At 36.2% G+C, this 71,549-nt stretch overlaps 6 protein-coding genes across 12 annotated transcripts; 5 read left to right on the plus strand and 1 right to left on the minus strand.

Moving 5' to 3' along the window:
• The first annotated feature begins 12,081 nt into the window (after positions 1-12,081).
• Positions 12,082-13,659, plus strand: LOC113335587. The gene is made up of 3 exons (XM_026581613.1): positions 12,082-12,513; positions 12,698-12,850; positions 12,988-13,659. Exons 1-3 carry the CDS (start codon positions 12,082-12,084, stop codon positions 13,657-13,659), a joined length of 1,257 nt encoding a protein of 418 aa, XP_026437398.1.
• A 2,507-nt stretch (positions 13,660-16,166) lies between these two features.
• Positions 16,167-16,980, minus strand: LOC113335588. Its single transcript, XM_026581614.1, has 3 exons — positions 16,680-16,980; positions 16,487-16,532; positions 16,167-16,384 (listed from the first exon to the last, which is right to left on the minus strand). The coding sequence occupies exons 1-3, from the start codon at positions 16,860-16,862 to the stop codon at positions 16,167-16,169; spliced, it is 447 nt and encodes a 148-aa protein (XP_026437399.1). The 5' UTR covers positions 16,863-16,980.
• A 12,957-nt stretch (positions 16,981-29,937) lies between these two features.
• Positions 29,938-35,275, plus strand: LOC113335758 (phytochrome A1-like). 7 transcript variants are annotated; one of them, XM_026581777.1, is made up of 6 exons: positions 29,938-30,542; positions 30,648-30,848; positions 31,042-32,807; positions 32,951-33,767; positions 34,061-34,351; positions 34,656-35,275. In XM_026581777.1, the coding sequence occupies exons 3-6, from the start codon at positions 31,058-31,060 to the stop codon at positions 34,894-34,896; spliced, it is 3,099 nt and encodes a 1,032-aa protein (XP_026437562.1). In that variant the 5' UTR covers positions 29,938-30,542; positions 30,648-30,848; positions 31,042-31,057; the 3' UTR covers positions 34,897-35,275. The 7 variants fall into 7 exon arrangements, with proteins under 7 accessions (XP_026437562.1, XP_026437559.1, XP_026437561.1 ...); XM_026581774.1 differs by having other exon boundaries at positions 29,938-30,232; positions 30,374-30,542; positions 30,636-32,807; XM_026581776.1 differs by having other exon boundaries at positions 29,938-30,232; positions 30,437-30,542; positions 30,636-32,807.
• Positions 35,276-40,353: 5,078 nt separating this feature from the next.
• Positions 40,354-42,148, plus strand: LOC113335673 (putative pectinesterase 63). The gene is made up of 4 exons (XM_026581692.1): positions 40,354-40,982; positions 41,210-41,416; positions 41,531-41,772; positions 41,868-42,148. The coding sequence occupies exons 1-4, from the start codon at positions 40,473-40,475 to the stop codon at positions 42,025-42,027; spliced, it is 1,119 nt and encodes a 372-aa protein (XP_026437477.1). The 5' UTR covers positions 40,354-40,472; the 3' UTR covers positions 42,028-42,148.
• A 457-nt stretch (positions 42,149-42,605) lies between these two features.
• LOC113335792 (putative pectinesterase 63) lies at positions 42,606-44,101 on the plus strand. Its single transcript, XM_026581831.1, has 3 exons — positions 42,606-43,146; positions 43,234-43,440; positions 43,527-44,101. The coding sequence occupies exons 1-3, from the start codon at positions 42,649-42,651 to the stop codon at positions 43,929-43,931; spliced, it is 1,110 nt and encodes a 369-aa protein (XP_026437616.1). The 5' UTR covers positions 42,606-42,648; the 3' UTR covers positions 43,932-44,101.
• Positions 44,102-44,843: 742 nt separating this feature from the next.
• Positions 44,844-46,331, plus strand: LOC113335654 (putative pectinesterase 63). The gene is made up of 4 exons (XM_026581678.1): positions 44,844-45,408; positions 45,509-45,715; positions 45,799-46,040; positions 46,146-46,331. The coding sequence occupies exons 1-4, from the start codon at positions 44,911-44,913 to the stop codon at positions 46,327-46,329; spliced, it is 1,131 nt and encodes a 376-aa protein (XP_026437463.1). The 5' UTR covers positions 44,844-44,910; the 3' UTR covers positions 46,330-46,331.
• The last annotated feature ends 25,218 nt before the right edge of the window (positions 46,332-71,549 follow it).

Here is a 71,549-nt window from a genome sequence, read left to right on the forward strand (position 1 = left end):
GGCGTTACATTTCATTAGAGGGGCTTCACTTGGATTCTTAGTGTCCAAAAAAATGGTTATGGGATATCCTAACACATAAATAAAATGTCTAGATTACCCTTTAACTAAAATAAAAATTTAAAAACTTAAATTTTCTATTCTAATTCGCAAAAAAACTGCTCCTCTTCCTTCTCAGTAATTTCAATTTAATTCAACTTCAATTCACTTCATCGTTGTGATTACGTCTAGGTTCGCCAACCGTAATTTCAGTTTTTGAAGAACTTACGTCCAAGTTTGGATGAATTCAAACCGTAGAATTAGTTTGCATGTTGGTTTACGTCCAGGTTTCTCTTCATTCCAACCATAGAAATTGAAATCGCGTCCAGGTTCCTTTTAATTCCAACCGTAGAAAATGAATTTACGTCCATGTTTATCTTATAGGCTAACCTAGACGTAATTCTTCCTGGATGTTTTAGAAGAAGCTTCAAATTGGATTACGTCTAGGTTCGTGATGTAATTTTTCCAGACGTAATCTTCTACGTCTAGGTCCGCGAAGTAAACTTTCCAGACGTAATCTTCTACGTCTAGGTTCGTGAATTTTTTTCCAGACGTATTCTCCCACATCTGGGTTTTTGAAGTGTTTGGCATGACATATTACCAACCGTAATTCAATTTTGTCCTATTGGAACCAGTTACGGTTTGAAGTTCTTCCAAAACCTAGACGTAAACCTAAATTACGGTTGGCAACGAAGCTAAACCCAACCGTAATTTTCCATGAAAGTCTAAAAATCTCAAACTTTTTGCGTATTTAAGCTAGTTTTGAGCGGAATTGAACCCATGGGAGATAGTTTAGAGGTGTACCTGTTGATTTTCAACCATTTGTTCTTCACTTTGTTGATTAATTTCTTCAATTGGTTGAGATTCATCATCACTTTGTGTTAAACCCTCTCCACCATTTAACAAAATTCATCTTCTTAATTTAATTATTATCTAATTAAATTAAAATTAACTATATAAGGGTTGTTTGGTAATTTCAAAATTATTTGAGATAAGGGATTTTTGATATTACTTGTGGGTGACCCATTTTTATCTTATTAGATGACGTCCCTCTAATGAAATGTGACGTCCCAATAATAACCTTCATTAAAAGAGCCTTAAATTTCATTTTATCCAACTTACTCAATGGAGCAAGTAACATACGTTTGCCCTTTGGGAACATGCATAAGAGTGAAAGAAAGAGTTTATGGCATCTTAAACAAATCACCAAGTGCTTTGCGCGAGGGCGCCAACAGCTACGACTTTCTTGGCACACTTGCACAACTTATTATTATCCTACTTCTTACTAAAATAACTATATTTTTTGGAAAAATAGTTACCAAGATATTATGAGTATCAACTTTTTTTTTCCTCGACAAAAGTAAGAATATATTGAAAGGATTGCTAGGAATAAGCGAAAACAACATCCCACGTCATACAAATAAAATTCCCCAATTCAATTTTCGGCACAACGAAAGAAGAGAGGAAGGAGAACCTCCCAAAAAACTAACCTGGCAGAAAAAGAGAAAACCCAATACTATCCATATTAGGACTTTAATTTACAAAAAAATTGTCCCCAATTCAATTTTACATTGTCTAAAGAAATATTTTTCAGAGCTTTCACATTCTTACACCAATGATATGTCCGTGTTTTCACTTTTTTCGATGACTTGCTAAACTTCGAAGTTGATTCCTTTGAAAATCAAGTCATTTCTGGAATTCCATATTGTCCAAGTGATGGCACTTGTCCAACAGTGGATAAGTTCAACACCTTCCAACCTTTGATGATCAAGTTGATAATAATGAGTATCAACTTATTATTATACTTCTCAATACTGATCCATGATGTGTAAAACTGCCATTTCTCTTTTAACCTTTTGCCCTTCTAGAACACTAAGAAGACGATCAACATGCAGACAAAAAAAAATATTAGCCGACCTACGGTCGCCTTTACGTGTATATGCACAAATTTTTACCATAAGAATTTTCTATGATATTTATCATCTCTCTCCAAGGACAACCCCGTCCATCTGTGATCTCCTGTTGGTCAAACAAGAAACCGACAGCAACTATTCCTCTCTCAGGCTGTAGATAAGTCGGTAACCTTATTATATTAGAGATTAATTAGCTGGCTGGCGATTAAATTAAACATAATTCCTACCACATTTCCTCTATATATAGAGAAAAAGACTAGCTAGTATGGATAGTTCTACCACAAGTGTTTTACTCCGATAGTACCGTTAATCAGTCATGGCTCTTAGAAATCCATGGGCCTAACTACCCTCAAAAATCGACTTGCAAGGATAGGGTTGCCTAAGACTTATAAGCTTTACATTATGGAGGATCCGGACGATGTGGGACTATTTCTAACACCCCCTCAAACTCGAGAGGGTCGAGTTTGAGTACACCCTGAACCTGAAATATGGTAGCCGAATTGTAGCACATGGATTGCGGCCGGCCAACTGTGACAGCACGCGGATTATGGCCTACGGATTATTGCCCATGCCGAAACACTGAAACAACACGGAGTCCACACATCACCCGAATCCGACTTTGATACCATCTTATAAACCCATGGGCCTAACCACTCTCGAAAACGGCGTGGAAGGGATGTGGGACTACTTCTAACAATGGCCAGGCAAATATTTTCTTTTCCTTTCCTTGTGAGCAGTGCTCTATTTGTTTTGGTCGCCGTATCACTATGTTCACGTAAGTGCCAATTCTACTACTATTACTGCTCGATTTACAAGCTATTTTACTGATCGTTGTTATAATTAAACTTTTGTTTTTACTCTGAGTTACGTCCATTTCCTTTGTACTCATTTTTTATTGCTGCTGTTTTCAGAGAAGGCATCAGCAGCCCCGCTGCTGAAATGTCCAGCGGGGGAGCAGTATCTTCGGATGACAATCACCGGTTGCGATACGTGTCTTGCAGATATAAGAAAGAGACAACCAAGTGGTTCTAGTATCAGCAATTATGCGTGCAACTCAGTTGATGGCGGTCGAATCTTATGCGAAGCTTGCTTTAAATTTCCACCACCACCACCACCTCCTAGTCCACCACCACCACCACCTCCGACACCAGGATGCTTACCATCTGATGAACATATTTCACTAATCACGACTGGTTGCGATGTCTGTCTAAGTGAATTGGTCAAGAACAAACCTAGTGGAACTTATCTCGTTACTTACTCCTGTACTGGTATTGTAGGTTCAAGCACATGCAAAGGTTGCTATAGAACACTTGATAGTCCACCCCCTCCTGCCTCGTCCTGCACTTGCCTAAAAGAGATGATCGTTCAAGACCCAACTGAGCCAGGCAAAGAAGCGTGCCGTAACATACTAGCACCAAAATTAGCAATGGTGGCTAACTAGTTAGGAGCCATCCCCAATATTGCATAATGGATCTATTTAATTTCCTCAAGTATGTGTGTTTTATTTTAACCTCTCCACATCGCATATGTATGTGTCTGAATAAGTAATATGGCGGTCGTGATCCTCATATTATTAGAGGCTGTGTAATGGTATTACATGTTTAGTTGAATGGAGGAGGATACAATTTAGCCTAAATAGATAACTTTTTTTGCATTTCGTTTGAACTGACTGTCTTATAAGAGCCAGACTTACGATGGAGATCTTCCATTTTCCAAGTTAGCTTCATCCTTGGATTAGATCATGGAAGAATACGTCTAATATCGGAATTAAGGTAATAACGGGTTTCAAAGAGTGAGCAATAGAATCCTCTTAAGCAATGCACCCATGTATGTATGCTTAAGTTCACAATTTTACACATAGAACTCGACATTGCAGTTTTGGCAAGAGCATCAGCTGCATTTATTACATATAAGTTGACATTTGCATTATAAATAACCCACATGCTGAAATTGATGGAGCACGATCTTTTCGTAGATTGTATACAATCAATCAGAAATATTAAAGATCTGTGAGATATTTATTTCCTATATCAATCCGGAAAAATTGATTAAATGTGAACGTCCCCAATCTTTTATTATCTTTTATTTCAGATTGCAAAATTTATTAACTGGTCTATGCTGTGGCAAAATAAAATAATTATAAAATTATAAGAGATAATACAGTGATAAAGTTATTGGATAATAATATTAGTGACGTGAGTTTGAAACCTTCCTCAAATTCTTTACCGATCAAAATAAATAAATAAAATAAGAGACAACAAGAAAAGAAATCCCCAAAAGTTTGTTAACAACTAAAAGGAAAACACAATAGAAGAGAGTATAAAAGGACTCCCAAAAACTCGCAATTATTTAAAACACAAATAAATTATAATAAAGTCCGATCACCACTATAAGATATGACAATGTTTTCAACTAATTTTGCACCTCGCTTTCCTAAAATGTCAACCGAGAAGTTTATTTTCCCGTAAACATATTGATAAACAACCTATTCATAACATCTACAAGCCAATATCCATATCTTAATTACTGTCTAAGGCGAACAACCACTTAAGAAAGCTTGCACCACATTGTTTTTGGGTACTACTTTTTTTTGGCGGGGACCAGTATGTGATAAGAATATCTACCCTGCAGTTATAAGGGGTGTTCTAAAGAGCGGAAATGACTAATCCATCCTTAACCAAATTTAATTTATAACTAAAGCCTAACTAAATCATTAACAAAACAAAATAAAAAGCAAATTCAAATTATAACGAACTCATTACATTTAATTTTTCACAAACCCAGAGGGAACATCTGATCTTCTCTTCTTCCATCTTGCTTGTTGTCGTTGTGATTCGTTTTTGGTTTAAAAAAATAAGTAGTAAAAAATCAAAATAAGTTGAAAATGGAAGTTCGGAATTTTGTGAAAAACTTTCTCGAACTAGACGAACTTGATGGAAACGAATAACAGTTCGGCTAGCAAAACAAAAAATCCTAGCCGAACTTTTTGTTTGGTTCCAACACAGTTTTTTTGTCCTACGAACTTTTAATTCAGTTACGTCGCTAATTGTTTTTCATAATCGAACTTTTCTCTGAAACTATGTATTGAGTTCGGTTACGTCTCAATTTTTTTCTCCTAACCGAACTTTTCTCTGTAAGCAAAAACTACATTAAACCTAAGTTCGACAACCTGCTCCTTCAGAAATATTAGCCGAACTATATTAGCAGATAAGTTTGGCTACCTGTTCCTCAGAATACATGATTTGACAGGTAAAGAACTTTTATCAGAACTATTCTTATTCTTAAAAGAATTAAGTTTTTCTAAGAATTTAAAAACGCTTTCAAAAGCTCTAAATAGATCTTTGTCAACTGATCCATTACGATAGTATTCCTCACAGATTAAGAGTTAATTTAGTGAAATTCCATATCTTTGAGCGTTGATCACGTTTTCTACAACCTTTCTTAGAAGAACTTCTAATTTTTCCTTTAGATTGTTTCTTATCATCTAAGTTTTCCAAAGTCTTAGATGGAACGATATTATCATGAGAGACCAGAGGTCTAATGGACAATAAGCTTTGAACAATCTTTAAGGAATTTCTGGCGTACGTTACAGATGCCAAGAGCAAGCTTCCCAAAGAAATTTCCCATAGGGACAGAATTTAGGGATCAGTCAAACACAAACTTACTAGGTTCATAGTGTTCACCTGCTCTGATACCAATTGAAAAAGCGGGGATCTAACAACCACACCCAATATTTCGGTTAGCAATCTGTATGGACAACTCTAATATAATTCCAACAGAATCAACTAGACAGTCAGACTCAATCAATGGAATATCCAAGAGTTACATCTCTATTTATCAATTCAATTCGCAATCAAACAAATAGGGATTTGCGAGCCCGATTGAATATAAGAAGTAACTTGGACGGTATCAAAAACCAATATCCAAGTATCAATCAATTTAATCAACAACCAAATGTTGGATTCCCAATTGATTGAACTTACGCACAACCTCTGATATTTCAATTATATAAATAAATATAATGCGGAAAATAAATAACACAGACACCAGAAATTTTGTTAACGAGGAAACCGAAAATGCAGAAAAACCCCGGGACCTAGTCCAGATTTGAACACCACACTGTACTAAGCCGCTACAGACACTAGCCTACTCCAAGTTAACTTCAGACTAGAATGTAGTTGAGCCCTAACCAATCTCACACTGATCAAGGTACAATTATGTTCATGTCTCTGAATCCAAGCAGGACTTTATGCACTTGATTCCCATAGCTGATCTCACCCACAACTAATAGTTGCTACGACCCAAAGTCGAAGGCTTGATAAACAAATCTGTCTCACACATAAAAGTCTGATGAATAGATAAATCTGTCTCCCAAAGATAAACCTATGAGTTTTGTTCCGTCTTTTGATAAATCAAGGTGAACAGGAACCAATTGATATACCGGACTTATATTCCCGAATATCCTAACCGAACTTTTAATTTCCTAGCCGAACTTTTTGTGTGGTTCCAACACAGTTTTTTTCTCCTACGAACTTTTAGTTCGGTTACGTCGCTAATTTTTTTTCATAACCGAACTTTTCTCTGAAATTATGTATTGAGTTCGGTTAGGTCACAATTTTTTTCTCCTAACCGAACTTTTCTCTATAAGCAAAAACTACATTAAAACTAAGTTCCACATCCTGCTCCTTCGGAAATATTAGCCGAACTATATTAGCAGATAAGTTTGGCTGCATGTTTCTCAGATCTATTAGCCGAACTTGTTTGACTTAGCCCAAATCAAGCTATAAAATTTTTAGGAAATTTTGGCCAATTCAAGCAACAAAAAACTAACATTGAAGTATACCTACAGAGTTTGAAGGTTCGGATTCAAGAAAAAAAATCCAAAACTCCTATTCTCCTTCTTCGCTTAAAAATTTAATTTAAAAAAGATAATAATTTATTGATTTAGTCATACACTATTCATTAATTATCTTAACTTGGCGACTCAATTAATCATTACACTAACTTAATTAAAAAGGATAACTATGATATTAAGATAAATATTTGGATAAGGAGTGTTCTTAATTTACTTACCACCTATCAAAAAAGAAAGTATGGCCCCCTCCAAAAATGAGGGGTGCCCAAAAAGTTGTTCTATTAGAATCTGACATGATTACCAGACATTTGCAGCTCCACCTGACAGCCCATTCAAGCTCATGAACCACTGTTAACATCTTTGCCATATAATTTGTATGAATACGAAGCACTATTGCATAACGTGCCGAGCACTACACCATAGGGGCCTGGTCTGGCCTGGCCAAGCTCAAAACCCGTCATAGGCCGCCTGGCCTGGATTAATTTATTGGTCAGTTCGGGCTTTGTAATTGATTTTGGTCTCCAGCCTGATACCCGACCTGAAAGTCTGTTATTTGCCATCAATAATTCAACGTCCTCTTCATAGGTCCTAAAAGTTTTCATTTTATAATTGTGTATCTAGGAAAATAATATGTCAATATTTTTTATTTAATTATAGTTAATATTTTCAATACACTGATGGTAGTATATTCCCTTATCTTGAAAGTTTATAATACTATAATTAAATATTTATTATCTAGTATAATGCTAAAATATGAATTTTGCCTAATTATTAAGGTCGAAGGAATGCAGCAATATAGTTTTGTTTTGAAAATAAAATAAAATAAAGAGGACTGGATTTTTTCATTTTATATTATTTTAGCTATCTTTTATTTTACTACCATATTTTTAGACGATCATTGAAGTTGAAAAAATTGAAAAATAAAAATAAAAATTGATGTAAAAACCAATACATTAATTAAACAATATAACATAGAAGGTCTATTATTTTATTTTTATCGAAAACGTTAGAAATGATGCTTTTTTTTAACTTGTTGTTGCAAATGCTTTGACATATGTTGTAGTCTTCTGATCCTTGTTTTTTTTGCCACTGAATCCGCTGCTGCATTGTGATCTCTGCCTATAAAGTTTACCTTAGTTTGTGGTAATTTACTTAGAATAGAAATAGTTTCTTCGATAGTATTCTCTGCTGTCCAAGAAGCATATGTTCCTTTTTTGTTGATAGAATCCGCCAACCTTTACAATCTGTAGCAATAAAGACGCTAGAAAATGTATTGTTTTCTAGCCATTTTAACGCTTTTAAAAGTGATTTTGCTTCTACATGCAAGGCCGAGGACGCCCAATCTGAACCTGCAGAAAGATGCATAAAAGCTTCGTGGTCGACCGAGTACAGTATGAAGGCATAACCCATGGATAAGTCCTCTTTATTATACGACGCATCTACGAAAATTATTCAGTCCGCCCTAAAGTTGTTTCAAGAAGGTTTAAACGCTTTCTTTTCCTGGATATCTTTATATCTGTCTTCTTTATTGTACGGAGAAGACAGGATGAAGTTCTTAATTTTTTGAATCAATGAAGTTGGATCCGGGATAATTTTCCTAAACACCACTTGACATCTATATTTCCATATAAACAATGGGATTGTTGAAATTTGTTCGCAAAATTGTGAAAATATTGGATCTGATAACCATATTTCAACCCACTTGCTAATGGAGTCCGTGTTAATTTGAGAATTAACAACGTCCTTAGAGCAGCCAAACCAAATCGATCTAGCGAAATGACACTTTCTAAATAGAAGATCTTTTGTTTCTGACGATTAGTTATTACACAAAAGACACGCGGAAGAGATTTCTGAGTTGTGGGCTGCTAGTCTGCTACTGGTCGGAAGCGCTTTTTGAACTACTTTCCAAATAAATAGTATAATCCGAGGGATTTCCTGCAACTTCCATAATTTTTTCCAAGGGAATTCAATATTCTCCTCATTATCTGTATTTTGATTGATTAGATAGTTGTATATATATTTTGCCGTGAAAGCTCCAGATTGATGGTGTTTCCATCTAATCCCATCCCTCTCATCTTTATTCGGAGTAATTGCTAATATTTTTTCCTTAATATCTGGCGAAAAACATTCATCTGGTTAGTTTTCCAGTGTCCCATGATTCTTCATTATTTAATAGCTCTTGAACATTTTGCGGGAAAGGGTCACCCCTATCACTTGGTTTATTTACTTTATCCGTATTAGGTATCCAATTGTCTTCCCAAATCTTCGTATTAGCTTCATTTTTCACTTTCCAGATAAAATTTCCTTTGATAATATTAAGACCTTTTTGAATGTTTGTCCAGATCCAAGAGAGTTCATAGTTTCTCGATGGTTCAAAAAGGCTCGCGTAGTGGTAGTATTTCGCTTCTAGAAGTTTCACCCACAATTTTTCTTTTTATGTCATTACTCTGCTGGATAGCTTCGTTAGAAGGGCTATGTTTAAATTGTGAGGATTCTTTATTCCCAAATCCCCTTCCGATTTTGGTTTACATATGCCTATCCACGCCTTGATATAACCACGTTTTCCTTTTGACCTATCCTTATTCCACCAAAAATCTCTTTGAATTTTGTCGAACTTATCTAAAGTCTATTTGGGGAGAGCTAGCATCTGCATATGATACGTTGGGTAAGCTTGGAGGACTGAATGAATTAAAACTGTCCTGCCCGCTTGAGATAACAACTTTGCTTTCCAACCTTGTATTGTAGTACTTTTAAGGAGCCGTTCAAAATTATTTCTATCGAAAAAGAGAGGGGTTTCGAGATATCTGTCCTTTTTAGTCATCAATGGAACTTTTAGGATTTTTGCAATTATTTTTTCATGTTTGGGATGAATTTTAGGACTGTAATAGATTCCTTATTTTTGCAAATTTTCTATTTACCCCGTGATTTCCCCAAAATTAGATAAGATATTCAATAAATTTTTTGCTTCTTCTAGGTCCGCTTTGGTGAACTAAAACAGTCATCGGCAAAAAAAAAAAAGATGGGAGATAGTAGGGGCATGTTTGTTAGCTAGTCAGAAATCGAGTTTAAACGTATGAATGACTCGTTTTACCTTTACCCAAAACTCGGTTAAGGCAATGCTAGTCTACAATTGTTGACCGAAGTCTTACTGAATCTCATGTGTCTTTAAACATGTTTCGCAATAGCTTTAGATGACCAATGATATATATAGTATAAGGTGACTCGCGAATAGTTTAGTAGTGCTGGAGAGAGAAACTGCGTAAATTGCGGAGTTTTCTAGAAAGCTTTTGAAGTTTAGAATCTGGTAATGGAAGAAAATGGCGATCCAGGGGGAACATCAATGGCCCCTGATTGGATGCAATCAAGTATGGAGATCGAGCAAACCACTGTGGGGATCGGTAATTGTCAAAACTTGAGTGATATTGGGGGAAATAGAGTTTTATCATTTAAAGACAAATTGATGTCTGGTGGAAATCGGGAAGCTGTCATCGATGAAATTTTCCTCAATGATGCCGAAGATTCAAGTATTCCGGTGATCAAAATCGACTTGGATTCTAGAAAGAGGATCTTCCAGAAATGGAAGTGGTGTGTGATAGGGAAAGTTCATGGAAAAACAGTTGGTTACAAATTCATCCATGAAAAGGTACATGCTCTTTGGAACCCATCGGCTCAAATGGGAATAGATTTTTTTCCTTTTTAAATTTGGAAGTATTGAAGATTATAAAAAATGCATGTTTGGGGGTCCTTGGTTTATCTCTGGACATCATTTGGCTCTCCAGAGATGGCGCCCAAATTTCAGGCCATCGACAACAAAAATTGAGAAAACTGTAGTTTGGGTGAGAGTTCCAGGGTTTCCGTTGGAGTACTATGATAAAGATGTTCTTTTTAAGATAGGCAACGATATTGGGCAGACAATCAAAGTTGATCTAACTACAGAACATGTTACTAGAGGAAGATTTGTGCGCATTTGTGTCGAGATCGATACTTCAAAGCCTTTAGTGCCTGCGGTGAGAACTGGAGGATTCAATCAAAAAATTGAATATGAAGGAGTAAATCAATTTTGTTTTAAGTGTGGTAAAATCTCTCATAAGCAGGATCAATGTGTCATATCGGATGTGTCTCAACAGGGACAAGGTAATGATTCTTCCAACTCTTTGAATGTTGTGAATAATGATACAAATGTTGCAGGTATGCAGGTTCACGATAATGCTCCAAATCTTTCCGCTGATTCGTTTGGCCCTTGGATGTTGGTGGAGGACAAAAGTAAGAAGAAGAAGGGCAACAGTTAGAGAGGGTCAGTATTTCAGAAAGAAGACATGTCGCGAGGTGCACAAAGGCAGAACCATAGTCAGCAGAAGACTAGAACCAGTACTGGAGTAGGTGGTGTCAACTTGACGGGGGGGTTTTGGTAGCTTGAGTGCTGGTCCGAGTAAAATTAATGCCAATAATCATAGTAGTCAGTTACAAACTGCTCAGCAAAAGGTTAATGAGGACTTTATGATTAAGGATATGGAGAATGGTCATAACGGATCTTTTAGTGCCACTAATGAGAAAGCTCATAACAGAACATTTAGTGCTGCTAATGAAAAAGTTATTTCTGATGATTCAATTCCTAAACGGAAAGAGAATGGTCTAAGAATTAATGAGGGCATGAAGAAAAATGGGAATGGAAATGGAGTATATAAAGCTACCAGTAATTTCCAAGATGGTAAGAAGAATTCAAACTCTCAAGAAAATGGTGAACTCAAAGCCAGGTCTTCACATGTTCTCTCAAGAGTGGAAGGAACTCTCAGTGTAAACTTGGATGTTCAAGGATTTCAGAGTACGAAAAGCGCAAGTGGAGCTAGAAAAAAAGGGAAACAATTTTCAAATAATGGTGATCGAACGACGGTTGGAGTTGGACCAATTGATTCAACTGACAGAGGAAATCAATGTGATCCAAAATCAACTTTTTGCTTCGGGGCCTCAAGTCATTCACAATCCAGATTCGGTGACAATGGAGGTATCAATCAGGGAGGTTCGGAGAGTTTTACAACCTTTCCAAGTCTTGCTAACCGAATGGAATTCACAAGTGTCAGAAGCTCTTCTGGAACCAGGGGAAAGACCAAGATGCGACATAAGGAGTTGGCCAGAGCAAAGACTTGTGGAAGTAATTTTACTCCTATGGTGGAGACCCCATTTCTAATAAGAGGCCCAAAAGATCTGTAGAAGTTCGAGATGCTCTTTTCGACGAGGTGGGATTTGGACGACACCTCACAACAAGTGTTCAAGACCAGAATGGTGGCTTGCAAGGTGAGCAACGACAACATGAATCCCTCACAGAATGTGAGGAACCCAGGAATGAATAGTTGCATGGCTGGTATTGCCCCTCCCTCTTTTGGTAATTGTTTTAATATGAAAATCATGGTTTGGAATTGTAGAGAGGCTACCAGGCCCTCTTTTCTGAGGTTTATTAAAGATCTGGTGAAGAGAGGAAGGCCTTCTATTGTGGCTTTACTTGAAACTCGTTTAATGGATTTTGAGGCTAAGGGAATTGTTAGTCAGTTGGGTTTTACTGACTGTATTGTGGTTGATCCTGAAGGGTTTTCTAGTGGACTTGTTTTTCTCTGGAACAAAGAAACTGTTGACATTCAAGCCACTGCAGAATCCAGATGGATTATTCATGCTGTTGTTACTGTCAAAAATCAGGATCCATGGCTGCTTTCTACTGTTTATGCCAGCCCATAGAAAAATTTAAGAAAAATTTAAGAAAAAGAGTCTGAGAGGAGTTTGAGGCAGTTTCTGAGCTTCATGATGTCCCTTGGCCTGTTATGGGGTACTTCAATACCCTTCTTAAGGGTGATGAGAAAGGGGTGGCAGAAGGTTAAGATTAAGCCAAAACGACGATCTGCAGGATGTTGTTGTTAAGTGCAATTTGATTGATGCTGGGTCTACTGGTCCTAAATTCACTTGGAACAATAAGCGAACTGGTGGAGCTAATATCCAGGAAAGATTAGACACAGTCCTCATCAACTCTCTTTGGAGAAGCAAATTCCATAATGCTCAGGTTAAACATCTTTCTTATTTCAATTTTGATCATAGAGCTATTATGCTTGATCTTAATCCTTTTACTCCTCTTAAGCATAGACCCTTTAGGGGGGAGGCTATATGGACTGAAGATTTTAGGTTCACTAATGTTGTTAGAAAAGTTGGAAAGACAATAATAGCGGATCCGCCTCTTCTACATTTGTTTCTAATATTAACAACCTTCATAAGGATGCTAAAATTTGGAACAAGACCACTTTTGGCGATATTAGGAATCAGATAAAAACCTCTAGACATAATTTGACCGTAGCTCAGGATGAATTTGATAGTAATCCTAGTATTGAAAACAAAGGTAAAATGACTAGATGTTTGTATGAGTACCGGAAAGTCTTGCAAATGGAAGAGACCTTTTGGAAACAAAAATCTAGAGTGCAGTGGCCTGCTGAGGGCAATAGAAATACTAAGTTTTTCCATATTTTCGCCCTTGTCAGAAGAAATACGAATAAAAACACTATGCTTAAAAATTCTGATGGGATTTGGCTTCGTGACGAAAAAGATATTGAGGATCATATTGTTACTCATTTTGAGGCTTTGTTTACTGACTCTGGATGGGATCCTAGAGATGATCGAGAACTTTGTCAACTTGTCCCTAATGTTATCACAAGTGATGAAAATGTCTCTCTCACCAGAATGGTTACAACTGGTGAGATTAAGAAAGCTCTTAGCCAGCTAGGGGCTCTGAAAGTCCCTGGTCCGGATGGCTTTCAAGGTATTTTTTTCTCCAAATACTGGGATCAAATTGGTCCAAATGTTTGCGAAATGATTACATAATTCTTTAATTCTGGTAAGATCAATATGGAATTAAACAAGACCTTTATTGTTTTAATCCCCAAGGTGGCTAGTCCTAGCAATACTAAGGAGTTGAGACCAATTAGTCTGTGTAACTTTGCTTTCAAGTTGATTACCAAAATTTTGGCTAATAAGCTTAAAGTTCACTTGGATAAAATGATCTCCAAATCTCAGCATACTTTTGTTCCGAGCAGGTCTATCTTTGATGCTATTGTGCTTACTAATGAAATTTTTCACTCTTTTAAGAACAAGTCAGGTGTGAAAGGTTGGATGGATCTAAAGTTCGATTTCGACAAGGCCTATGATAGAGTAAGCTGGACCTTTTTGTCCAAAGTGATGCATTATATGGGTTTTTCTGAACACTGGATTAAGATGGTGTACGAGTGTATTTCTACAGTGTCTTTTCAAGTGTTACTCAATGGGTCTCCTAGTAGGTCTTTTTGTCCCTCTAGGGGATTGAGGCAGGGAGACCCTCTCTCCCCATATTTGTTTATTATGGTGTTAGAGGTTTTCTCTAGACTTATTGAGAAGCACATTACTGATAAAAGTCTTGCTGGGTTTAGTATTAATTGCTAGAGAGGAGCACCTAAAATTATCCATTGTTTATATGCTGATGATAGTTTGGTTTTCTTAAAGGATAATCATTCTAATGTTGTGAATCTTAGGTATGTGCTTAGAGCAAGTCTTATGGTGGAATACAACTATTCCAAGTGTGGAAAATTCATGGAATGTCAAGTCTAGTGGCTTCCAAGTTGGGGTTTTCCACAGAAAATCCAAGCAACGTTCCATGGTTTGGTGGAAGGGTTAGTGGAATTCATCTAAATGCCAATAAGAATAGCGCTGAACGCCAATAATATTGGCGCAGTAGAGGAAAAGAAACTTCAATATGAATGGCGCTGAACGCTAATTAAAATAGCGTAAGTCAAGCGCTAAACAGAATGGCGTTCAGCGCTATTAACAATAGCGTTTTTCAGCGCCAATCTTAATTGCGCTAACCACAAAAAACATCCAGGAGCCACTCCGCTTCTCCAATCCTATACTTAGTTTTTTTTTCTACTCTCTCATTTTTTTCCTCTTGAACAAACTAGTTTTTTGGTTTCATATATTGAATCAAATCAAATCAAAAAGAAGATAAAATTGATTGATACTAAAAATACTTCAACTACATTGATTCCACTACATCAAATTGCCAAAAAAAAAAATTGAAGCTACATAGTTCCATAAGCTACATAGTGTTAGGATAACCAAATGTTCTAGGAGGATAACCATGTTTTTCCAAAATATAGTTTCACCAAGATACATGATACTAGTATCGCTTTCCGGATTATAGAAAGTCACTCTTTGATTGGAGATTTCACGAGCATGCACTATATCAGGATGATCTCTATACATACTAGTAGTCCATGGTTGCCATTCCGTTCCAACAATTGTCCCCAACTCAATTTGTTGGCGAGTTGTATTAAGAGAGTGTTTGGAAGTACCCCTTTGCAACTTCACTAGACTATATTTCTTAAATATCATAATTGCAGGACATACATCAGTCGGTACACCTTCCACTAGTACAAATCTTCACATTGGCCACACTTAATCACCGTGTCCATAGGCTTTTGGTCATGGATTTTTTTCACTCCAAAAATGTGACATCAGGTGCCGTGACAAAGTGGTATCTTTATGGCTACATAAACTTTGAGTGGATATAAAATATGATTTACCATGGCCATAATTCTAAAACCGTGTCTATATGGTACTCATTATTTTTTTTATAGTTAAGCATTTTCACTATCACCATGGCCATAGGATTCTTATAGACACACAATTTGATTTGACCGTGGCTAGAGTTTACCTTAAAGCCACATAGATTTTATTTTAACACTGGCCTTTGTTATCAATTAGGCACGTAAAATTTGTTTTATCGTTGCCAATTCATGACTTACCGCTGCATTAAACTTGTAGCACCATGGCGATAAATTTTCTAAGGACACAATTTTTTTTAACGTGGCTATTGCATACCTTCACGACACAGGGAACCAGTAAAAGCATGACCATAAATTTCTTATGGACACACAATAAGCTTTGAACGTGGATAATGTATACCTTAAGGCCACATGGATTCATTTTAACGACGGCAGAGTATAATTTGGCTTATTGACAATGTGTAGTTACGGGTGAAATTTGGTACAGCCATGGCTTGAACCTCCAAATTACGCTACTGATATATATGAATCTACGGAACCGCTATTTCTTCCCCCCCAAAAAATGTACAATTAGAAGCGAAAATATTCAAAACATCAAAACATTATTTATTTTAATAATAAAGGGTAGTTACATCACTGACCAAAGCCTCTTTAACATAAGGAAATGTGATAACAATGGCCATTCATCCAGGACTTGGACACTTGGCATAAAATTGCAAGTATATCGACCATAAAGTTACAAGACCTGTTGCCAAACTTACAAGCATAGAAACGAGCAAAACTTGAATAAAATTATCAATCTATTATTACAGGAGTGGTAGTCCACTTAGCACTACACTGAGAAACAATGATAGAGTTGATAATAACATCAGTCGCTTCGAAGTAAACTTGGATCAGCTCCTGGTATGCAAGCGAATACGACTTTAGCTTCAAGCTGTTGTGCTTGGGATTTTTTGGCACCCTAGAAGTAACCTGCTGTTGTGCTTGGGATTTTTTGTCACCCGAGAAGTACCCTGCATAATAAGAAGACTTCAACCAATTCCAATAGTAAGATTTCAATCTATATAAAAGATGAGGTGAACATCAAGACAAAGAAATTATATTTACCATGGTACCTGGAGAGCAAAATTGTGAACACATACTAGCCACAACAATGGCAACCTGTCAAAGTGAGGTATTCTGCTATTAAAACATCTCGAATCGACAAACATTACTAGGAAATTATAGTTCTGTTCTCAAATACTAGATGGTAACAAATCAAGCCAAATTAATTACAAAGCAAAAGATTAAGGAAAAATAAAATCTTACCCTTGAAGGTTTGAAATAAATTTTGAACTGCCCTGCCAGTAACCTCAAAAGACGACAACGATAACCAGAATTCATTGGTGAACAAGAGATGGTAATGACATCTTCCTCTTTCACATGGATTATTGAAGATACCCTTTGATACAGTTCAGGAGTAATGGGATCATAATCAATTGATCCTTCCATTACTTGGGCAAGCTCCGCATCCTTTAACACCACCAAATCCCAAATCAGCAAAACCAAAAAACAAAATTTCTCTAAAGCACAAGAATTGAACAGAAAATGTACGAAAAATATGATTCCATTTTTTTCGGTAAAATTCCAAAAAGAAAAATAAAGTGGGAATTCAATGAAAAAATTCTCTTTCTCAAACACGGAGAAGAATAAGGCTCTGAAAGAATTGATGCTAAATTCAGACTAGGTCTTGTAAAAAAGGGGGTTTTAAGAAATACGAACCCCGTATACAGAACCCAAAAGGAACCCATGTTAGGGCTTCTTCTTCTTATGAATCTACACAGAGAAAACAACTATAAAACATAAATCTATTGAGACTTGTATGTAACGTGAAAAACAGTAGAGCGAGATGGACTAACTAACCTTGAATACCGTTTTCTTGTTTGAGTTGCAGTAGCTGAAGAACACCATCTTCTTCTACTTCGATCAGCCCATCGAGTTTTCGGTTTTGATTCGTAAATAGCTTTGTGGATGAACTTTCTTCTCGGTCTCAGTAGTTAACAGAGTTTTTAGATTTGATTTGAAGGGAAAGGAGAGGATTTCTGGGGAAAGTTAGAGACAGATCTTGCGCCGCTGCATACTTTTTTTTTTTCTTCTTAGGGTTGCTGGAGGAGGAGAAAACAAAGCAAGGAGCAAATGCGTGTAATTTATGTAAACCTAATAAAAATGAATTCGGAAAATGACGAAAATGCCACGATTGCTGAAGGCTGATACCGCTATTGTTAGAGGCGGGTACCAATCCATATAAAGTAATCTCAATCGTTGGATCTTGGATTGATATCCTCCCTTAGCAGAAGTGGTAACAGCCTTTAACAATCATGGAAAATGCTGGATTTCAAAAACGCATTTTTAAAATGTTTTGGTATTTTTCCATGGCTCTAATTGGGGGTAGCATATTGCTCGGGGTGTATCAAACCAAAGGGAATTGGTGTTTTGTCTTATTTGGTTTTGGGTACATCCTAAGCAATATAACACCCCCATCAGCAATGTTGTTTCATCAGACTTGAGTCAGTTGACATAATTGTCCAATGGTATTAAAGCATAATGCAAATACATTTTAACATTTTAGCTAACATATATGGGAATTCATCTTATTTTTAAGTTGGTTCTCTTTAATTTTATAGTTTAACCTGGACCAGGATCATAGGGACAAAGACAAGGACGGTAACAGAAGACAATATACCAAAGGGTGTCTTGATATATCTCAGGTATGATATCAAAAATAAATATTGGATAAGATTATTTTCACATAAAACGCTAAATCAGAACCACCGAGAGGGAAACCAGATGTCGTATAGATTATCAAACCAAGCAGTAGACGGAAGCCATCCAGGTTCATTCTCGACTACAATATGAAACCATATTGTCCCAATTTTTATGGATCAAATTGTATTAGCTGACTCCTTAAACACAACATATTCGTGTACAATTTCTTTCTAGTTTATTAATAACGTTATTTTATGCTTCAAAAAAAATGCCAAAAATTATTTATATGGTTTTGGATTTCGTTCGATCCTGTGTGATCGTATTGGACGCTAGATATCTTAGTGTAAACTAACCCAATTACGGATCACAAACTTTGATTAAATTTTCTTATTGGCTATTTTTTTAATGGGTGTACTTTTGTTAATTTTCTTCGACATGAGATATTGATTCATAGGAGTTTATAATTTTCCGAATATTTTTGTTTAAATTGATAGTTTTTCTCGGCGTACCAATTCATGTTTCAGTTTCACAATAATTTTTTCGGTATGCATTCATATTTTGTATTTTTTTTGTTGGATTTGAATGCACTAGATAATACTCAGTTTAACTGATCATCCACCTGAATCCATCTTATTTAATCCAATTATACTCAACTTTCTTCGGAAATCACTGGATAATGCTTGAGTATCCACAAAGTTATTCCAGTTCTACTCAATGTTGCTCAATTTCATTAAATCATACTTAAAATCACATGATCATGCTCATACCCATACTCAATATGGTATATTATCTACCTAATTCCATTTAATTTAATCCAATTATATTCAAATTTCTTTCACAATCACTGGGTAACGCTTTTGAATGGTTATTCACAAATTTAATCCAACTTTACTGAGAATTTTTCTTCATTCCATCAAATCATACTCAAAATTACTTGATGATACCTAATATGACCGATTACCCACCCAATCCCTTCTAGTTCAAACACATTGTACTACCTTTTATCCCACGGTCATTGGATAATGCTTATTTTGACCAATTATCCACAAATTTAAGGATCCGATTACTGATCCACCTAACATTATTAGCCTCAGATTACTGGAGGAACACTTCTTTCAAGTGTGGCTTAATTTAAATATATTTCTTTTGGTATAAAAACTAAAAAACAACCAAGAAACCCGTTGGAATTAGATTACATCCAATCGAATCTAATTTTACTCAAATTCACTGGATCTTATTAACTTCGGTCTCACTCAATGACACCTTTAGTCATCAATTTTGGACTTTGAATTTTATTTCAGCTAGCCCGATTTTTTTTATGCTTAAATATTTAGTTTTTTTCTGGTCGGTTTAAATATTTATATTTTTATTCAAGTACAAACTTCGTCTAGCCTCAACCCATTTTAAATGATTTATTCGAATTCGTCGAGGGACTTCGTTTGATCTCACTAGATTCATTAGTCATACATCGACTTGCAGTAAGAAACCACAAACTTGGATCACATAATCATCAATTTGATCTCCCATTTTTTTTTCTTTTTTTTTTACAAAATTGAACATAAGTTAGTTACATATTTCGACAAATATATTTTTGATGTGGTATGTGGTACCAATCATGGTTTGACAAGTGGTATTTAAGTCACACAAAATATAATCTGTTGGGATATATGTTTTTAAAAACATTAAAAGCGAATTATAACTGCACAACATAATCTGTATGGTGTTTATTCGACCAATAGAAAATCAAAATCTTTAATCGAACGAGTATAAATGCAAACACAAAAACTCATATGGATCAATCTTACACAAAGGAGGGAAAACTGCGATCTCCATGGGCGGGAACAACGAAATTTTGGCGCAATATTTCCTCCTAAATTTCAATAGTTTTTTTAACCTCAAAACCCTAACCAGGTCTTATTATATTCCTCCATCTTTGTTTACACTCTTTTTCTCTTTCGAACCTCGAAGCCTCCGAGAAAACTAACCTCACCACTAAACCACCAAAATATCAATAAACAAGAAGCAGAGTACTATTTTTCTCAACAAAATCAGAACACAATACCTCTCTGAGCGGTTAATCAACCATAAATCAAAACCAATCTGGTAATCTAATATTTTCTCTTATAAGTTATTGATTTGTCAGAGATTTGAAGATGGAGAAAAAGATGATATATCGATTTATCTTTTTTCCTATAATCGTACACTGATTTTGGAGGTATGAAGATCTGTTTTTCATTATTAATTATGTGAATTATTATTTGATTGAATTCATGTGAATCGGTTCAAAATCAATAAAAGCTAGGTCTATTTATTATTCTCGTATTTTTCATGGCTGATTATAGATTTGATTATTGAAATTTTCAGATTATGGGTATGATTTGATTTAAAATTTGTTGAGTTGTTGAAAAGTTTCTTCCCTGTTCAATGTTTCAAGAGATGAATCACTTTTTCTTATTCACAAACTTGCTGAGTACACATGAGTGTGATGTCATGATGGTTTGATTATAACTAACAGGGCTTGTGCAGTGTTAAGTTCTAAGTTCTTGTAGTTCAAATTATAAGTTGGTAGAACTCCTGTAGAATTGTTGTGTGAAACTAGTGAATCATTGCATTTTTGGATATGGTGTGCAGTTAGGGAGTATTGGTGCTATGACTGACCTGAAAGCAGGATTGGCAGGATAAGTTTAAAAACATGAGGAGAGGGAAATAAGAAGCAGACAATAAGGATGATAGCTCTCCCAAGTCGAGTTATCCAGGGTTTAACGAAATCCCTACACAGATTGAACCCAGAATGAAGGTACATCAAACTTTCAATGGTTCATAATTAAGACTACCTGGACTGTGTGAAGTGTTGTGATTGTTAGGAGTATTTGTTATTTAGAGATTTTTGGCTTTGAGTTGGAGAGGGTACTTCAATAAAGAGGGTGAATTGGAGAGGGTACTTCAATAACATGTTTTGGAATCTTAATTATTGGAATGGTGTGAGTACATTGCCAGGGGATGGTCCAACTAGCAATGTGTCAGTAGTGTCCAACTGAAAAATTAGATTTGGTTGACTCGCAGTTTATGTCGACAGCTTAGAAACTTAGGATCGAACTGTTACCATTCAATTTGAAATCTTAGAAACAGGTAGGGCATTTTATTCTTGCAATGCCTTCTCCAATGATTTGTGGCAATACTTGAGCGCGCAAAGTTTACAGAATGTTCAGACTGTCCCAACTTTCTGGTGTGTCTACTGTTGTACTTGAAAACTTGCTACTATAATTACTTTTAAAAATAGAGATCCAAGAAAAGCAGTGGGTATGTTTTTATTGAATGTATTCATGGTTAACTAAACAAGATACGTTAGAAATGCTGGTACTTTAGTTGTCTTATTGAATGTATTCATGGATAACTAAACAACTCTATTGATGAATGAATATGCAGAATGGCTCAACTACAGACTACTATTTATAGATTTAACTTTAGCATTAAACTCTAACACCTGCCAACTTGTTTAATTGATTTGAACTTTTCTTCATTAACTAGTATAATGTGAATTGACTTAAAAAAAAAATTTAGCTCTTTTTCATAGCCTGCAGGACCAAGGTTAAGAATTCATTGCATTAGGTCATACTCCCATTATTGACTAGTGACAATTTGAGATAAGAATCCTTTGACCAATTTTTAAGAAACCACTTACACAGACGATGTTGTACTCAACAAATGATAACTTGGCTGACATGTTCTATCGCAAAAACTATTAGGCTCTATTCTCCCTCTATTCTGAGATTCTATATATGTGGACTGTGATTTTAATTTGAGTTTTTGTTGCGATTTCTAAGCCACCCCGGAAGTGAATTGTTGCTTCTAAAGTTGGGAAAACACAAAAATATTTGCTTGTACTACTTAGAATTACATGTTGTATATGACAAGAATTTTTCTTTTAACTCTCACTTCTTCTTCTACCCTTTTTTGTGGATGAACAGTCAAATGAAGGTGTAGTGGGGTGTCCGGTTTAGAGAAAAAGGCTTGTTTTATTTTGTTGCCTGACCTTTTTGCTTGGCTTGCTGCAGCGAGGACCTTATCCGCGGAACTTCTTCTCTCCTCTGCTATGGGGATATTCTCTTGATTCTGCATCATTTATAGGCATTATTGAGTACTAACTGGATGTGGTAGGGTTTTACAAACTCAAGATTGTGATACTGTTTATAAGATTATTAAAGGGTGATTTACAGTCAACAATTATTCATTCTTATCAAGTTCGGTAAATGCTAAATGTTTGATAAATTGCTTGACAAGAATTAAATAGCTTACTAAAACCAAAGAAAGCGTCACTATGAAAGTTGCTGCTGTGATACTGCAATCAGTTTTTTATACATAAAGGGAAGCTTCAAGAGGTAAACCTAATCTTTTATTTGCAAACCCATAGCATAAGTGTTCTTCTCTGTTAAATTTTTTGTTGTTTTGGGTTATGATATGATTGAATTTGTTAGAAAAGATAGCGGACTTGAATTGTCAGTTGTCACTGCTTTAGATAATGATATAGAAACCTATTTAGATCAACTATAGTAATTTTTCTCATTGATGTAGAAAGAAAACTCATTTTTAGAACTATCAATTTTTATGAATACATCCTTCAACTATTTTAACTGATTTAGAGTCTATAGTTCTCCAATACAGAAACCACAATTTTGTTCCTTTACAAGCAAAAAAAAAGAACAAACCCCAAAATCCCACTGCAAACCCCAGGGCAATTATATCCAGAGCTGGTTAAAAGTCAGCTTGGTTACAGTCGTTCCCTCCTGGCAGGTTCCGTTATTTTCTACAAGTCCATCGCCATTATTCAGCTTGTCTAGAAAATACAAGCTTTCGATCACAAGGTTCGAGAGCCTCTAATGCATGTTTGGAACTGATGGCAAAAACTTGTTTCCATTTGTGTCATAAGCATGTTTATATTTTTTAGTGGTTTCAAAGATTTATAGCTGCACAAGGTCAAAATCGTTCACTTTCATAATCTATATAGGCAGGATACGTCTCTACCAACACTTATTTAGATTGCAGAGAGATAACTTAGTGATGATACATTGTGTGCAAAATGCAGCAGTTATATGCTAGAATAAGAAACATAAAAATCTAACATGTGATAGAGATTCGACATAGGATAAAAAAAAAGGGGACTAGGGTGTTCTTGGATTATAGAATGATAGAATTGTACGGCTGTTTTGTTGTTAATGACCCATGTACAATCACAACTGTCTCGGGATTGTACTAATTGTACGTAAATATAATTTTTGATGAAATTAATATGATGTATTTTGGAGTGAGTCATTGTGTTGTGTAAGATGCTTGTTTTGTTCTTCCATTTTTTATGAAATTTAAGCTGGTCAATTGCATGTTTAGGAGAATGCAGAGGTCATGCACACATCAATATGCATCTGCAACAAGCTATGGTAACTGAGGTTCTCCCCAGTCAGGTGTACTTTCTGTTGTGGCTGTCAAGTTGCCAAAACCAGTTCCCAAGCATTGCAGGAGCCCATCATATGCAAGTACAATTTGTATACCTAGTTTCCATTGTTATTCGAAGATCTTGTTGATATCCTGTTTTGTGTACCAATCATTAAAGAGGCATTCACCCGTCTTAATACTATGAAACAGGTGCTAGTTATCAATATTTTATATCATTTTCTCAATGTGGTGTTGGGTCTCTCTCTAATGGTTGTGATCGTTTACAACCGTATTGTAAGTTGTTGGTTCAAGTCATAGCTTACACCATCAGTATGAACTGTACAGACAAATTTAAAGCAGCTGCAAACTGCTATGTCTAGTAGGGTTATTTTATACTGCCAGTCATTATTAACCGTCCCATACTAGTTTTGTATTTGGGGTCTCCGTAGTGTCCATCTTTCCAGCAAAAGTGTCATGACCCAGTAAAGCTTAGAGGGTGGAAAGAAATGGAGAAAAAGAATTGGTTATTGTTCAGGTCCTAGAGTTCTTGACCTGGTTCCATTAATACACCTGACTTTAGTTGAGATTCAACAAAAGCCAAACATGGCTGATGGCCATGCAGAGCCTTTTGTCTCAGTCACAAGATGTATGTCTAATGAGACCAACTATTCGGACACATAAACAAATTGAAGTGGCTTAATCAGATTCATTTCTGTCACGAGTCAATAGGTGTGTCTAAAACCAACCTATATATTCGACACTACAGAATTGCTTAATGTGACTGTATTCTCACCAATGGCTACATGTAATGGGTCTAGACTTAAACCCATGACCAAAAGGTGTTTATGGCTATAATTGATAGATCTAGGTTTAAAACCATGACCAAATGGTGCATTATGGCTACATGGTAATACAAAACGTGGCTATAGTTGTACATATGACCAATAGCCACGCAAATAACCCGAAACGAGGCTAGGCTGTAAACCAAAAAACGTGGCCTATGTGAAGGATTGTACTAGTGTTCTTGGAGAAAAGGTGTAAAAGTACGAAAATATATGTCAAACCAATATTCAAAACTATCGCCAATTCACACATGTTTTTTCCACCTCTAGCAACCACACTCATGCTACTGTACAAGTGGCTAAAACAAGCCGAACCCAAATCATAATTACCAATCGCATTCAAATCACGCAAGGAAGCGATCCAACCTTTGCTTGATCTTGTAGTGGTACGTGCCAATAAAAATTTTGAAATCACCCATAATAAGAAGTATCGAGTCACAATCTCCCAATTTTCATCATTAATTGGATTGTCCTTGATATAGTTTGTGAGGCAACTAAAAGGAAATTCAGGTGAGTTCTTGTTGTAGTTTGCATACCCATGCAAAGATCCAAAGTAGGTATCCTCTAGTTGTTGGTTTTCTCTACTTTTCCATTTACTTGTAGAGGCGTGTTCCAATCTTCTACGACCATTTCCAATAGGAATTCCAGTTAAGTGAACAAAGTCTAAAGGGGTGAAACCAATTTCAAAGTTTGGGAAATGAAACGAATTAGTACTGTACCACCACCTTTCTATGATTGCATAAGCTAGTTGTTGATCAACTCTCTTAATTCTAATTTCAAAAAATCTAGCAAGGCCGGAATTTTGAAGAACTTGACTAGCACTTTCATGAACCACCACACGGTCATATAAATCCTCAAGGTCTTCTAGATTACTTCTAAACGTGATATCATGTTGTGTATCAAGTGGGTTTATACTTGTAGAAATATGTTTCTCATCCGGTTCTTTTGAACTCAAGATCATAAACATGTCCATATCCACAATCTATACAAAATCATCAAATTAAAATCAATATAGTCACACAATGCACTTAAATTGCTTACATAATGTAACTAACACATGTTAATTCATTATCTCATGGCAATTTCACAATGTTCATCATCTAAAACCCCAAATAACACAATATTCATCATCTAAAACCCCAAATTCGTCATTGTGAATCAAAATTGTTATCATTCATCATACAATCGAGTATCATGCATACAATCAACACTAATATCATCTAAATTCCTAACATTTCATCAAACTATAAAATAAACTCAAATTACAATTCAACTAACCTCTCTTTGGATTCTCAATCAAATTGAGAAATTTAAGTTTGAGTCCATTCCTTGTGCAGCATAGAAAAAACCCTTTGAAGCAATTTGATTTATTTGAGTTGTGCTATGAGAATCAAGAAAGGGGGTTTTAGGTTGAAATTCTTCTTTTTTCAGAGAAGATGAACTGTGAGAGGAAGAAGAAGAAGGGGTCGATGGTGTCACTGGATATATGAACGAAAAAGCGCTAATAAGATTAGCGCTTAGCGTTATTAACAATTGCGTTTGGCGCTAATAAGATTAGCGTTTGGCGCTATTAAGATTGGCGTTTTGACCGTTGACTAAAGTCTAGCGCTATTATAAATAGTTTTTCCCTGGCGCTATTATTATTCGCGTTTTACGCTATTCTTATTTGCGCTTTCTGTGTTCCACCATTAGACTTGCGCTTCCATCAACAGTTCCAAGTGTTGAGGTGTCATAGAAGATGGAAGATGGATGGATTCCACCATAAGACTTGCTCTTAGCAAGTTTTGCAGGTGGTCTGGACAAGAGTACAATCTTAACAAATCCACTCTTATTACTTCTGCAAACCTTAAAAAGAGAGATGGTATGGCTCTTGCTTCCACTCTTAGTGTGAATTTCAGTCCTAATCCAGATAAGTATTTGGGTGTCTCTATGCAGTGGGGTAGATTAAGTAATGATATGTTTTCTAGTATTGTCGATAGAGTGGAAGCTAGAATGCAGGGCTGGAAAGGTAGTATGCTTAACTTTTCGAGCAGAACCACTTTACTTAAATATGCCATTGATCCTATTTCTAACCACATTATGAACTCTATGAAGCTCCCAGCTGGTATCATTAAAAGAATTGATAGGTTTAGAAGGCATTTTCTCTAGAAAGATATAAAGAATAAGAATAAGTCACATTCTGTTGGGTGGGAAAACTTTTGTAGGACCATTGATTGTGGAGGCTTAGGAATAAGGGACCTGACAAAGAATAATCTTGCTTTGCTAGGGAAAATGGATCGGAGAGTTAGTAAGGACACGGACTCCATTGTGTTCAAAATTTTTAGGGCTAAATATTTTTCTAATTCCACCTCGTGGGATTGTGGCATTAAGCCTAGATCCTCTCATACTTGGAGAAGCATTATTCAGGGTAGAGATTTAATTAAAGGGAGAATGGTGTGGCGTATAGGAAACGGTGAGGATGTTAATTTCTGGAAGGATAAGTGGGTTGGTGACTATCCGATAGAAGCGATTATTCCTCGAGAAAATATTAGCAATCATAATCTGATGGTTAGTGATGTTATAGACCAGTCTAGGAATTCTTAGGACCTTACTGGTGTAGTTATTTCTATCCCCTCTGATGTTGCGCATAAAATTAATTCCATCCATATTCCTTTTGCAGACTCTGTTCGTGATTGTAGGGTCTGGCCGTTTACCTCTTCTGGTGATGTTACTGTAAAAAGTAATTATCACTGTCTGGATGGTTTTGATTGTCAGAAATAAGGACTGGAAGTATATTTGGAGTCTTCCTTATCCTCAGAAGATTAGGAACTTCATCTGGATGGTTTTGATTGATAAGCTGCAGGTTAAGGAGAAGTTGTACAGAAAAAATATTGTGGATACTCCTACTTGTGATATGTGTAATCACAATATTGAGTATGCTTTCCATATTTTATTCAATTGTCCTGTCTTCCAACCTGTTTGGAATTTTGTTCATACCAATTGGAATGTGCAATTCAATCTTGAACCCTTTAATCCCTCTTGGTTTAAAAAGGTTGCACAAATTGATAAGGTTTATTGTGACTTAGTTTCGATTAGTTTCTTCCCTCATTTACTGTGGCAGATTTGGATTGCAAGAAATAACTTTTACCTTCAGAATAAAGTCATCAATTGCAGGTGGATTATTAAGAAAGCAACGGAGGAAAGCTTCTTGTATCAGAGTGCCTTAACTGGCAAGAATTCACAGAACAAGAGACGGGAGATGGAGATTCATGTCCATTGGGAACTTCCTAGACAAGAATTTGCAAAGTTGAATACTGATGGTGCGTATTATGGTCTTCCTAATGCAGGTATAGGCGGAGCCATTCGGGATGAGCAAGGAAGATTTCGAGGTGGATTTGCAAAGTATACCTACAATTGTGGCAGTAATGTGGGTGAATTATGTGCTATCAGAGAAGGTCTGTTGGTGGCTGAAGTTCTGGGAATTAGGAAGTTGGAAATCGAGAGTGATTCAATGTATGATATACAAGTTTGTAGAGGAGAGATCGAGACAACTTGGTATCTCAATGCAGTTCAAAAAGATATTAAGTTTCTTTGTGAGAAATTTGAAGTTACAAGTTTTTCTCATAAGTATCGAGAGGCTAATAATGTTGCTGATGTTTTAGCCAAGGGCGCTAGCAAGAAGAGTTTATTGGGTGTGTGGCTGTTTGAACCACCAAGAGAGATTTGTGAGAGTTTATCTAATGACTTAATGGGGATAACGTACCCTAGGATAGTTAAGTTGTAGTGTTTTGTTTTTCTTCTTCGTCATATCTAAATAAAAAAGAATTTTTTTTTGAGTAAATTGAAAAATAGTTGCAAAAAGCCTAATTATAGATCATCCCCACTTTTGCAGTCAGCGTTTTGTACGATTCGTGTGATCAGCTAATCAGAGATCGAGTCGAAATGTATATATAACTCGTTTACCTCAGACTCGGATTAGTCAACGTTTCTTGACTGAAATTCGATTAAATCACGTGTCTTTAAAAAAAATCGCAAAAATGGTAATCGTATGGCTAGGATTCCAACAAGAGACTAAGACTTACCACGGTTAAAACAATCTTATTATAGGGGCGGCATGTTTTATTAGAGGGGCGGCATTCTAATAGGACAAAAAGGATCATTACATGATCATTCAAGGTGTCCCTTATCAAAAAAATTGAAAATGACAAATTAACCCTCATTATTGATAACCTAGTTTAGTGATAATAATCAAGTTTAGTGTTAATGATTAATTTCACTTATGTTAACTCAAAATCGAAACAAAATCATATTTTTAGAGTTAAAAAGAAAATAGTTTAGAGGAGAAGAAAAACAAAACTTTTGTGATATCTGTGAAACCCTAGATTTTGATTCACTCAACCAAAATGAGTGATTCCAGTGACTCGGTATACTTCTAAATTAGTTCCCATTAGCTTTTTCTCGCTCAAAATTATTTAAAGTGCGTAACAAAATCAAAACTTTTAAATTTTCAGAAGAACTTACGGTTGCAATTTTGCTCGTGACCAACAATAACTCTTATTTACGGTTCGTAAGTTCTCGAATACCAACCGTAACTGGTTAAATTTGGGAAAGATCCAATTGTAAAACCAGTTACGGTTGGTAATTAATTTTGGACAACAACCGTAACTAAATTACGGTTGGTAACTAATGAATCGAGACCAACCGTAACTACCCTACGGTTGGTGTGTCAACTTAACTTTTGAACCGTAAATCATTATTTGATAAATTCTTAAGACAAAGGATTATTTACGGTTGGTATGGTTGTTTGAGTAACAAACCGTAACTCAATTACGGTTGATAAATATGATGCAAATACAAACCATAACTGAACATATTTCTCAAAACTAAGAACTTACGGTTGGTATTTGAGTTAAAACCAACCGTAACATCAACCCAACCTACAGTTACGGTTCGTATTTTAGTTATTACCAACCGTAACTCACATGCAACAAGAAATTTCAATTTTCATACAAAACCCTAATTTTTGATACAAAATTAACTTAAATCCAACACGATAAACTAAACCTTAACTGGGTTTTTCCAAACATTTTTCGAATCGTCGATTAATCGAAGACGATGAAATTTTCAGTTTTAATGGAGGTTACGGTTGATGGAGGAGAAGAGAAGATGAAGAAGATGATGAAAAAAACTGATTTGATTTTTTCTGATTCATTAGGTTTAAAAAAAATTGATTTGATTTTGGTTGATTTAAGGTGAAAAGGGTAATCTAGTCAATTTACATCCCTTTTAGGACATCCCCTAACCAACTAAAGGTACATTACTATCACAATGCCGCCCCTCTAATAAATCATGCCGCCCCTATAATAAGCTTGGGTTAAAAACAATATTTTTTTATTTTCTTTCGCGGAAATATACCAACATTTTTTAGATTTTCCCCAAATTTTCTAATTATCAGGATTCACAATTTAAAAACATTCGCACCGTTGCATCAGTCATCTAGTTTAACCATATAAATTACAAACATAACCTCCAACTCTACCTTATATCTTATATGGCACTCTCTTTCCTCTCTCCTCCCCTAGGAAGAAGTAGAAATAAGACCTGTTTGTGGTGCCGGCAAATCTACAAGAGGACTAACCTGGGGCGTGGAGAAAATTCTTATGCTTCCCGAGTCCGTCAGCGTTGATTAGTAACATCAAAAGAAATCCCCAAAAGACGAGCTAGCTTCTGTTCAAACCTTTCTTCATTCATACCCCATTCCAAGTTTTTCGAAAAGAAACAAACTTCAAAATTCTAACCACATTGGGGCTATATTTAATCATTCTCGATCAAAATACGATCATTCGATTTTCTAATCTTCAACGAGGGGTTTTTGTTCAAACTCTTTACTTTTTTATAATTAATTAATGTTGTTTAGTTATTTTGATTAAAACTTATTATTATGAAATTGGGACTTTTGAGATTTATTTGATTGCATAGTAATCTGATAGTTTTTGTATATACAAACAGGTGGCTGGAGGAACTTTTATTTGTAAGATGATACAAATTTTGTTGTTATTTTCTTTCTGACAGAAAAACAAACAGATGTTGTTCATAGGGGTGATTTCCTTCACGTGAAATCCATATGCAATTCACACCCCCACAGCACACCACATATGATCCTAGATACATTTACTTGGTAAGGTTCTCACTTGTATGCTCTCTCCGTGTACATTTACATTCAGCTGTTTCTGAATTAGATTTTCATTTCTTAAGCTTTTTTAATCCCCAGTCACTTGGACAGAAACGGGTGTGCATCTTTCTTGTTTCTTGTTGTTGTAATCTTTGGAGTAGAGTAGAGAGAGATAGAATTTGGAGATGTCTTCGTCTAGGCCAAGTCGGTCATCTTCGAGCAATTCATCAAGCAATTCGAAGGGTGATGCTAGGATCATAGCACAGGCCACAATAGATGCTAAGCTCCAATCTGAGTATGAGGAATCTGGAGGTACTTCTTTTGACTACTCTAGATCAGTAACTCTAGCCTCTAATCAATATAGACCTGATCAAAACCAACAACCACCTAGGTCTGATAAAGTTACTGCTGTATACCTCCAGCAGCTCTTGAAATTAAAATTTATTCAACCATTCGGTTGTCTATTAGCGATAGATGAAAAAACATTCAAAGTCATTGCTTACAGTGAAAATGCACCTGAAATGTTAACCATGGATAGTCATGCTGTCCCAAGTGATGACAGCCATATTCCTCTTCTTGGCATTGGTACTGATCTTAGAATCATTTTCACTACATCAAGTGCTTCTGCTCTTTACAAGGCTTTGGGGTTTCCGGATGTTTCGTTATTGAATCCGATCTTAATTCACTGCAAGACTTCTGGAAAGCCCTTGTATGCGATTCTGCACAGACTCACTGGTAGCTTGATTATTGATTTCGAGCCGGTAATGCCTTATGAAGTTCCCATGGCTGGTTCTGGTGCACTACAGTCGTATAAGCTTGCCGCCAAAGCGATTGCAAGGTTGCAGTCTCTGCCCAGTGGGAGTATGGAAAGGCTGTGTGATACGGTGGTTCAGGAAGTGTTTGAACTTACTGGTTATGATAGAGTGATGATGTATAAGTTTCATGAGGATGATCATGGTGAGTTCGTTGCTGAGGTTACGAAACCTGGTCTCGAATCTTATCTGGGTTTGCATTATCCAGCCACGGACATTCCTCAAGCTGCTCGATTTTTGTTCGTAAAGAACAGAACCCGCATGATATGTGATATTCGGGCTAAGCATGCTAAGGTCATCCAGGATGATAAATTACCGTTCGATATCACCTTGTGTGGTTCGACACTTCGAGCTCCACATAGTTGCCACTTGCAATACATGAAAAACATGGATTCAGGTGCGTCTCTGGTTATGTCGGTTGTAATCAATGACGGTGATGAGCAAAAACAAGATGGTTCTGGGTCTGCACAACCACAGAGGCGGCAAAGGCTTTGGGGACTAGTCGTGTGTCATCACACAACTCCAAGATTTGTTCCTTTTCCTTTAAGATATGCCTGTGAGTTTTTAACTCAAGTATTTGCCATCCATGTTATCAAGGAGTTTGAATTGGAAAATCAGATGGTCGAAAAGCACATTTTACGTACCCAGACACTCTTGTGTGATATGTTGATGAGAGATGCACCTTTGGGTATTATATCACAGAATCCTAATGTTCTGGACCTTGTAAAATGTGATGGTGCTGCACTATTTTACAAAAATAAAATCTGGCGTCTTGGAATGACACCAAATGATTTCCAGATACATGATATTGCCTCTTGGCTATCCGAGTATCACGCGGACTCCACAGGTTTGAGTACCGATAGTTTATACGATGCGGGGTATCCGGGGGCTCTCTCACTTGGTGACGCAGTTTGCGGGATGGCTGCTGTGAGGATAACCTCAAAAGATATGCTTTTCTGGTTCCGGTCTCACACTGCAGCAGAGATTCGGTGGGCTGGGGCTAAGCACATACCAGGCGAGAAGGATGATGAGAGAGTAATGCACCCTAGATCTTCATTTAAGGCATTCCTTGAATTGGTTAAGACAAGAAGTGCACCTTGGAAGGATTTTCAGATGGATGCAATCCATTCTTTGCAGCTTATCCTCAGGAATGCTTTCAGTGAGATGGATGCCAAGGATGAACATCCCAGTGTGTTAATCCATTCGAAGCTCAATGATCTTAAACTTGAAGGGGTGGAGGAATTGGAGGCGGTGACAAATGAGCTGGTCCGTTTGATGGAGACAGCCACGGCGCCGATATTGGCTGTTGATGTTGATGGACTCATTAACAGGTGGAATACAAAAATTGCAGATTTGACTGGTCTCCCTGTTGATCAAGTCATTGGGCTGCATTTGCTCACACTGGTGGAAGATTCTTCGGTTATTGCGGTCAAGAAGATGTTGCACTTGGCTCTACAGGGTATGTCATATCATATTTTTATTCATTTCCAACTGCATATGATTCTCTACTTAATTTTTTGTTTTTCCTCCCGGCTCTTGTTTTTCATAGTTTGGTGGTGTTTATTAATACGACTAATCTTTTACACCGTCTTTATTAACCAGGTAAGGAAGAGCAAAATGTTCATTTTGAGATGAAAACTCACGGTTCTCGCAAAGATAACGGGCCTGTCAGCTTAGTTGTGAACGCTTGTGCAAGCAAAGATATTTGGGAGAATGTTGTTGGGGTTTGTTTTGTGGCACAAGATATGACCAGTCAAAAGAAGGCCATGGACAAGTTCACTCGGATCGAAGGAGATTATAAAACAATTGTGCAGAACCCAAGTGCACTTATACCTCCTATATTTGGCACAGATGAATCTGGCTGGTGCTCTGAGTGGAATCCAGCAATGACCAAGTTGACTGGGTGGAGCCGGGATGAAGTGATTGGTAAGATGCTACTAGGTGAGGTTTTCGGTAATCATATCGGATGCTGTCCTCTCAAGAACCAGGAGGCATTTGTGAACTTCGGGGTCATACTCAATAATGCAATGATGGGTGAAGAAGCCGAGAGAGTTCAGCTTGGGTTTATAGCGCGTAATGGGAAGCATGTAGATTGCTTGCTGTCCGTTACCAAGAAAATGGACGCAGAGGGTACTCTAACTGGACTCTTTTGCTTCTTGCAGACTGCTAGTCAAGAGCTGCAACAAGCACTTCATGTTCAACGTATATCCGAACAAACTGCAATTAAAAGAGTGAAGGAGTTGACTTATATAAAGAAACAGATAAAAAATCCTCTCTCTGGGATTATCTTTTCCAGGAAAATGATAGAGGAAACTGAATTGGATGATGAACAGAAGCAACTTTTGCACACAAGTATGCATTGTCAACGCCAACTGAATAAAGTTCTTGATGAAACTGATTTTGAGAGCATCATGGATGGGTAAGTGAGTCAGTGAGAGACTCAAACTTAAGTCATGTCTTTTATATTGCATAATTGTTCATTTAGATGCTAACTTGATGTGTAGCTTTCTGAATTGTTAGGATGTGGTTGACTCCTAACTTCAATAGTTCATTTAGATGCTAAAATTCAGATTGCGTTCGAACGCTTAGTATAACAACAATGCTCTATTGCTGGGATTGAACAGATTTCTCATGTTGAAAACGGGTAATATAAACTTGCTTACCTTTGATTTCTGTACTCTGATACCACCTTTGTTTCATTGCTGTTAACAGTTGTTTGGATTTGGAAAAGGTTGACTTCACTCTGCAAGAAGTGTTGCTTACTTCCATAAGTCAACTTATGATTAAGAGCAGTGAAAAGGGTATCCGCCTTACTCTTAGTACATCGGAGGAGATCATGGCTGAAAGACTCTACGGAGACAGTGTGAGGCTTCAACAGGTCCTGGCTGATTTCTTATTGGTTTCTGTGAACTACACTCCAAATGGCTGTCAGCTTGAGATTGCTGTCAGGATGACCAAAGATAGACTGTTAGAAAGGGTTCATCTTGCTCATCTAGAGCTCAGGTATTAAAACTGGCAGACACCTATTTGTTATTTTCTATTCTCTGTATTTGCTTTACTTAGATTTTGTATTTAGTCACCCTAGTTACCGAAATAAGTATAGTAGAAAGTTACTGGCCTTACTCACTCCAATATCGCGTCAAGTCAGGAGTCTAATTCGTTCACCAAGGCCTAATGAATATGTGGATTAAAATATCTAGCTATTAACTTACAAGATGCATACGAAGGGGATGCACTATGTTCGTGTTTGTATATCTCTGCAATTTCGCTTTAAAGTTCTCAAACTATAATTTTTACCTTTTGGAAGAATCACACATTCGGGAGATGGGGTACCTGAAGAGCTGCTGAGTGAGATGTTTGAAAACTACACTACTGGTCATGAGACAAAAACTCCACCCGTGGTTTCAGAAGAGGGGATTAGCCTGGTGGTGAGCCGGAAGTTGCTGAGGCTCATGGACGGTGATGTGCGGTTTCTAAGAGAAGCGGGGAAGTCATCTTTCATTATATCACTTGAGATTGTTGCCTCGACTCCCAACAAGAAGACCTAGGCCTCTTCCCCGAGCGCTAATCAGTCAGTTTCACCCATCTATGTACCATCTGTGTGTTAGTTTCCAGGAATAGTGATGCAGTGCAGGATTAGGAGATAGTGGTGTTGGTTAAGTGTCTTATAGCCTGTTTGGATACACATTCAGAACTTACTTTTCGACTTTCAGAAGTTAGTTTCGGTAAAAAAAATTAGAATGACTTCTGGAAATAAAAAAGTTAACTTTTTGTGAAGCAAAATTAATTTTATTCTGGCATCTGGTACCCAAACAGGCTTAACATTTCTGCTTTTGTGCTATCAATAGTGTGTGAATAATAACTTGTGTGTCATCTGCACGTGTTGTATATAAAAAAAGTTTGTCAAAATATATACTCCCTCTGTTTCAAAAAGACTGTCCTGTATTTCATTTCCGTCTATTTCAAAATTGTGTCCAGCTTCGGTTTGTAGTTGTATTTTTCCAATGAATTATCTAATATAACCTCACACTTTTTATATTCATAAAATCATTTCAATGGGATTCAATCTAAAATATTAAAGAAATTTATATAATTAAGGAAACAAATATATCATTCATTCCTTTTAAAAGACATTATATTTGGCTCCAAAAATTAAATTCCCTATAGAGTTTATACTTCATAAATTCGATATCTTTTAATTTTCCTTTTTTATTTCCTGTTAATCCTCCTGACAATTTTAGGCAGTTTTTAATATTTTTATTTTTCATTAAAATAAAAATAGGTAAATAATTAGAGGTGGTCAAGTAAAATACTATGGTCTCATTAATATTTTGACAAAATCAAAGCCGACAATCCTTTTAAAATGGAGGGAGTACGTGTTACATTCTCTCTCATCTTCTAAGATTTACTTTCTCGGCTTCCCAAAGAATCTATTGGGTGCAAATGCAATGGGAGCCGGATAAGATTCAAATGTCCCAAATGTAGATTCGGGCCTATAATAGGATTTAAATGTCCAAAATGTGGACATGGAGACCTAATCTCCAGTACAAAAGTCAAAAACATTTTTCCCTTATAACCAACCTAAATCTAACTCCTTTTTTCTTCTGCCTCTCATGTACTCCATCACCCCTCTTTTCCATTTTTTTTTCTTTGATTCATCGATTCTGATGTAAGAACATCATCAAAATCGAAAATGAAAAATTGGTGAATGAAAAAGTTGAAATAGACAAAAAACCCACCATTTATTTCTATTTTTTATCAGTTAACATGTGAAATCCGATAAAATTAGGGTTTAAAATTGAGCTTTTGAAACGGTTTATGGATAGGAGATCTTAGTTTCCCAACCGTAAATAAGCTATATTACGGCCAGGGAAACAGGGATTCCCTGCCATAAACTATGTATATGGTTGGGAAAATAGGATTTTTCAAACCTATGTAGTTCTAACAAAAAAAATATGGATTTAAGTCTAGATATTTCTAGACCGTAAATCAGCTATTACGGCTTGGAAAATAATGATTTTCAGCTGTAAAATATATTTCCATGCACTATATAGTTTTGATTAAAAGAAGAAAAAAAAAGAGGTTGGGTTTATATCTAGGTATATCTTATAACCGTAGTAGATAAAACTCGTAGCCATAATCCTTGTGTCCTTGCCATAAATAGAAAATTACGGCTAGGAAGTTCATAATTCCCGGCAGCAAGTAGCCTGGAAACTCCATAATGAGACTTTATACTCTATCTGAGATTGAGATGGATTGAACTTTTCCTGCTCAAATCTATTCCAAGGGAGCCGATTTGAGCAGGAGAAGGCTTTTCCCGTTAGGTTTGGGAAGAGTTCAGAGAGAAAATAGAGAAAGTCTCTGAGAGATGGAGAAAAAAATTAAAGCTTTGGGCTTGAGTTTGGGTTTTTTTTCTCCTTCTGTTTTTCTGTCTCTTTTTGGGCTTATTTCTGTAAGCACTCTTTTGGTGTTTAATGGGCTTATTTCTGTAAGCACTCTTGGTTTTTAATTAAAGCTTTGGTTCTTCTTTTTCTCTATCAAAAAAAAAAAAAAACCGTTTTTCTAGACACCACCCAATTTTGGTGGGGAGCATTAAGTGATAGGAACATCTACCCTACAGTTTTAAGGGGTGTCCTAAGAATTAAAGATGATTAATTTATCCTCATCCTAATTAAGATTATACCTAATCGTAATAACTCACTAATCTACCCACTACCCACTAATCTAACCCACTTATTAAAACCCTAAATAAACCTAACTGATTTATTTCAGTTTAAAAAAAAACATCCTTATTCTCTTCATCTCTTCATCTTCTTCTTCGTAAACATCGTCGTTAATCGCCGATTCGAAAAAATTTCATCGTCGATTACTCAATCGTTTATAAACAATGCGTACCAAGCAAACTCCAAGACTTCCAGGATCGAGTATGGGACTCGCACATATAGTGAATCTGCCAAATCATTTTAAATTGATAAATAACTTCAACAACAAGGTCAAGTCCAAATCAAGCATCCAACAGGAAAAAAGAAGCCTGATTCGAGTAAAATGCAAATCCGCGGGTAATTCCCTTCATACCCATTCCTTTTAATTAGTTTTTTGTTGAAGAAATTGATTAGAAATTATCGAAATTTACTGAAAATGACAGTTAGAGTAACAATTTCGGCAAGGAGATTTTTGGTATAACCTTAGATTTGGTAACCGAACTTCTAGACTTCTTCATGTTACAAACACAGACCTCATCCCGCTTGGTTTCCCACTTATCAATCAACTCGACTTCTATGATCAACAACTTCATACATTGCCGAGATACGTTGTAATGGATTCCCTTGAATAATTGGTGATTAGCATATTTTCCGGTCATTTTGAATATACGGATTTTTTTGGAACTTCTCTTTAATTCTATCAAAGTCTCGCTTGAAGTAATTTTCCATAGCATTCCACACGGTTAAGAAATTATCAACACATATCCAAAGAGATTCTTCTTCAACCGGTGGTGTGCCGACTCTGCCAAACTTGTCGCTTGATTTCCCAAGTGTTTATATTGGTTGGTTAGTCATAAACAAACCTTTCTTTGTGCGGTTCCAACCATTGTCGAAGAACATACGATAAAACATCGGGGTAATCGGGAGTATCCCAATGGTCGATAAGCTCCGCAAGATTTAGATGATACTCTTCCTCGATATGAGACCAACACAATGAATCCCATTCACCGTTGAAAGCAACCCATTTAGCGTAATTTAGTTCGTATTGTTTTTCAACTTCCTCTTTTGCATATGCTCGTTCATCTTCCGGTAGCTTCTTAATCTCATCATATCCTTTTTTCTTGGGTAGACAAATTATTGGCTTGCACCTAATCATCAACTTACACAATATATGGAACATACAAAGCATATTATGTGCTAACGAAAACACTTCCTTTAGTGTATTTATGAATGCAACTTCATTTTCGGTCACTATAACCCCGGGAATATCATCACCTCTAAAGATTGGCTTAACTTGTCGTGGTGCCCAAATGTAATTCTAGGTTCTTGCTCGTCCCTTAATAAACAAAACGCCACGGTAAATGGTGACTTCGTCGAAGTACGCCCAACAATATTCAACAATGGCATCTCGTACTTGTTCGTCTTATAAGTGCAATCCATTATTAGAACTTCATGAAAGCATTGAGCCAATTGAACACTCGCTGGATGCGCAATGAAGAGTTGTGTCATCTCTCTGTCCGAATCCACATCCTTTTGAACCGCGTAGTCTTTCTCTTTGGCCAAAAAAAAAACAATTGTTGCATCACTTGTCTCCATTCCTTCTTTCTAATTGTCTCAATTGCATTGTAAATGGTGGACAAAGATGAGTGGTTATCCTTGTTATCCTCCTTTAGTATTTGGAACATTTGAAGCGGTGAAATATCCATTGTCCTCATTTTAGCTACCTTGTCCATTTCTTGAGGAGTTAGCTTTGCCGACATGAAATGTCCTTCAACATGCTCCAGACGAGGGTGGTTATGACGACCTTCCATAACCTTGTAGAGAATCCATCCATCCAAATCTTTGTTGTAATTAAATGCTAGCTTGAATTGGTATTTAATCTTCTTTGAGAAAGTTTTGTTCTTCCGATTTGTATTTCCATTATAAATATAACCCTTGCTCTTATGGCTTTTCTCGGGATCACCGATTCTCTCACAAACCATTTCAAAGCGAATTTTGCTTTTTTCCCATTCAAAACTAATACGAACATGTATTTTTGTACATGTTGTCTAGCCCAACTCTTTTCCTCTACCGGATCTTTGAATACCAAGTCATTTATGTAGTGACAGGATGTGTCTTTGTACAAAATATCAGCCGGGGAAGGTTGATTTTCCATTGGTATTGGATCACATGCAACCTACGAGAAATAACACAACGTCAGTACCAACCACAAACAAGAAACACTTAAATGTTCGGCAATGTAAACAATTTTATCGACCCTGCCGAACAGAGAGTTCGATTATCTAAACTCTAGAAAAGTTTTGCAATCTTGGCAAACTTGTTCATTCGATTTTCTATTAGAAATTCGGCAACAAAATTAGTGCACTCGACTAAACCGAACTCCAAAGTTCGGTTATCTAATCTCTAAATAAAATTGCGATCTTCGGCAACAAAAGTAGTACACTCGACTAAACCGAACTATTATCTGTATACTCTATAAAAATAGTTCGGCTACGTTTTCTGGAAAAAGATAACCGAACTGTCAAAAACCTCCATTAGAGTTCGGTTACCTGCGTCTGCTGAAACAAGGAATCGAACTGCACATACAAAAAAGTTTGGTTACGTGTTCTCCAGGACAGGTAGCTGAGCTACTTTGAGCTAGCCGAAATTTGTTTATGAAAATTTTAGTTGAGCCGATTTTTGCCCAATTCAAGCTACATTAACTAAATTTGAGTCATACCTGAGTATCCATAACTTCGTCCTCTGGTTGTGGTTGATAAAATCCATAATTTGGGTCGTTAGATTGAGTTTGGGGAAAAAAACATTCATCATCTAACAAATAACTGATACCCGGATCGTTAGAAAGTCTGACAAATGCACTAGGGATAGAGGAGGTTCTGATTCAGCGGAGGAGTTATCATCACAAGAATCATTCATATCATATTTACCAAACTCAAAATAAATTTTTTTGGTTCACCCATCTTCTTCTTCTTCTCTCTCTCAATAATTCTTTTTATAACAAAACTATCCTATTAATAAATTACTATTCACTAACCACTAATTAATCACTACACTAACTAATTTAATTACCAAGGACAAGTTTGGTATTAACAAAAAATTTAGATAAGAAGTGACTCAAAATTACTTCTTATATCCACAAAAAAAAAAGAATAATGGTCCCCACGAAATTGGGTGGTGCCAAAAAACGGTTCAAAAAAAAAGCATGTGGAAGAAACAATTTCGATTTTCTATACCAGACTACCTATGATTACGGATACAATTATAGGGCATTCTAAAGTTAAATAGCACATGTAAAGCACTAACAACATTGGACTTGGTCATGGAATTCTTCTCTAATCTCTACAAATTAGGTGCACATTTCAGCATGTATGTGAATATATATAGATAGACAAAATAAACAAAATAATAATAACAAAAAGCTAATGAAAATGGCTCAAAACAATGTCCTTCTAATAATGTTGTTTCTTCATTCTAATCTACTTCTACTAATCCCAGGAGTGATTTCACTTAAGGTAACTCCATTTCCATCAGATCCAGCTGCTCTACATACATGGGAATCGAGTAATATACTTCCGTTTAGCGCACGCGCCAACGATCCAGAACTCGATCCTCTTATCAAGCAAGCAGAGAAAACCCCTGTAAAAATACTGGTAAGAAAAGATGGGTCAGGCCAATTCAAGACTATAACTGAAGCTGTTAATAGCATCCCTGAACGGAACACTAAAAGAACGATTATTGTTATCGGTCCTGGAACTTACGTAGAGAAGATTAAAGTACCAAGATCGAAGCCATTTGTTACGTTTTACGGAGAGAAGGCTAGTGATATGCCAAAGCTTTCATTTAATGGTGATGCAGCCAAGTATGGAACGGTCGATAGCGCAAGTGTAATAACCGAGTCGGATTATTTCATGGGTGTTAACATTATCTTTGAGGTGATGAATTTTTTTAAACACCATTTCTCTAATGAATTTTCTTTGTCATGCACAAATTTTCCTTATTGGATGAATTTACCCCAAGATTGTTGCATGTTGTGACATTCATATTTTAAGATCATACCGCTACTGCCAGGGAAAGTTCATCAGTTGGCTTGAGACAAGTGCAATACATGAATGGCGTACGCTAACCGGGATGATCATGTTATTACACTTTTGAATTTCAGAACTCATCGCCTCCGCCAGATGGAGTAAGAAAAGGAGCTCAGGCAGCAGCGATAAGGGTCTCGGGGACCAAGTCTTCCTTCTTCAATTGTAAATTTTATGGATACCAAGACACTATATGTGATGACAGGGGATTGCATTTTTTCAAGGACTGTTTTATTGAAGGAACAGCTGATTTCATCTTTGGAAGTGGTACATCCCTATATTTGGTATCTATCTATCTAACTCTTAACTCATCTTCACATGCATGATACGACCCATGCAACGCACATTAACATGATTTAAAATGTTTGATGTCTATGTTCATGTAACGTTTGGTGTAGAAAACGACTTTACATTCGGTATCTAAAGATAAGGCTGGAGTTCTCACTGCACAAGCAAGAGAGAAACCAGATGACACAGGATACGTCTTTGTACATGCTACTATTCAAGGTAGTGGGGCTGGTAGTACCGTCCTAGGAAGGGCATGGAAGCCATATGCCAAGACTATATTCGCATACTCATCCATGGACGACTCTGTGAAACCTGAAGGATGGGACAATCATAGAGACACTAAAAACGATAAGTATGCAATTCAATACCAATTGACAAATACAAATTTTTTGCATCGCTTCGATTTGTGTAACAATTTCAGATGTTCTTTTTTTTTGTTCCTTGCAGGACTGTGTATTTTGCAGAATACCATTGTACGGGTCCAGGGGCGAGCACATCAGGAAGGGCAACATTTACGAAAATGCTAACAGACCAAGAAGCAAAACCATACTTAGACATTGAATATGTCAAGGGTTCGACATGGATTACAGCTCCTCCTGTGGTTTAAATGCAGAATTATATTTCTGTATCCTCACTTCTTTCTTGTGTGGGGATCTTTTTTTTTTTTTATATATTTATTATTTTTAGTGTTTTGTTAATGAAAATGGTTTTATGTTCTTGTTGTTTGAGTTACCCAAATAATCAAAGAAACATCGCAGAATCTATAACCCTAGAAAATAAAGCTATAGAGATCTAAAAATCTATGCTAATAATGAAAATATCTGTACATGCCATAAGCAGCAACAGATTTCTTATTTCCTACCTAAAATACTGAAACAACCAAAACTACCACAAACTAACCATAAGTGCGTTTCTTCCCAAAGTGCTTAAGAACAACGAGTACGCCGCTCCCTTTCCTCTAGGTATGTTTCTGCCATGCTTTTATGCACTACATCAATAACGTACGCATAAATCCTTACCAAGAACTCCTTTGTAATTGATTAACAATAGCCTATTATTAGAACACAACCTCATAAATCCTAGCTTACATCCAAGTTTAGTAAACCAGTTTATAATTATCACAAACCAGCCACGAAAACGGCGATATCTAATCTTATATCTCTCCCGTTTATAAATAGCTTGTGAAAAACGAACCTACGTACATTTGGAACAAAATAGACCAAGAAAAATGAAGAACCACATTGTTCCTGCAACATTTGTGAACACCATTTTTCTTGGTCTTTTAGTTCCTGTTTTTTCATTTTCATTAGCGCCTATTCCAAGCGATCCAGCAAGTTTGAGCAGTTGGGCACATGCAAATCTTGTCTCAGTCAGAGATCGTAGAGGTGATATATCAAATCTTGATCCAGCTCTTGTAACAGCTGAGCAACATGTAGTTATAATCAAAGTTCGTAAAGATGGTTCAGGCCAATTCAGAACGGTGACTGATGCCATAAAGTCTATCCCAAAAGCGAATACCCAACGTACAATCGTTTGGATCGGTCCTGGTGTTTATAAGGAAAAGATAACGATAGAAAGAGACCAACCATTCGTTACGTTATATGGAGATGCAAACGACATGCCAACGCTGACGTTTGATGGTACCGCGAGACAATATGGTACCGTTTTTAGTGGTTCGGTTACAGTTTATTCTGAATACTTCATGGCTGTGAATATCATCTTTGAGGTGAGTTTTTCAGGCTCATAATGCTGAGATTTCATGTCGCAATACGTTTTCTTTCCTAACTTCTGTTTTCATTTGGTAAATTATTAGAATTCATCGCCAATGCCAAAAATGGGAACAATGGATGGTCAAGCAGTAGCAATGACAATCGCCGGGGACAAAGCTGCATTCTATAACTGCAGGTTCAAAGGTTTCCAAGACACTCTATGCGATTTACATGGCAATCACTTTTTCAAAGATTGTTATATTGAAGGCATGGCTGACTTCATTTTTGGCGACGGCAAATCAGTATATCTGGTATCTTATCTATCTCTCTATCTCCTTAATTCTTTTGCCAAATGGTCATAGGATACGAGCTTACGCTCATTGCGTTTAATGCGCAGAATTCGGAGATACGTGCAGTTTGGGACCAAGGGGGAGTTATAACCGCGCACGGAAGGACAGCAGAATCTGAAACAACTGGATTTGCATTCATACATGGTTCAATTTCTGGTGTCACTACTGGTAAAACATACTTGGGCAGGTTATGGAGAGATTGGGGAAAAGTCGTATTCCTTTACGTAGACATGGGAGCATGCATCCATCCAGAAGGCTGGAGTGATAACGGGAAAAGCGCAGTTGATAAGACGGTATATTATGGAGAGTACATGAACAAAGGTCCGGGATCAAACTTATCAGGCCGAGTAAAATACGCCAAGAAATTAACGGATGCAGAAGCAAGACCATTTTTGGATCTCAATAACCTCAATGCTTCAACTTGGCTTCTTCCTCCTCCCCACCTCGCATAAAATGTAACCAACCGCTACAAATGATGCATGATCACTTGTTGTATCGCCTTAGTACGAACCATGACCTTGCTAATTGCAAGAATATGTTTTTTTTTTTTATTGTTATTGTGGACGTAAGAGAAAACGTTAATCTACAAAATCAATGGAAAACAAAGACATTTTGAGCTGTCCCTTTAATTTGTTCGCAATTCGCTTTCTCCCATAACGTGTACACTATATATATTTGCCAAACAAGAAGAAAACAAAACTTCATCAGCAAGAAAAGAAAAAAAAGGGTTATGCCAAAATTGGCTAAAGCTTCAAAACAGGTAGGTCTAACAATACATATGCGCATATCGTATAGCCTATGCAATTATTCCAAATTGGCTGACAGAATATCGAAAGACACTCGTGAGATAAAACATGACAACCTGACTCTATGCTTACAGATGATGTTTACCCCTAATAAACTAATCCAACTCTATGATTGACATCTCTTAGGTACGCTTACATTGTCACTGATTGTCAAGGATGTCAGACGTAAAGTATTTCTCATGAATTTTTCTTAAACATCAAGTAGTTCTTCATTTACCATATATTCTGCGATTAAAAGCAAAAAGAATGCTTAAAAAAAAAATAGCAAAAAGAATATGGAAAAAAAAATGGCATTATGTGTGTGCATTAATTATATAATCTTCTGGTCATCGCACAGATGTTTGTGATCTTCTGTGTATTATTGCAACTGCGTGTCGGTATCGGATATGTACGTACATAGGCACCCTGGTATTACTCACCCATTGACCCATAAAACAGCTTTTCCAATTTCAGTTACAAAAAAAAATTCACCAATAAACCTCGAACAAGTTCAAGCAACCTAACTAATTCAGAACCTAATTCAGTTCCAAATCAGTGGACAATGGACACATTCTGAATTCAGTTGCTCCCTACTATGATAAATAATTCCATGAAAAACAAAATGTTTAATTAGCAGAACAACAAAATGAAGAGCTACGTTGTTTTTCTTCCCACTTTTCTTGTTCTTCTCTTACACCTGCTAATTCCTGTTTTCTCAGTTAACGTTTCACCAATTCCTGAGAATCCAGCAAGTTTGCGATCTTGGTCTGCCACAAATATAATCCCGTTTGAGGTCCGTAAGAATGACATAGGAGGACTTGAACAACGTTTGGTGGACGCAGAGAGCCAGGTGTTAGTTATCCTCGTACGTCAAGACGGATTGGGGCAATTCAAGACTATTACTGAAGCTATAGATAGTATACCGTCGGGAAATAATAGACGTGTGATTATACGGATAGGTCCTGGTGTTTACAAGGAGAAGATAAATGTTGATCAGACGAAACCCTTTATCACATTTTTTGGATCGAAATATCAAATGCCGAAGCTTACATTTCACGGCACTGCTTCTGAGTATGGTACCGTAGATAGTGCTTCCGTTATCGTCTCGTCCGATTACTTCATGGCTGTCAATATCATTTTTGAGGTGCGTACTAATCCATTTTTTTTAAACTTCTGTTTCGAGTAGGAAATACTCAGAGAACCAATCGAAACGATTAATAATAAAAAATTTGGTTATATTTCAGAATTCATCACCAATGCCTGATGGAATAAGAAAAGGAGCTCAAGCAGTAGCAATGAGAATTTCAGGTGACAGAGCTTCATTCTATAATTGCAAGTTCATTGGTTTCCAGGACACTCTATGCGATGATAGGGGCAATCATTTTTTCAAGGACTGTTATGTTGAAGGAACCGTGGATTACATCTTTGGTGATGGCAAATCACTCTACTTGGTAAGCATTTGCTCATCCTTCGTTATGATGCCTGTGTTGGCGCACCTAGATAATTTATGCAAACTAGTATATGTTTATTGCAGAACACAGAGTTAAGATCGGTGGCGCCTGACGTAGCAGTTATAACAGCACAAGCAAGAACAGAAGAAAAAGACGATAGCGGATTTTCTTTTGTTCATTGTTTAGTTTCAGGTCCTGGCAATAGTAAGACATATTTGGGACGAGCATGGAAACAAAGGGCAAAAGTTGTATTCATTTACTCAGACATGGGAACTGTAGTTAATTCCGAAGGATGGAACGATCGAGGAAACATCGAAGCCGATAAGTATACACTCAAATCTTTCTTTCACATTGTTTCAAATACTTTTTCTTCAGCGTTTGCTATTCTTGTATCCCTATTTGAGTTGTTAATATGTGTTTGGTGGTGCAGGACTGTATTTTATGGAGAATACAAGTGCAAAGGTCCAGGAGCAAACCCAACAAGACGTGTAAAATATGTAAAGATGTTAACAGATGAAGAAGCAAAACCTTACTTGGACATCAATTACATCAATGGCTCTTATTGGATTCTTCCTCCTCCTAAGTTCAGAGGTTATAAGATGCTTAAACCTTAACACCTGCAATTAAGGATGCTATCTTGATTAATATTTGCGTTCTCTATAATTGAGAATGGAAATTATGGTGTGTACAATTGTCGCTTCCAGTGTGAGTGTTTAGATGCTTGTATATCTTGGATATATATATGCCCAATCCGGACCGGCTAAGCAAAGACTTCGTGGAATGTTGCGTTTTTATATATGTTATGTTTTTTTGTTTTTTTTTGTTTTGAAAGCATGCATTTAATTAAAGAACTTGGTTAAAACTACACGTGGTTACGTGGTACCCAAACAGTCATTTGGGGAGGAAAGAAACCTGATTTGGGAATGAATATGTTATATTGTTATGGAAGGAAAGAAACCTCATTTGAAAAAATACCATCTAAGAACCTCATTTGGGACACTCGCAGACCTCATTTTGATCTCAAGTTTTCAGAGTGTAGCGAAAAGTCGAAAAGTTGTAGATTGTTATGTACAAGGAAGTACATTTGTGTGATTTTTATTTGTACGGATTGTACCATCATTTTGTACTGAAACTCTGTAACACGCCAGTGTATAACAAGAAAAAAAAAAGGTTTCTCTTAAATCTAGCTCATATTTTTATTAACTATATCTCATTTAAAATAAATATTTAATTTAACCAGACATACCTTTAAACGTCATTGCACGTAGCCCATAAAATTACACGTAATTATATAAATAGTCCAAAATAAGAAGATGATAATTAGATCCTTAAGGGAAGTTCCTATGATAATGTACAGATGAAATTTTTTAATGGGAAAACTCTTTTTTCCACTATGGAATAAGAACTCATCGTTGGATGATTATGCGCGCATTCAAGAATCGCCGCCCACAAGTCATTGTGGGGTGTCAAAGTACATGAAATACATTATTTTATTTGATATAGTAATGATTTTTATATATTATATTCCTTAATAATCGGTGGACATGATTTTTGATAAACAATAATTCCACTCGACCCACTCTAAATCCAATAGTCAATCCCACCAAATGACTTGATGATAGACTTGACTTTTACGTTTTCTTTGTTTTCCGACTTTCTGCCGAAACGTTTTGTACACACTTTGCGTTTCTCTGGTAAGTACTCTTTCCCTCCATAAACAAGGAGAACGTCAAAGGAAGAGCATAAAATTAATAGAGAAGAAGAATTTATATGATATGCAAATCCTTGTTATTGAAACTGATTTTATTAATCAATCCAGAGGAAAAGTTAGTTATGAAGCGAAGTCCCTTTTCTAATGCGTTTTCATGTTGTTTAGATTTTCTTATTGATAAGCATGTGATTTTGAATAGTATCACACTATTCAGTATTAAATCAAAGACCATCGTTATTTTTCGTTAACTGGATTTCTTGAATAATTGAATACAATGTTAAATCTCTTCTTTACTTTGATATCAGGAAAACTATAAAGGATCATCCTGTCTGGGAATTTTTTTGTGGACTCAAAACATAAACCCTTGATTTATCAAGCTTAATTTTTTTTCCCCGTTGTTGATTATTAACACTTTGCAACCTGAATCGATGAATCATGAGTCCATTTGATATCTGGGTTCAGCGGATTAACTTTCAGATTTCTAAACAAAAGTCTTGAACTTCGATGTTGCATTGAATTTTTAAACGTACTAAACAATTTTATTCATGAATCTGATGTTTGTACTTTGAGATAATAGATAATAAATTAACGATTTCTTTGAACTTCTTTTTTTTAGCCCAGTATTGAACTTTGAGATGACCAAGAAAAAACCCTTTTAATTTGGTTTTCTAGAGTAATTAATTTGTTTTCTCGAAAAAAAACCTAATTAAGCAAAACCTAAATAAGAATGTTTCGGCAGAAAAGTAATAAACAAAATAAAACGTGTAAGTCAACCAAAGTCAATCGCCACGTCATCGGTGGGATTGACCGTGGGATTTCGGGTGGTTGAAAAGAATTATTGATAAAATAATCTACTCTTTCTTAAAACGAGAAATGTTGTACCCCACTTTCATATATTATAATGTTTCAAACGACTTTACCCATGTAGTAACAAATATGAGAATCAATGAGCCGTTGTATCACTCTCGCACGACTTTACTTTACACGCCAGCGTACTTACTTCACGCGCCAGTGTTTGTGGCACAACCGCCCGACCTTCCATCAAATGCGTGCCTGTTCTTCCATCTCACTCAACAAACCAACAAATTTGTTGGTTTGCACATCCATTTTTCACGTTTGTTGAGTCCATAGTGGGAGCATAATGAAAAAATCCTTGTTTTGTTGAGTCCATAGGAACTGCTCTAAGTCAACAATAACAACAAAAATCATTCAATCATCTAATTATCTAATTTTTGTAATTAAATTTATGTAAGATATTGGACATAGTTAATGTTTTTGAAAAATAATCAATACCTTCAATCAACTTTGATGTAATCATGATTGAGAAAAAATCATCTTAGAGAGTTTTTTCTATAGATTATGTTTATGGATTTTTGGGAAATTGGTCCAAGGAAAAGAATCAAAACTTTAGTTTATTCCCTTTTGATTGATGTTGTTGTGCAAATTTTTGAATGGAACAATTAGAATATACACCCCTTTTAATTTTAATGTAATTATGATTGAGAAAAAAAATAAAAAAAAATAATTAAGAGCTAGGGTTTATTTTGTTTTGGGAAAAAAAAAAAGGAATTGAGGTTTATAATTAGTTAATTTGTGAGTAAAGTACAATTATAACTAATTTGAATTATGATTAAAAGAAAAGTTAGGGTTTGTTTTGATTTTAAGGCAGAATGACAATTTTTATTTGATTGTTGATAAGAAATTAAGACTTGTTTGTTTTTTCATGTTAACTTAAATTTTTTGGGTTATGGTTAATAAATATGTGGGCCATATTTTAGAAAAGTCAAAAAAAAGATTTATTCATGCAGAGGTGTGCCATTAGTAAACAGTAAACCACACTACGAAATATACTTGAAGTCCTCAACTGCGTACCATTTAAAGATATTTTTTTTCTTCCTCCCATTTAAAGATTCCAGTTATGGTGATTCGGGCGATTTTAATTTGCCCTTTATATCTTATTTCTTGTTTTTGGAAAAGGCATGCTCAAATTAAATTAAAAAAGAGTGTCAAGATATATAGCACCCTTGGAAAATACAACAAGAAGAGAATAGAGAATTTACAAGTTTAATGTTCTTAATTTGTTTTTTCTTTTTGCTCGATTTAATGTTCTTAAATGAATTAATATTTATAGCCAAACTGTGAGAGCTTAAAGTTTTTATTTGTTGTTTCTTTGCGGTGTCGTTTCTTCTCAACCAAACTGACCACTAAATAGCAAATGGTAGACAATATCTCAAGAAGACAAGGGATTTGGTTAAGATCTTCAATTTCCCTTTATATATCATGGTCATTATCTCGTTTGATAATTTATCTCCGCCTAGGATGTACGCTTTCTTAGGATTATGAATACAAACAAATCTTTGATACTAAGGATACATATGCTTTTTTATACTCCCTCCGTTTTAAAAAGATAGGCTGGCTTCATGTACAAATTACATATGAAACCACCTTATCTTTTTGAAACAAAGGAGGTATTGTTTTATAATTTTTTCCTGAAACTTCCTAGTTTATATCCTCACATTAAAATCATGGAAACAACTTAGAAAGTTTTAATCAACTGAATTTGGATGGAGGCTTGACATCAGAAGTACTGTACGTACAATATATGAATATGGATTCGATGTCTCAATTCTAAAAGCAAGATGTAACTGCAGGAAATCCTACACCAAACCCAAATTGTCTAAATAGAAACTAATCTAAGACATTGTATTAAATCTAAAGATGAAGTGAAATTTTTTTCGATGATCTTATTAATATTTTCTTAAGTTTACAGCCAAAATCCTAGTATGAAAGTGAAGGAACAACTCTCGTAACATAACCCTCACCATACATGGACTATGTTGCATGGAAAATATGAGGGTACTAATATGGTGATTGACGTGAAATTGCAAACTCTTCTTCGTGAGTTTGAAAATTTTTCCTTGGGAAACAATGAATCAGTGCAGAAATTTTTGGACAAAGTCACAAAAAACGTGAATGCAATCAGTCTTATGGTGAAGATCTTTGATCAAAAAATTGTTGGAAAGGTATTACGTTCTCTTCCCTCTAAATTTGAGCATGTAGTAGATGCTATTGAATAATTAATCCAAAGATTTGTCAACTTATTCTTTGAATGAACTAATTGGGTCTCTTCAAGCACATGAGCAAAGGTTGAACAGGTTACTGAAATTGGAATCATATGAAGAGAAAGCTCTTATGGCTAAAGAAAAGGGTAAAAATTCTTCTTCTCAATCATGTTTAATATGCAAAAGGACAAACCACACTACTGATGTTTGTTACTTCAAAGAGTGCAATGCTACCTCTGTAAAAAAAAATTGGGCATATTGAAAGATACTGTCGGGACAAACCAAAAGAGGAGCACGCAAATTTCTTCCTAGGAGCATCTGATGATGAAGAAGAGTTGATCTTATTTTAATGATGATTATTTGATGAAGATGATGATGATGATGTACGATGATGATGATATGATGGAAGAAAGAAGATGTTTGAATTATGGGAGGATGTTGGAATTTATTAATTCAAACATCTTTGGTCAATCCGTTATTTTGAAATTTGAATATTTTTAGGATTTTAGAATTTTGAGTTTTTGAATATTTTTGATTAGTCTTTAGGTAGTCTACAATTTACTTTTAATTGTTTGAATAATTCCTAGGGTTTTACTTATTCGCTACCTGCACTTTTCCTAGTTGCCACTCTTTCAGAATTTCTAAAATAATTTTACTATTCAATTCTTCTTTTTTTTTTTCCTATTTACCACCTACAAAAGTCAAATTAAATTTGACCATAACTGTTATCACCCTTATTTAATTGGTAGTAATTAGGATTTATTACAAATTATATGTTGGGTTGATGGGTTCGTTTTATTGTTGGGTGTAAACAAAAAAGTCAATAGGTAGTAATTAGGATTTATTACAAAATATGGGTGGTAAATAGGAGAAGCGGAGGTGGAAATTAATGAGAGTGGCAAATAGAAAAAGTGTAAGTGGAAAATAGGTGAAACCATTCCTAGAGTTGAGGAATTTTTGTTATGTTAATGTTTTAGTTTGTTTTATGATTTATCTTATGGTTTTATTTGATGTAAGCTTATAAAAGGCCGGCTCTTCTAGTGAAGAAAAATATGGAGAATGTTTGAGAGTTTTATTTCACAAGTTTCTTCCTAAACTTTTTTCGTAATTAAATTTTGACCCAACCAAGATCAGGCAGTATTTAGAATCTGATGATGCTTAGAGAGAAAGGAAAACAAAATTTTTGATGTATACAAATGGGAAGAACTCTTCGATATTTATAAAAGATTTCATGTCTTTTGGAGATGTCCCTTCATCTCTAACAGACGCTTTCAAATGGCATCCATTAATGGTGTCTCATGGAGAACATTTTGTGGGAACGCGTCTGTAAAATTTTCTGGAAAACCGAATTAAGTTTTCAAATTCAAAACCATGGGAAGGGTTACACGCCCCTTACCCCCCGGATAGCCCAACCATTTATGAAAATATCCAACATACCTAAGCCGAGCGGAAACTTCATTTTCGCTCGCCACATCTTTTGTCTCTTTTCTTTTCTTTGCCATAGTGAGAAATCAGAGTTTCCCATTGTAGCATTATATTTGCGAGCTTGCCATTAGTGAATAAATGGTGTTCTTTATATGTGAAGAAGATTGTCATAAGAATTAAGTTTTTGAAAGGATAAGCTTATTTCATGTGTATTTGTAATTGTATGTAAAATTGACGTATCTTTTTGAAATAAAGGGAATATATTGCAATGGAAATATGGGGAAGATAATGAGGCAGAGGAAAGTTTCTATTAATTAGAATCAACTGTGTTACATCCATATATTCCTTTATATACAAATAGGAATAAGACCCTAAACACTATATTGGATCGCACATCCATGGGCTACAAGTCCTACGACAGAATATGTTTTTTCCGTCGGTAAAATAAAGATTCATTAGTAATAGATAAGCTTACAAGTCAAAAACCTTATTATATTCCAGGAAAAAGAAAAGGTATTCATTTGTGGGGCTGTGCCTCTGTCAACACCAAAGTAACCGTGTGGTATTGAAGAGAAGATCAAGTGACCAGTATTATCCTCGTATGTGAAGCTCAAAAAAATCTAGATAATTATGGTATTATAATCAATTCAATGTACAATTCTGCCAAGTATTGTACGAAGTATGTTTTTAAAGTTAATTTGTTCGCATCTGCGGATGTACAATCCATTATGGTAAGTAAGTACAGTAATGTACATATACAGGTGATCAGGGGTTCAATCTAGCTCCCCATTACACATTATAGATAGGGTTGGAGGGTGGATCAAGTGCTGTAGTATAGAAAGCGACAGCGTACCCGCTCAAATAATTGGGTTTAGGTTTGCAGGGTGGATCAAGTAAGTGGTGTAGCATGAAATGCGACCAGTACCGGCTCATGGATAAAGAAATAAGAGGCATCCCAAGTCCCAGCCAAATATTCAAGTATCGAAATTCAACAGTACCACATTCCCGCAATAAATTCTAGTAGGCTAGTCAATATCTCCTTACTTATGTACAGGGGAGGTCAGTGTAGTCGCAGGAAATCCTACAACCACACCCCTATGAATTTAGACAAAATTCTAAATAATCATAATGGAATTTTTTTATTATTTTATCAAGTTCTTGAATCCGTTACAAGATAATACAATGACTTTACTTGCTCACCAAATTATATTTCTCTATCTTAATTTCTTATCTACCACTCACCTTAGAGATCTCCCTTTACACAGATTCCTTCCCCTTATATAGGGTACTACATAGTGGATGACAGCTAATATATCATCTATTTTCGGAATCACTGTGCGTTACAATCGCTCATGTACATACACTCAATCTCGCATACTCTACTCCTTCGCATGGATCATCACACTTTACTCGCGACTATGCTGACATCATTAAATACGTCATCCTAATTTTAACATGTGCGATAATCTTCGCCTACCTTAGATGACCTTTATCTCGCACACATAATGAATGTGCGATATTCCACTCCTACATTTTGCCTCTTCTCATTTCGTTCTCTTTATAAAGTGAGCGATATGAAGAATCTCCATCTATTAATTTTGCTCTACCGACACATTTCCAGAATTGAGCTTTCCTTACTTACGCGTGTCTTTTTATCCACTCGTTTTCTGACACGTCCTTATAACCGCCTATTCAAATCCATTTATTCTTCGCATTAATGAGATAAAATCTCGAAAAACGAGAGTAAATTTTCCTTATATACCTCCTTTCATCTTCTTTTTTCTTCTTTTTACCTTATGATTTCTTTTCTCCTGCTTCTGCACTTTAACTGTAATATTCGACCGTGATTTCATTAAGATATTTTTTTTTACTGTGATTTCATTCACCTATATATCTCTCATTCCCATTCTTATAATGGCTCCAGCCGGTGAAAAGATGGAAGTTGAATTCACCAGGTTGAAAAGAGAATTTGGCGCAAGAGGCTTTTCACTTTCTCTTCCTTCCCATTCTGATTATTCATCAAAACTCAATCTTGAATTAATAAACTCTGAACAATGGTCTAATCAAAAGATCATCATTTCACTAGGACAGCTCTTGAATAATCTTCCCATCCCGTTGTATAATCCAGAAATTCCCTTATTCTATGAAATTCTATCCGATGATCGATTCACAAGAGCAATTAAATGGAGATGCTATTCGAATAGCTTTAGAATACTCTCGTCGCGCAGCCGGATTATGAACATCTTATTCTTATGAAGTGCATAATGCATCGTACCGTGATAAAGACATCAACCCTTCAGAGTATACTGTTGATAATTTTTTCAAAAATTACTATGTTGCGATAATGAAGAATGAATCAACAAAATGGGCCATTCGCTTAAGAAGAAAAGATGGTATCACTGAAGACCAGAAAATTATGCGAGATGTTTATTGGAATGATAAGTCTAATAGCACTGCTCGCAGATCTAATGATTCATGCTGGCTTAATTGCCCTGTCATTTTAGTTGGTCCTTATGTATCTGGAAGAGTTGCTGATGGTTCTGATCTTCCTCTTCCTGCGAATCTTTCTACTTATCAACCCTGGAAGTTTGTCTTATCTGATACTGAGAATAAGAAGATGGTATGAAATCTTCGCATATTTTCCTAGTTTCGCATAACCTTGTTTTTTCTATTTCTTATTTTCCTGCTCTTCTGATTTCAGGCTGCTAAGAAGGCCAAAACGTCGTACAATGCATCATCTTCGCAGAATAATGAAGTAAGAAAAATTCCCTCTTAACTTAAACAATATTGTTGCTTCTGTTTCTTATCTTAATTATTCGCGCAGGTTGAAACTTCGGGTGCTAAAGATATTGGGAAAACCAAGAAGCGAACCAAGAAACTCGCATATAAATCTGGGCCCAAAATTTCTTCTTCCGATCTTTCCAGGAAGCGTAAAGAATTCTACCCTTCTTCAAGTTCTGAATCCAGCAATGATGATATTCTTGCTTCTGAATATCCATCAATCTCTTCTTCAATGAAAGAATTATCCAACTTTTTTCTGATTCCATGTCGGCTCTTAATAATGATGATCTACAACACACTTTTGGTATGATCTCGAAAGTCTATGATGCTCCTATTTTGGATGATTCATCTCTTTGCGGAGCTGCTTCTGCTGTAAACCCAAGCTTCCAATATGCGATTGGTTCTTTGGTAATATTTATACCTTCTTTTATACTCTTTCTAATCTTCTTCTCTGACGCTTAACATCTTTCTTATACTTTTACAGGTATCTCGCTTATCATATGCGGTTTCTTCGGATTATCAAAGGAAACTTCTCAGTTTGGGGAAAGAAAATACCAAACTTAAGGCTGAAAATTCTACCAACGCTGAATTACTTCGCAAGGCTCGAGAAAGAAATGATGAAATTATTGGTATGTAATCTTTGATTTTTTCATTATCCTTGTTTTACGTGAGAATTAACATTCCTCATTTCTTTATATTCGCAGATATTTATAACCTTTCCGATGAGGCATCTAACTTTTCTGACGAGGAAACCCTTTTGGAACATCGTAATTCTTCTTTAAACAATTATCCAACCAAAGGATTTGATAACCTCATCCTGGAAGAATTAAAGTTGAAGTATATTGCTCTTAGAATGGATCATAGACCCTTACTAACTACACTTAATAACTTCAAACGCCGTCTTCATGAAAATAAGGAGACAATTCAACTTTTGGAAGAAAAGAAAAATAAACTCATTACTGAAAAAGATGAGGTCGCTCTCAAGGGTGCGAAAGCATTAGAAAAATTCCAAGAAACTATCCTTAAAGTTCGAAATGAACGTGATTTAGCTTTGAGCGAAAAGTTCGCGCTCATTGAGGAAAGAAACTTAATCCAATCTCGACTTCTCACAGAAAGTGAAGCTGAATTTAGTTGGGATGCTAGAGTTCTGAATGATACTAGGGAAAATTTAGCCGTAAATGTGAGCCTTCAATCTGAACATTCTGCGTTGGTTAAGGACATTATTTCCAATCACGAAGGTCACTTGCTTTTTCTTTCATTTTTGTCATTTCTTGAAGATGACATCTCTTTTAAATCTAACCACTTTGTTTATATTTCGCAGATAAAGAAAAGAATTATCTGGAGAAGATTGAAGAGTTAAAGACACAACTTGCTGCTAAAGAATAGATACGTCTTGAAGAAACCGAGAAGTAATCAATGGAGTTATCTGCTCACAACTCCAAGTATAAGCAGTTGAAAGCGAATTATATCCTCACTGTTTCAAATAATGGTAAGGATCCATTCGCGCTCGTGATGCAGCAATTAAAGAAAGTCTGTGTTGACAATGGCATTCCTCTCTCTAAATATAAAATCGCAGACGTTCCTCCCAACGATGTTGTTCCTGATATTATTGATAGTGAAGAAGAATATGAAGAGTACGAAGAAGAAGGAAATAATTCTGAGGATGAACATAATGATGAAGATAATTAATTATTTTTCACTTGATGTAAATCCTTCTTCTGCCTCTTGTATATCTTCATGTCTTCTAGAATTATATACCTTTAAAATATTAATTTTCAACCCTTAATTATAAGTTCCCTTTAACTTATATTCACATTCGCAAATATCAAAGTTCCATCTATTTCGCACATGCATCAGACTGCCAAATGGGGCAAACAGTACTCTTTTTATATTTGCATTCCCATTCTTGCCTCTGCTAATTGTCACAGTGGATAGGCTGATGAACATATTGTCGCTTTATTCTTCAATCATATTTTGTATCATGCGAAAAACTTCGCAGCTAACTTATTTCTATCAAATCCTGCAAAACAAAGTTAATTTATATCGTATTTTTATCATGAGGTATTATTTTTCCTTCCGAATTAAAGGTCTTATGTTGCCTAAAATTTTCTTTGTTCTTGTGCGACGAAATCGCAGGAAGTCTTTATAATGTAGTATATCAACCCATTGATCTCGCCTTATCTTTTTCTTGTATTATTTCCTCTTCAGGTTTATCTTGTGCGTAAATATGAAAAGTTTTAATACTCCCATGAGTAAAAAGCCTCATGATATTTACGTCTTTTGACACAATTCAGCTCCCTAATGGAGGGTGCCATCCTTGTATTCCCCCTGGTTTCCCCTTCAAGGAAGCTTACCTCTACCGGGTTAAGGTTGGCTCCTCCCATCCGGTAATGCAACAACCAGTTGATTTCGCAGTCTCTTATCCCTCTACCCATAAAGTTTATGGTTACGAGACCGCACCCTAAGTGGGGCTTCTTCGGACCGAGTGCATCATAGCCAGGACTTGTCAATAATGGTAAGGTAGGCTCCAATGCCTCCCACACTCTTGATTCAACCGTGTACCTCGGCGCCCTGATCGAGTTTCTGCACTCCTTAGGAGAGACTTTCTCACCTTGGTCTTCCAATCTAAGGTGATGAACTTAGACTGAAAATTTAAGGCACCTCTCCTGGATGGGCTTTTTCTTTTTTCTCACCTCAAATCTCCACGACTCAAGTTCCAGGGTCGATGTAGCTTTCCCTTGAGTCATGCTTATCAGGTTTTCCCCAAATGTGACGTGCTATAGGTCTTACTTTTTGCCTCTTTCATGTATGCGAACTAGGGTGCACGCCACAGTTGGATGCCTCTCTTCTGTGGTTATATACTCTGTTTCCTTACACTAAGGTCTTACTTTAAGGTCTTACATTTGCCTTATGAAAATGATATCATATTGTGAAAATAGAAACTTTCCATTCCATTCTTATGTGTGAGTTATATAACTCTAGTACATAGAATTCTTAATGATTTCTCATACATGAAGAAAGATATTCATATTACTCTTTTGCTTCTGTCATCTTTTGCATTTCTTTAAGTTCATTGATGCTTCTCAGAACATTATTTCGCATGACATCTTCAATTTCCCATGTGCGAATATCATCACATATGGTACTTTTCTTCTGAGAACGCAATTTTTGTCTCTGGACTCGCTCTCCTTCTTTAGAAGTAATCTTCCTGACTCGCTTGTTGTTATTATTCGCAGAAGATTCTGCTTCAAAATCCTTCTTGTCTATGTTTCCAGATTTAGACACTACATCCACCATTAATATTTCACTCCTTTGACTATCCTTAGCATGATGCTTCCAATTTCTTCGTTTGTATTCTCGCTCTTCACACTTATCAATATCAATTTCCTGACAATTTCTACCTTCATTTGTATCTCCTCTTATTATGCCTAGACCTTGAGGTAAAGGAAATTTTACGCATTGGTGAAATGTCGAAGCCACACCCAAGATACTATGCAACCATGGTCTTCCAATCAGAGCATTATATGGTGATTCAACATCAACAACACAAAATACGATTTATGTTGGCAGGCTTCGCAGTGGTATTCTCGTCATCCCTTCCTCCCATGGTCTTGTATGTATGATAAAAGAGAATATCAACAGAACTCCCAGAATATATGAGTATTCTATTTATAGCCCAAGTATTCGCTTCATCTTCTTCTTCATCATCATCATCATCTATTTTTTCTTTTGGATTTATTCCCAACTTCACCACTAATGGACATTCATGTAATTCTCCTCCTCCTGGTGTTTCTTCCGCACTTAACGAAATGGCTTTCTTTTTCCAATCCTTTAATGGTGATATCTTCGCAAGGTTGAGAATTTCTCTTCCATTATTATCTCTCGCATATACACTGATGTGATTTTCAATTTTGTTGTAGTAAGATGATTCGTTCACTCATACTTGTTGAAATTGTTTTTAGGATTAATAAAGGAAAAACACTAAAAAAAATACAAATTATGTCACAAGATGAAGAGACGCTGAGATGCGGGATTCCACTACTTTTCATATTGTTATGGTTCAGTCATTAACTCTAGACAATATAGCTCAAACAAAAGAAGTTGTGACTCTAGTTCTTTGCAAAAAATAGATTTCGTAAAATATTATTTGTAAGTTAAAAGCATGACGCATCTAAAGTATTTATAACTAAGCATGCGGCATCTAACAAAATAATAAATAATTAATATAAATCATAAAGCAATTAAATCTATGCAAAAAGACAATAAAAGAATTAATTCATTTACCACAATCATGAATAGTTTCTTCCTCCGTTGTCCCAGTGATGGGGTCTAGATCCACATGGTGAAAACACTCTCAAAATAATATTTCATTGCTCAAAAAGGTGTTTACAAGGAGAAAAGGTATAAAACAGGGATTTTGTAACAGTTATAATTGTTATAGATACAACAATAAATTGTTACTGACGTTGTAGCTTCTACGACTGTCACTATGTGTCGCAACCACTGTATATATACGACCCACGGCTAAGTGTCGTTGTCACTGTTGGAAAACGACTGTCTTTGCTAGTCTGTTCTTCGTTCTTCACTGTTTTTCTGCTGTTGCTGCAGATTTTTCTGCTGCTGCTGCAGATTTCTCTGCATCAATTCTCTCGACTCTCTGGTGCTCTATTCTAACCCCAAACTTTCCATCCCCTCTCTCTGAGTCTAAGCCTCCAATTTATACTCAACAGGTACAAGAATATCGCCTCATTACTTCCAGAAATCTTTCCATCATTCGGCAGTAAATAAGAATAAACTCGGGATATATTATTTCCTTTATTGCATTCTTACGCTGTCAATCAGTGTCTACACGCTCCAAACATGCTCCCAGATCATCAAGGAATGGGTCAATACGTTCAAAACGCATGCAATCTTTCCATATCAACATCAGCATAATCCCGAGTATCTTTCTTCTTTGTTTTGCAAATTCCACGTACACAGTCCCTTTTTTTCACGTTTTTAAGCCTCATACAAATCCTGTTTTGACTAAACAGGATTATTCCAACCCATTCCTCCAAAAAATTCTCAGCAGAACTCGTCAAAAATCGACACAGGGAATAACGAGTTAACTGCATTTTCAAAACCATATTTCCCGCCAAAATCTGTATAACCGTGAAAAAGAAGGGGATGCCTTCTAACCAGCTGTGAGGTGCGAATAGCCAAGAAGGTGCCCCTTAGTAATTGAGGTGCCCCTTATCTAAACTGAGAGTCCGAATAGCAAAACTCCTCCGGGGTTCCAAAGAGCACTTTTTGAGAAACTTTTTCCATACAAGTGTATTTCTCCAAAAACACCTACAAAACACACACAATACCATAATAAGGATAAAAACGAGCACTAACAATACGAAACATTAAGGACAAATTAGACACATAAATGCGTCTATCAAATACCCCCAAGCTTATTATTTGCTAGTCCTCGAGCAAAACTAATAAAAAAATAAAAATAAAACCGAGTTAATCTCGGGAGGGTTTACCAGAGGTGTACCCACAAAACCATTACTCCAGACCCTATCTATCTACGCAGAACCGTGGAAGGCACTAAAGAATCTCCTTGGTTGGCATACAATCACTGACTACATGAGGAAGTACCCTGATGCGAAATTCCAATTGTTGTACACGAGTTTGCACTCAAGCATACTAAAATTCATATAAAGTGACAGAGCTCTACTCAGATAGTTTCTGGACATCATAACCGGAGTCAACCAATCACATGGAAAGATTAAAAAGATGGATAAAGAAAAAGATGGTTTAAAGTGAACGGTGTTTCCCATATATGTCTGAAGGCCTCTGACATGATGAACCTATCCTAATGGACTGAGATACCGGTCAGACTAATATCAACACAACTGGCATATACAAGGGGACCAGTGGTCGATAAACCTAACTCTAGGTCAACACAACTGGCATATACAAGGGCACCGGTGGTCGACTTTATTGAATTTATTCCAGTTAGTCTGATGGTCTGGTCTCAATTTTTTTTTTTAATTTTTTTTTTTTGGTATCTCAATCACCCTATTTCACCCTAGCAAAGGTAACAAATTGAATCGTGTGACCCACCAAATCACTTAAAAAATAAAAACAGAAGGATTAGGATTCAACGAGATATGGCGAAACTATCATGTTTTTTTTTATTCTAACACCTGAGCTATGTGCTTTTATGAATAGACTCTTTAGATGTTTCCATCTAATCAGATTGGTTCTTCAACTCCTACAACCAAGATGTTTCCATCCACTTAGATAGGTTAGTGCTATCCTTAATAGGCATAAATTTCTAGGCTCTGGAGTTTATTTATATTGCAACTAAAAAGTTTCTCCCATACCCCCAAACTTAAATCTAACATTGTCCTCAATGTTCTAAAGATAAAATTAAAAGCATGAACAAGGAAAAACTGTTACCACTTGAAGCAAAAGAGTTAAGGAAAGATAATACCGTGTTGCATGAGCATGGGTTACCTCCCAAGAAGTGCTATGTTTAAAGTCTTCAGCCAGACATCGGAAGGAATTAGTCACCTCATAGAATCATATAGAAGTAGTCGGAATAACTGTGGGTCATCTGGATCAAAAAGTATTACCCACAAGAAGAGGAAACTGCAACAAACCAAAAAGATACCGTACATACCCTTGTTTAAGAAAACTACATCTAGTTGTGGCTCAGGTTCAGGTTCTATAACTGGGTCTAGATAACAGGTTTTCATCGGTTCGATTTCCTCAAAGCTAAGATCCGGTTCAGGTATTAGAGTCTGGAAAAACTCAACTAAGAACTTAGAAGCACATAACAACAACCTGAATAATTGGGGATCCTCTAAGTCAATTAGATTTGACTCACACAGCTGACCACAATGAAAGAGGTGGTCTTCCTTAAGAAAATGTGTCGACCCTAATATCCTAAAGTGATTAGGTTTAGTCTCAAAACTTAATAACCGACACATCTTAAAATCAAAAGTTCCCACAATTGGAAGAAAAGTTTTTGGTGGGAAAACAAAGTCAATCTTGGTATCATAACCTGGGTTAACCACATCAACCATAGGATGGGTTTCTAACAACTGAGCTTCTTTCTGGACATCATTAGGTTCGGAAAAACGTGTATGAAGATAATCTTGTAAGATGGTTGAGGAACAAATGTCAAGTCCTACAGGAGGGTACTTTCTAAGAGTTAAAGCACACGGAGAATGATAATCACCCCCAAACTTAGAGTTTTCTGTGTTTCTAGAAAGACTAGTCACAACTTCCCTAATTTCTAGGTCATCAGATTCTTGGAAATGGTCAATAGATTCTTCTAAGTTGGGTTCATCCTCACTCATTTATACGAGTTTATCATCTTCTAAGACTAGTGTTTCTACATCGCTAGATTCTAAAACAGTATTCTCAGGGTAAACTCTTTCCTCTAAACCATCATCACAATCATATAAAGGATTATCAGAGAAAGTTTCATATAAAGGCTCATCAACTAAGGTTTTAATCATAGTTACCTCCTCCGATTCACTGATAGGCACATCAAATAATGGATTATCCAACATACTGCAGGCTAAAGGATCATGAACTACATCGTCTAAAACGGTGGTATCTCTAGTCAAATCCACATCCTTTTGAATAGGTGAATAATTATTAAAATTATTTGGATTTGTACTAGAAACAACACTATCATTATAAATCTCAATCGGAGTAACAAATTCCTGATCACTATGCCTACATATTTCATGTTCTTCATCAATACTATCCTCATCACAATCATCACTATAATAACATGAAAATGATCGAACCTTATCAAAACAAGTAGTGTTACCAATTCTAACCTCGTCATCTTGATTATGTGAATAAAAACTATCCTTATTTTCGTGGGTGGTATTGGGAAAACTACACTGGAAATTAAGACTATCCTGAGCAAGTTTTTCCACAATCTTATTTGTATTCTCAGTAAATTGCTTGAGGGTCTCTTCTAGAGATAACTTAGTTGACCGCTCTACGGACTCTTCCGGGGGAAGAATATTATAAGTCTCTTTCATAAATAACTTCCGTGTTGACTCATTGAAACTCTTGAGAGACTCTTCTAGAGAAATAGAAGGATTGTTTTGCTCGTTTGATCTGTGGGTATATGGATAGTAATTGGGCTCACAATGGTATGGACCATAACCTTCAAAAGTTTCGCGTTCCCAATCACTATTCACACTATGGTCATAAAAAGGATAATGTCCAAGCTGTTCAGTCGGATATTGTATTGGCTATTATAATACCAGTTCGACATCCTAACCGCAAGGGAATTCTAAAAAAACATAAAGAAGGCTGACTCGACCACAACAAGCCTATTTTAACCAATATTATTTAGCAAACAAAAAGCATGATGGCTCCACTTAGATTGTTTCTAGACCAGCTTCTATTCCTTCGAAAGGGAATTCGTTACAATTTAAGCAAACCCCTCTGGAACAATCCGAGTCAAAGTAAGTTGAATAGAGGCGAGGGAAGCTGCATGGAGCTTTGATACCCAAGGCCTCACCGGATTACAAGGCGGCGCAATCACGCATTCAACTCACAGAAACCATCATGAACTTCGAAGTATGCTTAAAAGAGTAACCAATATTTCTCGAATGACTTTCCTATTAAGCTCGTTACCCTATCGTTCTCGTTCTAGTCAAAATTTTAGGCTTAGGTTCGCGTAGGTTACGTTTTCCTAAGGCGGGCAAGAAGGAAACGGTGATGAAATTCGAGTCCTTATCTTGATTTGGCCAGGCCTTGCCCTTTACTAGAAAATTAAATCCGATTTCAGGTCCTCAACATATAATCATACAAAATAATCCAGTAAACGTGCTGACAGGGGATTCTCGGGTGTTTAGAATTCTTACCTCCCGTTCCATACGGGGGATGAACCGTTGAAGTCGACTCGGGCCACGACTCCTATGTCATGTACGAACCCGAGGGGCCGAGACGATATCGTAATCGTCGTCCTTCTCTGCAAACAGTTTATTTAAAAGTACCCTTCCGTAGGGTTTTAAAAAAAAATAATAATAAAAATGTCCATTGTCCAAAAATAAAAATGTCCAAAAATAAAACTTTACAAAAATAAAAAACTTAATTACAGTTTCTAAAAAAATAAATAAAAATTATTTACAAAATCTTCTTCTTCACTCCTTTTGGATTTCTCTTTTCTTTCCTTTTTGGGCTTCACCTTTCTTTTCAGCACTTCTCTTTTTCTTTAGCTTAGCTCCAAATCTGAAAGCAAAAAAAAGTACCAAAACGCGTAAAAAAGAACAAATAAAATAAAACCTAAAAACAAATCTATAAACAAATCCTCGTCGGCGGTGCCAAAAATTGATGTGATTTTCAATTTTGTTGTAGCAAGATGATTCGTTCACTCAGACTTGTTTAAATTGTTTTTAGGATTAATAAAGGTAAAACACTAAAAAAAATAAAAATTATGTCACAAGATGAAGAGACGCTGAGACGCGGGATTCCACTACTTTTCATATTGTTATGGTTCAGTCATTAACTCTAGATAATATAGCTCAACCAAAAGAAGTTGTGACTCTAGTTCTTTGCCAAAAATAGATTTCGTAAAATATTATTTGTAAGTTAAAAGCATGACGCATCTAAAGTATTTAGAACTAAGCATGCAGCATCTAACAAAATAACAAATAATTAATAGAAATCATAAAGCAATTACATATATGCAAAAAGTCAATAAAAGAATTAATTCATTTACCACAATCATGAAAATTTGCTTCCTCCGTTGTCCCAGTGATGGGATCTAGCTCCACATGGTGAAAACACTCTCAAAATAATATTTCATTGCTCAAAAAGGTGTTTACAAGGAGAAAAGGTATAAAACAGGGCTTTTGTAACAGTTATAATTGTTACAGATACAACAATAAACTGTTACTGACGTTGTAGCTTCTACGACTGTCACTATGTGTCGCAACCACTGTAGATATACGACCCACGATTAAGTGTCGTTGTTACTATTAGAAAACGACTGTCTTTGCCAGTCTGTTCTTCGTTCTTCACTGTTTTTCTGCTGCTGCTGCTGCAGAGAACTCTCGACTCTCTGGTGCTCTATTCTAACCCCTAACTCTCCATCCCATCTCTCTGAGTCAAAGCCTCCAATTTATACTCAACAGGTACAAGAATATCGCCTCATTACTTCCAGAAATCTTTCCATCATTCGGCAGTAAATAAGAATAAACTCGGGATATATTCTTTCCTTTCTTGCATTCTTACGCTGTCAATCAGTGTCTACACGCTCCAAACATGCTCCCCGATCATCAAGGAATGGGTCAATACGTTCAAAACGCATGCAATCTTTCCATATCAGCATCAGCATAATCCCGAGTATCTTCCTCCTTTTTTTTGCAAAGTCCACGTACACATTCCCTTTTTTTCACGTTTCTAAGCCTCATACAAATCCTGTTTGACTAAACAGGATTATTCCAACCCATTCCTCCTAAAATTTCTCAACAGAACTCGTCAAAAATCGACACAGGGAATAACGAGTTAACTGCATTTTCAAAACCATATTTCCCGCCAAAATCTGTATAACCGTGAAGAAGAAGGGGTTGCCGGCTAACCAACTGTGGGGTGCGAATAGCCAAGAAGGTGCCCCTTAGTAATTGAGGTGCCCCTTATCTAAACTGAGAGTCCGAATAGCAAAACTCCTCCGGGGTTCCAAATAGCACTTTTTGAGCAACTTTTTCCATACAAGTGTATTTCTCCAAAAACACCTACAAAACACACAAAATACCATAATAAGGATAAAAACGAGCACTAACAATACGAAACATTAAGGACAAATTAGACACATAAATGCGTCTATCATACACGATTTAATATGTTGTCATGAAAATCTTCTATATTTTTGAAAGAGTGTATAGTCGAATTGTAATAAAGGTTCCTTGCCTTCGCACCTACTTCAATTACAAATGTATTCTTTCGTCTTTCCTCACCATATGTATCTCCTCCTGGTGGTGGTGGTGGTAGATTCTGCGGCTGTTGTACTAAGAAGTGGCTCAATTTTCCTTGATCAATCATTCTCAGTATGATCTTCCTCACATTTTTGAAATTACTTGTTGTGTGGCCATGAAAGCGATGATATACATAGAATTCTTTGCTCCTTCTACCCGGTAGTGGTTCATCTCCTATGTTTTGTGGTCAGGAATTTCTTCCATTAATATAACAACTTCCCAGACTTTGTCTACTGTAGTATTCAAATTTGGCAAGCTTATTTGTTCCCAAATCACTTTTCCAGTTCCCTGTCTTTTATTATGATATGGTTGTTGACCTCCATAATCTTCCATGGGATTTTCCATTCTTTGAATCTTGTTATTTCTTCCTCTAGCTTGGGATTGTGCTTCTTTATATTCTCTTTCGAGTTCCTCCTGATCTGCACTACCCATTGCTACCAGGTTTTGTTCTATTTCTGTACTTTTCTTTCCTTGATTTCCCTGCGATGTACTCGCAACAGTATTTGTCATCCTTGGGAGTAAACTTGCATTCCCAGTGTTCTCATTAGGCATTGCAACTGGATAAGATTCCATTTATCTCTGCTTCTCCTCAAGTGCAATATACTCTTCTTGAAATTCACGCAACTCCGACATTGTGATGGTGTCTTTTATCCCGAAAATCTGTGTATATAATAAATCTGTAGGAAAAAGAGCATTGACAAAGGCTAGTATAAGAAATCGTTCATCTACTCGTCTTTCCATTTCACTACACATGGGTCTCCAACGTGTTGTTAGATGAAGCAAACTTTCATTGACCCTTCTGCGAAGTCCAAATGCCGTCTCAATTCCTGGTATTGACATATTATTGCTAACATATTGTCCTAAGAAGACGTTCTGTAAATGAAGAAATGATCTAATAGTTCCTAATGGTAATCCTTCAAACCACGGTAAGGCTTCTCCTGTCAAGCTCGCAGGAAAATACTTACACAACACCACATCATTTTCTTCCCACTGCAATAAAATCGGCTATAGGCTTTTATGTGTTGTACTGCACATGTACTACCATCAAATATACTAGTGAATACAGGTAAATTGCATTTTGGTGGTATTATTGAAATTTGAATTTGCCTCGCAAAAGGTGTTTTCCCAGCTTCCTCTACTGCTTCCTCTAACTGCCTTCGTCCAGCATTGTTTCAGATAGTCATCATTTCTCTCAATTCAGCGATTTCTCTGAGAATTTCTTCGCTCATAGTTTGGTCTAAATCTTGTGGCATAAGTCTTTTTAATCTGGCTTGTCTTAATGTATTCTCATGATTATTCTGACGTATAGCCTCCTCAATCTCTTTATTCAGTTTCTTCTCATCTTCTTCTACGTCTTTCTCGTTCAAATCTCACACGTTCGCGCACAGCGTTGTTTCTCTCTTCATCTTGTTCGCGTGAATATTGATCCCTCAACATTTGTCTACCATGTAATAGAATTATCCCTTGTTCCAGATCATGTTCTCCATCAATATCTGATGCGTAACGAGTACGATGACGTGCAGTTGCATCTTGAAGTCTATTGTTCCTTTGATCTTCTTGTCTGCGACGACGCTCATGTTGCTGTTCATATCAGTCATTTACTGTGCGTCTCTCGTCGCGTTGATCTTGTAGATTATCATCTTCTTGCAAATTCTCATCGATATTATCTAATGTTTGTTCTCGCCTGGCATTTCTTTGATTTGATCGACTTTGTCTTGATGACCTTCTGCTGGTTCTTGATCTTGATCGCGTAACGCTTCTTGATCTTTGTTCGTGTAATCTGAGATTCTCTTCTCTTAAATCATCATTTTGTCGTATCAAATTCACACGCTCTTCATCTTCTCTTTGCCGCTCAACAATCAATCTTTGTCTAAGTTCTTCAAGTGTCATATTTTCTTCATTTCCTTCAATCCTTCCTTCATCTCCAGTTCTCTGTGTTTCATCTTCGGTAGAGTTCATATGTGAAGTATGAATACTCACTCTATCATAATCAATATCATTATTCTGCTCATGTGTACGTTGTAGTCCATTCAGAACATCATTTCTTTGATTTGTTCTTTCTCCTTCTTCTAATTGCTCATGAATTTATCCTCTTCTTCATTCAATAATTCTTTTACTTCTTCTGGATGCTGCCGCTTGCTTAACAGTAGATCTAATTCTTACCATTTCCAGTTTCTTGTATTATCGAATGAAAATCTCAAATGTTGATAGAAAAATTCTAGGTTTTTTAATTCTGGAAACTTGATTTTTAAATAGATTCACCAACATGATATACCACTCATCCCTGTTTCTAGCGCCAAAATGTAGTTGCAGGAAACCCTACAACCACACCCCTATGAATTTAGACAAGATTCTAAATAATCATAATGGAATTCTTTTATTATTTTATTAAGTTCTTGAATCGGTTACAAGATAATACAATGACTTTACTTGCTCTCCAAATTATATTTCTCTCTCTTAATTTCTTATCTACCACTCACCTTAGAGATCCCCCCTTTACACAGATTCCTTCCCCTTATATAGGGTACTACATAGTGGATGACAGCTAATATAATCACTGTGCGTTACAATCGCTCATGTACATACACTCAATCTCGCATACTTTACTCCTTCGCATAGATCATTACACTTTACTCGTGACTATGCTGACATCATTAAATACGTCATCCTAATTTTAACATGTGCGATAATCTTCGCCTACCTTAAATGACCTTTATCTCGCACACATAATGAATGGGCGATATTTCACTCCTACAGTCAGGGTTCAATTTCCCCCTAAGGATGGGGTAGGAGGTTGGGAAAAGCGACCATATGCCAGCTTAACTAGTTGGGTTTACAGTTGGAAGGTATATAGATCAAGTGGTGTACTATGGAAAGCAACCACGTATCAGCTCATGATTAAAGAAATTAAGGTGGAATCCGTTTGTAGATTGCATTTGAATCCATTTGTACAGTGCAACCAACCAAATATCCAAGTATGCACATTCGGGCAATAAATCATGTCTGGAATAACAGGGGGTTAGTCAAATGAGACTTTGAATGACTTCTACGGAGTTCACAAATCTACTATTAGTCCATAGAGACTTTTGGAGAGTCTCTTAATGTCTCTTGTTATTGGTTAGAGACTTTTTTCAAGTCATTTAAATTCTCTGAAACTCCATGTTATTGGATTAGGATTTCATAAGAGTCACTCCAACACTCCTGTTATTCGAAGGAGAATTGAAATTCATTCATTTTTTATTTTCAGAGATTTGGAGAGACTTTTTCTTGAAAATATGCATGGTAGAAATCTCTCCTCAAGAGGTGATATTTTGGGGGACTTGGAAATTTGGAGATTTTTTGGTTTGGAAAGTGAGCCATTTTTTTCTCTCCTAGTGTAGTAATACACTTAGGGGCCACTTGTGCACTAATAAAACTCCGCATAGGAAATCAATGGCAAGATAATATAGAAAATAAAATGTGGGACGAGTGGAATAAAAATACTGAAAATTCAGGCATAGGACATCATTGAGATTTATTTTGACAATGGACAAATATTTCATTAGGTAGTCATGGTATTTTTATTATTACTGTAACGTGAATAATAAAAAATCGACAGTGTTTGGAATTAATCAGGGGATATTATACAATTTTTTGTCTCTAGAAATCAAATAAACTTTCTAAAAGTCTCATTTTTTTGTCCCTACAAATCTCATTTTTTGTCTTTACAAGTCACAAAGACTCTCTAAAATACTCTCAGAGATCACTAGAAATCCCTAGATTATAAGAGAATCTCCAAGAGTCACTCAAATTAAAAATCTATCAAAGTCCTTAGAAATATTGTTTGACAAACCCCCTGTAAGAATTGATTTATGGTAGACTTTCATGCCATGTCCTTTCCATTTTAACAATTCTTATTGGATTTATTTCGTTTCTGACTTTCTGTTTTAATCTATACAAATTAACAAAATTGGGTCTTATATCTCGTAAATTTGGTTCATTTTATGTTGCTTCATGTCTAAATCTACTAGTTTCTTCATTATGTAAGAGTTCTTTATTTGGGGTATTTCATAAAGTTCGTATCTACGTATAGTGAATAAGTCGCATTCCATAAAGTTACAATCCACAACTTGTATAGCAGTTCTATATCGAGGAAGTCAATTAATTGTTTTGTGGCTATCCTTTTTATGTTCCCCTTCTTCTTTTCACTCCTATAACCTGATCAAGTGAAGAAAATGAAACTTGTAGTTGCAGGAAATCCTACAACCACACCCTTAATGAAATCTTAATTACAATTCAAGTAATCATCTTAAAATTCATACATTCATTCATAGAATCTTCAATATGGTTACAAGAGTTGAAATGAACTCTAACTTGGAGAACAAATAATCTTTCTCTCTCCAAAATTCCAAGTCTAAGCTCTCAAAAAGATCTCTGTCTTTACACGGTCGCTCGGTCCCTTATATAGGGATTTTACATAGTGGATGACAGCTAACAAAGCCCCTATTTTCGGATCTCGCGTGCGTTGTTGACGCACACTTATACTGGCCCCTTTTGCACGTACTATAAAATATCGCACGATCATCACACTTTAGTCGTGATTCTTCTGACGTCATCCGATGCGTCATCTTAAATATATTGTACGCTATAACCTTCGCTCGTTCATCGAACCATTACTTCGCACACATAATAGACGTGCGGTATTTAGTGTCTACATTTTGCCTCTTCTCATGTCGTTTCTTTGGAAAGGGAGCGATATGAGAAACTCCAATTTAAAATCCCGCACTCGTTCATCTTTTCGTATTCTTTTCAGCTGACATATTCCCCTAATTTAAGCGTGAGAACTTACGCGTGTCTTTTCAGATACTCTTGAACTGACATGTCCTTTAAAACCGCTTTTTCTTATCCGTTCATTCTCAATCATCGCATTAATGGGTGAATATCTTGGGAATCGAGAGTAAATATCTTATTTACTCTTCTTCTTCTTCATACTTCTTTTTACTCTTGGTCTTTTCTTTATTCTCTGCAACTATTTTCTTCTGCTGCTACTCCTATGATTTATTCTCACATTTCCTCTGGTACTTCTCTCCCATCTTGATCTTGATGTTCTTGATCATCTCTGAACATCTTTTCATCATTCCTCATTCCCATACTAAAAAATGCCTGAAGCTGGTTGGAAGAACAAACAGGCATTTGATAGATTGAAGAACGAGTTTAGTGCACGGGATTTCCCTGCTGGATCAAAACCTTCATCTAAACTTGGACCTGAATGGTTTTCTCTTGAGGAATGAAGTGACCAGAATATCATCATTTCGGTAGGACAACTTCTTGCTGGTCATCCTATTCCCCTTTATGAACCCAGTATTCCCTTGTTTTATGAGATCCTTTCACATGCGAGTTTTTCGCGTGGCATATTTCAACTTAGTGGTGATAGTATTAGAATAGATCTTGAATATTCTCTTCGCGCAGCAGGTTTAGAATCTCAGTACCCAGTGGAGAAGCGAAATCCTGATCATCAAGATGAGGAAATTAATCCTGCTGATTATACCCCTAGAATTTTTTTTCAAGAACTACGAAGTTACCATCATGAAAAGTAGCGCCTCTAAATGGGATGTTCGCTTGTCAAGAAAAGATGGTATTGCTGAAGAGAAAAGAATCATGCGAGATGTCGATTGGCATGATATTACAAATAGTACCGCTCCTTAGTCGAATAACACGCGATGGTTAGATTATCCCATCATATTAGTGGGCCCATACATAACTGGTAGGGATGAACATGGCTTAATTCTTCCCCTTCCTGAGGGACTTCCTACTTATAATCCTTGGGTATTCAGATGGCCCGAATAAGAGAAAGTGGTATGCTATCTTTAATTATCTTTATTTCCCTC

This window comes from Papaver somniferum, unplaced genomic scaffold (assembly GCF_003573695.1).
Source record: "Papaver somniferum cultivar HN1 unplaced genomic scaffold, ASM357369v1 unplaced-scaffold_15, whole genome shotgun sequence".
Lineage (NCBI taxonomy): Eukaryota > Viridiplantae > Streptophyta > Magnoliopsida > Ranunculales > Papaveraceae > Papaver > Papaver somniferum.

Bases quoted from the DNA above. Each gene is read 5' to 3' on its own strand.
- LOC113335587 (XM_026581613.1), top strand. From the start codon at position 12,082: ATGGTGGCTTGCAAGGTGAGCAACGACAACATGAATCCCTCACAGAAT. The intron at 12,514-12,697 runs GTTTATGCCAGC...GACGATCTGCAG, and splicing joins ATCCATGGCTGCTTTCTACT to GATGTTGTTGTTAAGTGCAA. The intron at 12,851-12,987 runs GTTAAACATCTT...TAATGTTGTTAG, and splicing joins GCAAATTCCATAATGCTCAG to AAAAGTTGGAAAGACAATAA.
- LOC113335588 (XM_026581614.1), bottom strand. From the start codon at position 16,862: ATGGAAGGATCAATTGATTATGATCCCATTACTCCTGAACTGTATCAA. The intron at 16,533-16,679 runs GTAAGATTTTAT...TCACTTTGACAG, and splicing joins TTTATTTCAAACCTTCAAGG to GTTGCCATTGTTGTGGCTAG. The intron at 16,385-16,486 runs GTACCATGGTAA...CTTATTATGCAG, and splicing joins TTCACAATTTTGCTCTCCAG to GGTACTTCTCGGGTGACAAA.
- LOC113335792 (XM_026581831.1), top strand. From the start codon at position 42,649: ATGAAGAACCACATTGTTCCTGCAACATTTGTGAACACCATTTTTCTT. The intron at 43,147-43,233 runs GTGAGTTTTTCA...GTAAATTATTAG, and splicing joins CTGTGAATATCATCTTTGAG to AATTCATCGCCAATGCCAAA. The intron at 43,441-43,526 runs GTATCTTATCTA...TTTAATGCGCAG, and splicing joins ACGGCAAATCAGTATATCTG to AATTCGGAGATACGTGCAGT.
- LOC113335673 (XM_026581692.1), top strand. From the start codon at position 40,473: ATGAAAATGGCTCAAAACAATGTCCTTCTAATAATGTTGTTTCTTCAT. The intron at 41,417-41,530 runs GTATCTATCTAT...CGTTTGGTGTAG, and splicing joins GTGGTACATCCCTATATTTG to AAAACGACTTTACATTCGGT. The intron at 41,773-41,867 runs GTATGCAATTCA...TGTTCCTTGCAG, and splicing joins AGAGACACTAAAAACGATAA to GACTGTGTATTTTGCAGAAT.
- LOC113335654 (XM_026581678.1), top strand. From the start codon at position 44,911: ATGAAGAGCTACGTTGTTTTTCTTCCCACTTTTCTTGTTCTTCTCTTA. The intron at 45,716-45,798 runs GTAAGCATTTGC...TGTTTATTGCAG, and splicing joins ATGGCAAATCACTCTACTTG to AACACAGAGTTAAGATCGGT. The intron at 46,041-46,145 runs GTATACACTCAA...TTGGTGGTGCAG, and splicing joins GGAAACATCGAAGCCGATAA to GACTGTATTTTATGGAGAAT.
- LOC113335758 (XM_026581773.1), top strand. From the start codon at position 30,722: ATGTCTTCGTCTAGGCCAAGTCGGTCATCTTCGAGCAATTCATCAAGC. The intron at 32,808-32,950 runs GTATGTCATATC...TTTATTAACCAG, and splicing joins GTTGCACTTGGCTCTACAGG to GTAAGGAAGAGCAAAATGTT. The intron at 34,352-34,655 runs GTATTAAAACTG...ACCTTTTGGAAG, and splicing joins CTTGCTCATCTAGAGCTCAG to AATCACACATTCGGGAGATG.